The 60,948-nt window shown below is 41.9% G+C and overlaps 1 protein-coding gene and 1 long non-coding RNA gene across 2 annotated transcripts; one reads left to right on the forward strand and one right to left on the reverse strand.

Annotated features, from left to right (window-relative positions):
* Positions 1–35,610: 35,610 nt before the first annotated feature.
* adra2c (adrenoceptor alpha 2C) lies at positions 35,611–38,818 on the reverse strand. Its single transcript, XM_023829586.2, has one exon. It carries the CDS (start codon positions 38,397–38,399, stop codon positions 37,119–37,121), a length of 1,281 nt encoding a protein of 426 aa, XP_023685354.1. The 5' UTR covers positions 38,400–38,818; the 3' UTR covers positions 35,611–37,118.
* Positions 36,762–46,878, forward strand: LOC140582993 (uncharacterized). The gene is made up of 4 exons (XR_011985788.1): positions 36,762–36,932; positions 37,024–37,108; positions 46,282–46,439; positions 46,805–46,878. It is a non-coding gene; the product is annotated as an uncharacterized lncRNA (long non-coding RNA).
* The last annotated feature ends 14,070 nt before the right edge of the window (positions 46,879–60,948 follow it).

Below are 60,948 nucleotides of genomic sequence, written 5' to 3' on the forward strand. Positions count from 1 at the left end.
GCCGTTTTGCTGTCATATACATTATGCAGTGTTGGTCATCTGTCATTTGCTCTGCTGGATCAGTAGTCGGGAGGTGTGGACAATGATGGGCTCCTGTACATTATACGCGATGTTTTGCCTACTTTTACAACTAAACACATTTATTTTTGCAAAAATGATAAAACCACATACTGTACGTATAATGGGGTGCATATAACCTTTTCACAACCCGTATCCTTAATGTAGGAAGTAACATAAAAAAAAATTCTCTTCTCTGTTTAATTGATCGTTCTCTTCGTCAGTTCTCTTTATGTCAGGTAGATGGCGCTGTTATAAAACCTATATTCCATCCATCCATCTTCAAACCGTCGATTTTGACCAGGGTCGCAGGGTAAATCCAATATTTAATAGATTAATTAAACATTAACGCGAATAAATATGGTCAACCCTGGCCAGAAGTTGGATATTGATTAAGTTCTGCCCAGAAAAGCATTTGGGTTGAAGATTTAAATACCCACAGGGCAACTGAGATCAAGATGGATGTCCTTAATAACAAGTGATAATTGGTGAAAAGTTGTATCAGATACACTTTTGAAGGTATTCGTGCAGGGGTACAGCTGATTAACTTGAACCTGATCTTGTACAATGATGAACATTGTGTTAGACCCAGATGAATATAGAGTCTTGTCAGACTATATTATCCAGTGCAATTACTTCCTGATGCAACTTATATACCGGCTTTGATGTGTCCCTTATTAAATTGGTTTAATTACTGCAGAATTTAATGAATCTGCATAGTTTTATGTGGTGATGACAGGAAGCTTCGGAACCCAGAATATGTGGGAATTATTGTGCGCTGTCAATCATTGGCTGTGAACCAATAAAATATCAGAAATGAAGGGGGTTAAGCCAATGAGGGACTGACTGCTGACTGTATAGTTTAATTTCCTTCATTACCCAGATGTGTACTGTTCAAAAAGTTCCACATATCCGAGGATGTCCAAATGCTAACTGCCAGCCACTTAGTTGTTGCTGCGTTAAATTATGATATAATGGCTAGACCTTACTGAGTAGGTGGAGATGAAGCCATTCATTAATCACGGCGATACCGTGAGGCGTTAAGCCGCCTTCCCACCGTATATCCAACAGTCGAGAGAGAGGCACTCACCGAAACATCAACGGCTCGCTCCAGTATTCCCAGACTCACTGCGCTCCCGAGCGACACGGAGGTGTCGGTTCGCATTAGAGCTATCGAGCGTGGCGCGCGCGTCGTGGCGTGAACTGCCGGCGCCGCGTGCGTGCAGGTGCGACCCTGGCACGTGGCCCTACCAGTAAGGGTGCAACGCTGCCCCCTATGGACTCCAGATGGAGAACAACCCGTGGGAGTCAAAGCAGCGGGACTCTGACGCCGAAAATAAATACATCATGTCATTATGTACTTTAAAAGCAGAGATTTCTGCTCCCAAAGAGGTCGTCTTAGAGCAAACTGGCAGTTAGCCTGAGTTGTCTGTACAGAGAGGATGACTAAGCCATCAACTGTCACCTTCTGCCTGTCTTGCAAGTGACACGATCTAAACCTGGTATCCTACTACATAATAGTGTATATCTTATGTGCAAGCAGTAATTTAAAGAATTTTATTCTGACAAGGTGGTATTCCCATTAAGCTCAGCGGGCCCTCTGATTCTGACCAGGATAAATGGCTAGAAGATGGATGGATGGAATATCCTCATAACTAATTGCTTGAGTTATTGTGTTCATCTTTTGACCGGATCCTTGAAGTGTCATTTTTTTATTACTCTTTCTTGGCTGAAACATTCTCATGGAAAGGAACCAAACTGCCGCAAACTGATTAATGTTGAATAAAATTTACAGGCACACAAACTAGCGCTGCAAGATTCTGATGTATTGACTTCACGTCAGTCTGCATGGACAGAGGAAGTGTGTTTCTGTCAGATCTCTCAGCGCTGTTTTCTGCTGCCCAGAATTTATATAACAGTTGTTTGTCTGATACAATATCAACTATCATGCAACCACTGACCTGCTCTGTCTTCATCTTCTATTTATTGGTTATGGGCTCCTGTGAGTGATGAATATTCATATTTTTGCACTTGCTTTGTAGGAACTTACGAACACGAAGGTGTTTCTGATTTGAATAGCCCTCCTATTAGGTTCTTGCCATGTTTCATAATACCCTCTATAACTATATTATTTCTGTTTCTCCACAAGTAGAGTGTTGTGCTAACGCGGTGAAGGTTGTGGGTTTGAATCCCAGGGAGCGCACAACGATTGTGACACTCCCCTCTCCTGTAAGTCACTGTGAAAGTGTCAGATAAGTGAGTTTAATGTAAATGTGCTCTGTTGTTATCTTTCACCTGCTACCACACTGTCAGGAAGAACAGAGTACCACTTTGTACCTTTCCCTGTCACTCGGACTCTGCCCAAAAGGGTCTGTCGCATGTACCCTAGCTGTAGGTAAATGTAGCTTTTAATATAATGTAAGGTATAGCAATGGACTCTGAGGAACAATCCCAAGGTAGAAACAGCAGTAATGTACCCCCAATGGTATAAAAATGTTCCTTAGAGTACATCTCTGTATCTTAAAAGGTACCCTCGAGGGTATAGTCCCAGTGACAGGCAGAGGTACAAATTGGTACCCTTTTTTTTGACAGTGTATAGTCACCCATTGGAACTTCAGCTTGCCAGCCCTTATCCCCAGTTAGTTCCTTGTCTACTTGTGTTACTGGTCTCACTTCTACGTCATTTCGGACAGGAGTGTTGGCTAAATAAGGTAGAGCTGGGTGCTCACACGGTCACTTTCTGTGCCTGAGTCACCTGATCAGGACGGTGGGAGGAAACTGTAGCACTCAGGAGCCGCGAGGCCAATGTCTCACCCCTGCAAGGCGAACGCTGGTGATGAGACACAGCACGAAGGTCCAGTTTACATCAAAACACATTTAAGGGAATAACCGTAATCAAACAGGATGGCTTATTATAAAAAGCACAATAATGAAACACAACAGTGGTCACTTGACATTTTAGCAGGACTTGACGCGATCCATTATAGCTCACACCAAGCACTTATCACCATTACTCTGAAATGTAATTACGTTAAAATGTTTTATTGGTCACATGGTACAAAAATATGAGTGAATCACGGCACGGGGCTTCCAAGGTGAGGTGTCTCTGCTAGAGACTTTGATTCGCACAGAGCAAGCAGGTTTCTCCTTAGGCAGGACCACTCACATCTTCAGCAACGGCTGAAACGTACCACTTATTCTGAATTATTCTATGCCTTCTTATTAACTGTCAGCAGGAAGCCGTATGTGTCACACGTGACCGGTGCTCGTGAACCGGGTGCTGACAGTCTTTTGAATTATGCAGGGGGGAGCTAAAAATGAAGTCCGAGATGAATATGATGTCACAGTGGTGCCTTCTGTGGGGGGGAGGGGGACACCAGGACGGCAATCCTCACTGGAATCTCGGAGTCCTTGCAGGATGCGTTTGAGTGTAAATAATCGACAACCGCTGATATACGGTTTTCACTCGGCTTTCTTGTGTTTATGTGGTACCAGGACAAGAGTCATCATCTCTATTCCTCGAGAGTTTAATGTGTTTGTCACGACACAAAGGACGATGAACTTGATGGCAAAACAAACGGGTGTTTACTGAGCTCACCGGACATAAACTGGAAATGAACAAGATCACAAGGGATAAAAATGGGAGGAGTGGAGCAAGGAAGGGCACAGGCAACACGAGGGTTCGACGTCAATGACTGGACTGGGGAACACAGGACTGGGAAGCACATATATACGAGACTAATGAGGGAGCTGACGAGAGGCAGCTGGGAGTGATTAACATGAGGGTTAGGAACGAGAGGCAAGACAAAGGAGTAACAGGCGTGGCTTATTAGGGTCACGCTAGGGAGGAGACAGGAAGGTCAGCTGGACATGGCGGGGACAGTGTTCTTTGTAAATGTGTTTCCATTCAAGCTCGTCAGCTAATCAGCCTTGACTGAGATTTTTCATTGAACGTTTGGCACTGTTCACATCAAATGAAAGGGAAATGCTTTAAAATAACGGTATTTCTCCATTGTGTTAAATTACATTTTTGTTTGTGCTACATCCCTGCCTCCGAGAGGCTTAATTAATACCGGAAAGTTCCAGGAGTGATACATACTAAAGAGTGAGGCTCGCTCAGGGCTCAGCCTTATTGCGCTGTGTTGTCTGTCTTGTATCAGTGTTTGTTATTTTTTGTTTTGTAATCTGCTCATTCAGTTTTTGTCTCAAATTACCTTGGCTGGATTCCTCCAGGCCTCACCAGACATCCACACTTGAGTGTTCCTCCAGTACAGATCATTTCAGAACCTTACATCCAGTCAACAGCCCCAAATCCCCATGCCATCTCAAACAATGAACTTAGAGATTCAGCCAGTCTGGTTCAGCATTCTTTGTGTTTGAGTTCTGATAGATCTGACAACAAAAATCCAGTTTTAATTTTCTCAGAGTCTGCTATGTGATGGATTCTCCTCTAAAATTAATAACGCATTTTATCATTGTCAGCCAATAAATTCATATTGTTCATATTCCTTCAAGCAATTTGTAATGTTAAAAAAAAAAAAACATTTACAATTAAACATCTTTGACTTTTATTTCTACTGGCACAGTGTGACAATCACAGTTCCAGGGGCAAGATGGGTGTGTCGTATTTTGCTTACAATCAGCAATGTATTTTTTTGAAGGTTCCGTGCTGTCAACAACTGACAGTTATAATATTGGGGAAGAACACAAAATAAAGTTCAGCTCATAATTCTCGACAAAAGAAAACAGTAAGAGAACAGACACACAAATTATCGCAATGACAAATTTGTAATGAGCTGCAGAATGTCAATTGAAGAAACGCTTTCAAAGCTTGATTGCTGAATAGGCCACATGTCGAACAGAACGTTATAATTTATGGACTGGGTGGGGGCGCTGAACGGCTCCCGCGTAGCGCTGTGATTCATCCAAGCGGGCACTGTTGACGGAGGGGGACATTTTGGTGTGCAGACGCTTCACAATTACTATGGACCACCCACACCTGTGACTCTGCGCTGACATCGCCGGCATCTACCTTTGTACCAAGCCTGCTGTGTGGGTGAAGGAGTACTGTTAAGAATAAAGAATAGCAACTGTTCCATTACTGTGGAAAATAACCGAAATAAACAATACCCCCGGAGAACTGATGTTTATTATTCAGTTTGTCGTTTTGCATACAGTACCAGGCAAAAGTTGTGACACGGCTACATTTCATTTGTTTTTATTGTAGCTTTGTATTATTCACCTTACAGACAAAGGCCTCGAGGCGATGAGGTAATACATATCAAATACTGCCGTGGCCAAGAGGAATGTTCAAGATCTCAAGATTTTCGCAAATTTTAGACTAAGGTTTGGGCACAATTTTGCACAGTTAATCCCAAATCAGCTTCAAAGGGTTTAGGTCGGGGTGCTTGTGGGGGGGGGGGGGGGGGGTTCATTGTTCTCATTCTTCGTTCGCAGGATAATACTACATAACATCAAGCTGTGCTTAGGGTCATTATGTTGTTGAAAAACAAATGATTTTCGGTTGATGAGTCCAGACATTTGACTGATACTGTATAAGATGAATCGTTGCATGTAGAGTTAAGCAAAACAAAAAAATATATATTTCTGTATGTACATCAGCAGGATTTAGTAAAATGCTAACCATATTAGCATAATTTGGTGCCACGTTTGCCACTTGTAAATGGCAGTAACTCATTAATAAAAAGAAAACTGTGTTATAACTTGTTTAAAATTGTCTATTGATAATTTACAAAGTATTACAACCTAATTAATAACCAGATTATAAACCATTCATAAACTCTTTATATGGGTAGCCTTATTGTATAGTGGCACCCATAATTTTTATTTTGTTATTTTTACTTTATAGGTTGTAAATTGCAGAGAAACAAGTTATTAATCCATTTCAAACACACTGTTAAGTCATATTAAACTTAAGATAATAGGCTTACTACAATTTTTAAGTCAATAATATTTTAATTCTTGATTTCTGGAATTAGTTTGTTTTTAATGGCGCAACATATTTTTATTCTCTCTTTTGTATAAGCACAAATCTTTGACAACCCGCATAATATAAAACAGGATGTGATAAATCGCAGCCATTCACAAAGAAACTAAACAAAAATGACTCCCGAATTCATGCTCAGGCCTAATTTATCAAATGAGCCAAGCTGGAAAGTTCAGGTCCAGAAAGTAAAAATCCAGACCAAGATTTTGTTCCAACCAACCAGCTGAGAACTCAGTGACTGTGACTTTATACTCAACTGGTTGGTTGAAATAAAATCTCGGTGTGGATTTGTACTTTCTGAACCAGACCTTTCCACCTTTGCAGATGAGATAAGAGAGAAGCGGATCAGAGTAGACTGTAGCACATCAAGGAGAGTGCTTGGCATCCTCTGATCCATAAATCATATTTTGCCGTTAACAGATTTTTTAATGCCTATGAATTCTGTTTTTGTCATTCCAATGAACATAAACATTAAAATGTTTACAACAGTTTTTGGAGCTTTAAACCAAATCTTACTGGATTGAAAAATTAGAGCATCTTTAGATAGTTGAGTAGAAGCATTCTAAGGCATTGCTGTGTAACAGGGGGTCACCAGCTCTGCTCCCGGAGATCTACCAGCCTGCAGATAATCAGGACCTTCAGTAATATCTCAATACTGGAGCTAACTTAGCTTCAACATAGCCGGATCCAATATTTATCAGGTGTCTTAAATTCGGGCTACACCACATTAATGGCAAAACATAAATGTATAGCACATACGTATGGCATAACCTTATTCACTGGTGTGTGGCTCAGTAGGCTAGAATGCTGTGCCTATGATCAGAAGGTCGTTGGTTTAAATCCTGGGAACCGGCAAAGTGATGTCACCAATGGGCCCCTGAGCGAGGCCCTTAACCGCCGATTGCTCTGACCCTGCTTTCTCAAATGACGTGCATTGCGTTCGTTGAATGACTTTTAAAAGGATAAATTAAAAAGGAAAAACCAAGCGATTCAGGTAAACAAATGGTACTAACCCTTTTCCATAATATTCTTCTTAGGGAGAACGAGCAGCGAGGAAATGCATGAAAATGATGAAGAAATCAAGAGATCCCCGAGGAAGACGAGAGAGCGCCTTCAGGACGAGTCGGCCAAAGGGGCTCCCCGGCCAATGAGAGCGCACTCGCACCTCTCCCCGGCCAATGAGAGCGCACTCGCACCTCTCCCCGGCCAATGAGAGCGCGCTCGCACCTCCTCCATCTAGGCCCCTCTCCACACGACCCGGTTGCTAGGAGACTTCAGAGGCCATCCTCAGCCATCTGCTGACCTCCTTCAGATCAGAGTTAATTGAACAACAAGCATATCCAAGTGCTGAGCCCGCGTGCTCCGACAGGCGACCGAGCGCAAGCCGTACTTCAGCTCGCCTTCATGCCCGTAACGGCATAAGGTCCTGCGCCATACAGCATATTTCGGAATTCTTGCCATAATGCATCATTATCTGTTAATGTATGCACACTTCCAAGATGACACGACAGCCCGGCATGGAGATTAGTCACTTTACACCTCCAGGTTCGCAGATTTGAGTCTCGCCCAGTTCTGTCGATGTGAGATTTTCTATGATCCCCACATGACCTTTCTGGCTTTTTCGCCATACTTTGCTTTCTTCCATTCTGCCCAGGTACAAACCAATGGCTCCAAAGTGTCATCCCTTAGCCTGGCATCCTGCGTATCTGTGATCGCCTCGTACTGCCTAGACACCATTGCAGTGAATCACCTGTTCCTGAAACAGATTGGTCTCTGCAAGCATTAGAACGTTATGGCTTGTTGGTAACAGCTTTCTGCTGTAATGGATCGCCTCTAGCTTGTCAGCTAGGTGAGGAGCACTGGGGCTCTGTGGCGGACTGAGTCTGTGCTCTTCGTCTCTCTAATGTATGCTGTGAATACTTCAGATAGCTATTTGTTCCCCATGGCAGAAGTAGGTTGTAGATGGACAGAAATTCACAGATGAATAATCAAGTGAAAGACTGAACTGAGTCATCTCTACTTAATGTCCCTAGAAAAACACTATGGACATATGTTTAAATGCATTTCCCTTGGTTTTAACTGTCAGCAAATTAAGTTCTTCATTGTCAGAAGTGAAAGGACCACAAAGTGGTGAAACCTGTAGTGTTTCTGACTTCCAACTTTCCTTTGGGGCCCCAAATAGGAAGAAGCACTTATTTTTTTATGGGAATTGTCAATCTTTGTACAGGTTTGTGTCTTCTGGTACTAAAATATGACTGTTTTTGCTTGGTAAGGCTACATAGTCTTTGAATATTTGCAAATTATTTGTATGATTGAGGCAATTTTCAGTTGCTTATTGAATAGTAAATTTAGCCAAATGCAAAAGTAATTATGACAGTTTCAAGCTGAAAAAATATTATTATTATTATTATTTTACTTCAATTAATTTCCTGTTTAATTTAATGTTTAATTTCCTGTTTGGGGCGGCATAGTGGTGCAGTGGTTAGTACCGTCACCTCACACCTTGGGGCCCTGGGTTCGAGTCTCCACCATGTCTCCATGTGTGTAGGGTTTGCCTGATCTCCCCATGTCATTGTGGGGTTTCCTCTGGGTCCTCTGGTTCTCCCCACAGTCCAAAAACATGCTGAGGTTAATTGCAGTTACCAAACTGCCTATAGGTGTGAATGGTGTGTGACTGTGCCCTGTGATGGGTTGGCGCCCCATCCTTGGTTGTTCCCTGCCTTGTGCCCTGTGATGGGTTGGCACCCCATGCTGGGTTGTTCCCTGCCTTGTGCCCTGTGATGGGTTGGCACCCCATGCTGGGTTGTTCCCTGCCTTGTACCCTGTGATGTCATTGTGGGGTTTCCTCTGGGTCCTCTGGTTCTCCCCACAGTCCAAAAACATGCTGAGGTTAATTGCAGTTACCAAACTGCCTATAGGTGTGAATGGTGTGTGACTGTGCCCTGTGATGGGTTGGCGCCCCATCCTTGGTTGTTCCCTGCCTTGTGCCCTGTGATGGGTTGGCACCCCATGCTGGGTTGTTCCCTGCCTTGTGCCCTGTGATGGGTTGGCACCCCATGCTGGGTTGTTCCCTGCCTTGTACCCTGTGATGGGTTGGCACCCCATGCTGGGTTGTTCCCTGCCTTGTACCCTGTGATGGGTTGGCGCCCCATGCTGGGTTGTTCCCTGCCTTGTACCCTGTGATGGGTTGGTGCCCCATGCTGGGTTGTTCCCTGCCTTGTGCCCACAGGCTCCAGACCCCCCACAACCCTGAACAGGATAATCGGTTTCAGAAAATGGATGACTTCCTATTCTAAATTAAATCACATACTTCTGGTAAAATCAGTGAAGTATAAAATTATTACTATCCAACTAATAGTTAATTGTTACTACTACTTCAGATTTTCTTAATGATTCCCATCCACTGTAACTTAATTTCCATCCAATGGAAAAATAACCAAAAATAAAACTTTTTTACACAGATCTACAAATTTGAAACTTGAGATCCATTATTTCTATGGCATGGTTTCAATGTGGTTTTAGATAAAAGCCTCAGCCAATCAAGAACATGCAATCAAGAACTGTTTGATGCACCATACATTTGAGACTATGTTGGTTTTAATAGGTGTGTCAAATGACCACTCAGATCATAGAGCTCCGGGTGGTTTTACGTCACCTAAAGTAAGTACCTCTTAAAATACAGGGAATCTGTACTCTGCTAAACTGTCTCAGGAGGATCAGAATCTTCAAACCGCTGCAGTACCTCTGAAACACTCTCCACCTTGACAGGCGTGTCATAGCAGAAGTTTCTGGCGAGTGCCATGAATGTTTAACACCGCAAGATGAATAATACAACAGTTTTCGAGATGGCTATTATGAAACCCGATTGAGTTTCCTCCATTATATTTTCTCTGCTGCACTGGTCAACATAATCTCATCGAGCCCACGCAGGAAAATAATTGCAAACCCCTGCAGCAGAGTGTTAAATATTCTCATTGGCAGCACGGCATCTTCTCTCAGATGTCTCAACCTAATTTTTCACACCTCATGATTCCTAGGTCTTGTCGTCGATGTTTATTTTATAAATTCCATCAAAGATTTCCGCAGCTACGGGGCAAAGTTAACCAGTCTGTGCCGCTGGTCGCCAGTGGATGAGTATTTGCGTGACAGTACAACAGGAAGAATCTGAGGCTTCGATCAATAGACTTAAAGCGCTGAAGAACTCGGGACTTTGGGAAGCCGTCCAGATTCCGTTTCCGACGTCCACATAAGTGTTTCCTGTGGAGAGCAGATCCTTGGTGTTAATAATGTTCACAGCAGGTATCAGTCAGCAGGCCAGGAGTCTTCTGAGATGATTTATTAAAGCTCTTCAGTGAAAGACCAAAATCATACATGTAATAACCTCATAAAACAATAATTATATATATATAAATATATAATAATAATAATAATTATCTTCACAGCACTTTGTTTCCCGTTCCAGGCTGTTGGTTCAGAAAGCCTATCGGAATGCAGAACAGGTCCTGGGAAATTCACATTGTCATGCAAATATATTCCTGTTCCTACACCTGAGAATATATCCACTCATGAAGATCTTTTGCATTGTGACTAAAAAGATACGACGGAGATGGCATTTGTGCTAATGGAGAAGTAATTATTAAGACATTGTAACATATCACGAGACACACACCCTTCATGTAGCACACGGAAAGTGGACAAACAGTGTCGAGCATCATAATTTTTAACATTTATACCTTTTCGATCCATCATCTGCTTTTGTAGAAAGGCCATCGTTTAAGGTCATCCCAGTTTCCTTAATTCAGCAGCTGCCTTTCTGCTTTGGACTAAATCACATTCGGACGCAGCTAATGTGGCTATCATGCTCGCTCTTGGAGTGCGTCCACTCCGCTGCTGGTCCGCCTTCACTTGAGTAGGTAGTACTTCATCGTGTGTCCTGTCACTGGAAGTATTTGCATGTGTTATTACCCACCTTAATGCTTTCACTAAATCGTTTCTTGCCTTTTGTGCCTGCAAAGATTAAAATGAATAATAATTGGATAATTAAAATGTTTGCCATTCTCGTGACCACTTCAGAGTTCCTCCGTAAACAATGGGAACGCGTTTAAGGCCTCCCCCTGGCTTTGTAGGGTACGATTATGGTAGTTTTGTCTTCATGTCTGTGTGCCTGGATAGCATCAGCCACAAGGCTAATTGCGCTGGTTTGGAAGAGGTGGGGCGTCGACACACTTTGGGGGCCACTAATTAGCGCTTTCGGTTTGCCCCGCAAACAATGCTCTCCAGATGTTTCCAGCATGCCGCATTAAGTTTGCAACGGGACGCTTTGGTTTAATCGACGCTAAGCAGTTGTCCCGATTGCCGTTTCCACTTCTAACATCTTTTCCACATCAAAAGGTCTTGCATCCACGGGCATTAGGACGGTGAAGGAAACCAGAGCTGGGCACCACATCGTGTCCAGAACGTGCTTTTGGACAGCAGTGATGGATGAGTTTCTTTTGCTGCTCTGAGGGGTGTAGCACTGCATACAGGAAAAAGCATGTGGGAAAGATTAACGCTATTGGGTTTTGATATAAATGACTACAAAGGTTCTCACCTCAAAGGCTAACCTCCTGTGAAATATAGGAACAGAAATTAATGTACGATTATATATGATGATAATAATAATAATAATAATAATAATAATAACAATAATATTACATTTATATAGTGCCTTTCACACTCAAGGTCATTGTACAAAGAGGAGAAAAACACGTCAAGCAATACAGGGAGAGAAATGTTCATTAAACAGGAAAGTTTTAAAGTCAGATTTAAAAGTGGAAAGTGAGGAACGGTCATGGAAAGTTTGAGGAAGTGAATTCCAGTCTGGGGGCAATGGCACTGAATGACCTGCCACCCCGTAGCCTGGTGCAAGGGAGAGCCTGAAACTGATGTGCTGATGATTAAATATTCTTCATTCAAAACATTTATTAAATGAAAGATTCAAGGTTGGTCAGTTTTTGTCATGTTGTACATAACAAGATTTCATTAGCGTCTCCCCAAGCGGTAAACAATTTACAAGAGATGTAAGCTGTATATGAAAGTGAACAATGTATAAAGTGGGTCAAACTATAAACAAAATGATAAAAGGGACAGACTGTGATATATTATAACAACATAAAGGTTACTCACACAAGGTTAATACACATGCATGCTGACTCAAAGGAATGCTTGTTAGCTTCAACTGTAAATCCTGCCTCAAAAAATGAAGTGATCAAACAACGCCACGTAGTCAATACAAAAAGTTGAGGGATTAATGAATGTGTCTAGACTTTATTTATAACTGGAGTAATGCAGTGAGATTCTCTGACGCTAAGTTCTGGGACGAGTAAGTAAGGACCTTTCGTATTGGCCTGCCCAGACTCTTCTGTTGTACGTTGATAAGTGATACCGAATTCCACCAAAATGCTCCAAGGAGATGAGTAGAGTATGTGAATTTTACTATCCAGGCGTAAGAAGTCTTTATATTTTTGCGCCTTCTTAATGTTTTTGTGTTATGTTACTGTGTACAGGTCCAGACCGTTCAGGGCCACCCTACCTTTGCCATTTCCGGCATGTTAATTTAAACATAAAACATTTTCTTTTTCTTCCACTGCTGTTTCCATGGTTATTTTCTTGTTTAATTGAACTGTGGACCAAGAGTAGAGACTGAAATTCAGAGGACTTGATATGGTTATATTACAATTCTGCTCAAGCCATTTCACATTCCAGGAGCAATTTTACAGAACTGTTCACTTCTGACTGCAACAACATTGCAATATAATTGATTTTGAGGAATGTGTTTTTATCTTTGGTGCAGTACTCAGCTGATTTCAACTTCCATCCATTTATTAAATTCCCATTATGACATGGTTCTTAAGAGATTGACGCCGTAGCCGCAAAACAGCGTTGTTCAGTCCTTGCAGAAAAGATAATGGACGCAACAATGGAAAAAGGAATGCCGTCTGCATAATTAGCATTATAATTCACAAGATTATTCATATTTAACTACAGAAAAATCTATAAATTTTGACAATTAACTAAGCTTGCTAGGGAGGCAGGAGGAGTGCTGTGTTGCCATGGCAACCCTTCTAAATAAAAGTTCGCAAAAAAATATGAATAAGGTCAACAAGGAAAAAGAGTAAAATGCAGATAAACTGGTAGACCGGTTAGCTATGGATTATCCCCAAGGTCGCTGGTTTACATACTAGACCTGAGGTTAATTTTCTTCTCCCTGGAACAAACACACACCAGACCGGTTGCTGAATAAATCACAAATACCCCAAGGAATCTATATCGGCATGGGAGGCTTCTGCTGAAAATACTGTATCAGTCAGAGCAAAAAAAACGCAGTGTTTATTCAAGCTTCATGGTAGCTGAACTATGATGTTCAGTTAAATTAAATGCAATTAAATGGAATTCACGTTGATTAAATTCAAGTGCGTTATCGCAAGGAACCGTAAAGTGCACAGTCTTACGAAAGCGTGATAAAGGACACGTTCAGTTTGGCATACAAAGCGAGCAGGTTATGTAAATGAATGTTTATCGTGGCAAATTGACACCTCGAAAAGAAAACTAGGCAGCCTTGTTTATACAATATAATAGAATTGGAAACAACCAAAAACACTGAACGACTGAAAAACAAGAATATTAGACCCTTCTCATGTGGTTTCTTAGTCTATATTCTCACCACGAGAATTTCTTTCCTCTAAAGAGTGCAGCATTGTGGGAAATGTCTGCACAAACCAATCTGATTAAACGTGGCTTTTCTGCAATGACATTTCTTCCTGTCCTTAGGAAGTTATAATCTTTTTTTTTTCCCCAGAATGCAATTTGTAAAATTCACCACTGCAGGGCAGTGAGACCCAATAAGATCATGCCGCTCCTCCTATATAAATCAATGTCATTTTAGTGTTCTTACCGAAGCTCTTCGAATGGTCACAGAAGGCGTAATTGTTTGCATGCTAATAATATTTAAGAAAAACTTGCACATTTCTTATAAATATCAATGTCAATGGTCAAGTCCACAGAGAATTGCACCAAATATTAAGACCATGTGACCCTTGTCTTTCACACTGTCCTGTGTTTTGCACCATAAGTACTGTGAAAACCCTCCCCGTGTCACTTCCTGTTTGTATATCGCACCGTAATGAACAGCCCTTGTCTTTCACACTGTCCTGTGTTTTGCACCATAAGTACTGTGAAAACCCTCCCCGTGTCACTTCCTGTTTGTATATCGCACCGTAATGAACAGCCCTTGTCTTTCACACTGTTCTGTGTTTTGCACCATAAGTACTGTGAAAACCCTCCCCGTGTCACTTCCTGTTTGTATATTGCACAGTGGTCCAGGGAGAATGGTATTTTTTCTGACTGTATACCTGTATATGGATGGTATGACAATAATGAGGATTTGACATGAATTCCTGCACAGGGGGGGCGTAAAGCGAGAAAGTTAGGTGGATTCTATGGGCCCCTGAGTGACTGGGACCGTAAAAAATTTTGAACAAATTTGGATTGGTCTGGGTGCTCAGTATAATGTGCTGTTGGGGCCTAAAATGTGCGATGGCCCCCCCAAGGCACAAAATGACATATTCAAGTAATTTCATGTCTAGCAAAAGGCATGTTGTGGAATATAAAGAGAGGATTTAGGAGGACAACACAGAAAATCAGACAGGTCGTCGCTACAAACTGAGAATGGCGAAGGGGCAAGGCTGGCTGGGATTTCTGCTCAAGCTGTCAGTGATTTGTTTGTGTTTACTGGCTTCTATCATAATGTCTCTACGAGCCAAGCTATTAATTTGAAAATGTATACAAAACTGACTACTGGTTTAGGCTATGCATAGTCTTTTATTTTCATGCACTCATTTCATGTACTGACAACTATGTCAAAAAGAGGAGTTCAAATTAATGAAAACAGTCTGGCAGTGCAGCATGTCAAGCTCAGTATCCTGCGTGTGTGGTTCTGTGTTAATATGTCCTGCCCTCTCCACATCCTGTGTCCTGTGCACATCCTGTTTGGGTTTGCCTCTCAGTGGAGGATCTGCAAACAAACGAAAGTCCATTACCAGAACAGCGGCAGAATAGCCCTACCTGACCACGGCTCGCGAGGACCGCAGACGCCTTCCAATTTCTGAGAGCCGTAATTAGATCCCAGTCCTTGGAATTAGGCCTTTATTCTTCTCCCATGAAAGGCAGGAAAGATGATGATGATCTGTGTCTGTTTTCTTACCTTCCCTCCCCGCACTCGGGGCATAAATTAGGCAAAACATTCTCTCCGTCTCTCAGGTGCCCCCAGGGATGGAGAGATGAGCCTGATTTGTGTCAGCGCCGGGATGCCAAACAAACAAAACAACTTGTTATGACACCTTCCCTGTTGTTACACCCGACATGCTCAGAGACCCTTTGAAAAGCCACTGCTACAATCACAAACGGCACATTTTTATTTTTCGTGTCGCGTATCGAGCTCACCAGTTAATCAGAGAGCTTCCCCACCACTCCCTTTGTAATTGTTCGGTTCAGTGAGGCGATGGGCTTTCAGTGACAACAGAAATATGCTGTTTTTGCCCCCCCCCATGTTATGCAAAGATAAGGATTGAAGACACAGATACGTCTGATGGAGAAGAGATGCAGAAACAAAAACGGGAATCTATGAGAAAATGAGCAAATAGAAGAGAGCAAGTGATACGATAACATTAAATATGATCAAAAGAGATTAAAAATCATCAGGAAAAGTTAACTGTCTAACAAGAAGGAAATGAGTCATAGATTAGAAGAGTTGAGAGGAGCATGGTATAAATTAATCTGCAATGAATTATGGATCCTAAGATGAAGTCTTACATTGTGATACTTCGGAAGTGACTGGACCGGCAGTCTATGTGGTCATGGTCATATTAACCATTTTATGATAATAAGACAAAGTGCAGATATGAATCATTTTGGGTATGACCCCCCCCCCCCCCCACCCACTTTCATGGCCTTAAAAACTGCAGAGCCAGATTCAAAGTGCATTAACTATAATTTAAAGGGGATTTTTCTCAGGCTGATCTTCAGAACCTAATCCACAATGCTGTCACATTTTTAGTTTGGAAAAAGTACATTACAGACTCATTCCTGTACAGACAAAATGTTTGGGTAAATCTATGAAAAATTCCTTTCCTAGAAAAAAAAGGTTCTTTTAAAAGAAAGCAAATTGGACCCTTTATGTGTTTGTTTCTGATCCATTTTTTTGTTTGTTTTTGGCTAGCTGAACAGTGCTGTTCTACGTATGCATATTTTATATAGTCACCAGATAAAGGATTAGTTTCTGGAAATGTCAAGATTATTTTTTTTTTCCATACAGTGGATGCTACACATAGATATTTATTTTTTCTGTAGAGTAACAGCAGACAGTTGTCTTGATATAACACACAGCGTTTCGGCTGCACGGTGTGCAAATGTGACGTTATGTCAGGACACACAGCCAGGTGGCGCTCTCCAGTTACCACTTAGCAGTCTTCATGTGACTTCCGGCTAGCTAAGGCGTTGCTTCTTTGAACGTATGCAGCCTAGAGTGATTTATGAAATGCTGTTTGCTTCAAACTTTATTAATCACTACTGCAGAAAATGTTAATGATTAACCTCCAGTATTTGTGTAATTATTGGCATCAAGGCCACTGTACTTGCTTTCACATTATATTTTCTACAGGAGCAACAGAGGACAGTGATGAACTATTACTTGTAGACGGCAAGAGAGTATTCCATGTAGCCACTATTGAACATACTTGCGCTGTATAAATTTCCGGCTGGGAAATGTATTTGCAAGATACAGGACAGAAAAAATAAAATAAGCTAAACACTGATTACTTAAAAAAATAATAAATAAAAAAAGATTAAAAAAAAAACAAAAAAAAACAAAGGTTAAACAAAATCCCCTTCAGCTGCGCAGTCAAAATCCTGACTGGATTCCTTGGACAGATTATAAAATGACTTGTCAAACCTTTCATTAATTTCTCAAGAGAATAAGAGAAAACCTGAACCAAGACAGAATACAGTATTGATAAAAAAAAATATCAGTCATTGCAACAACTTTGCACTGTTTTGATCAAATGTTACATTTCATTAGTTATGTTTCATTAGCTTTTCTTTTCCTGTCAACAAATCCTAATCCAATATTTACATTAATTGAATCTTTGTATACAGCAACTTAAGCAACAGAGTGCTTTTCATTTAGCAAGTTTACTGAATATGTCATAGACAGGGTATTGGTACATCTCACCTGGATATTTACGAGGTCATGATGGATGAAGATAACCAGTCGGGTGCAGTAACTGCACCAACTTCACGCACAAACTTAGCCCTGGCTTCCCCCTTACCAGCGAAACAGGAACCGTTTAGATAGCCACCAGGAGACAGTCTTGCACAGCTGAACCACGAAATGTGGCTTTTCTCTTCAGTCATTTGGAGCAGACTTTCCCTTGAGCAATGTGTGGTTTCTTCGTATAACATAAATACAATTTTAACATTCCATAAAATGTGTGCAGCATGCAGCGTTATGTGGTTATATAACAAAAAAAAAAATTATTGTCAAGAATGTTATTATTATGTTAAATTAAAAAGTAGGTGGAGGATTTAAAATTAATTTCAGTTGTTGAAGGGACTGTGGAAGTTTACGTCCCAGGTGACACTGTAAATACAGACCTAAGACCTGTTGCCGCCATATTGCCTCATTCACTCTTTACAATATAGATACACCCAAAGGACAAGTTTCCTGATTGTCAGCTCTTTATTTTAATTTTCGGACTGACTCTCACACAGCAATGGAATAGCGGCATCAAAGAGACTCGGGGACGTACTCGGCTTTGAAGAGGATTCTGCGATTTCAGGCGACTGCCTATAAAATACAGGATCCAGCTGTAGGCAGGTCGGAAAACCGACGTGATTTTGAATCCCATGGACACTTCATAAAAACATTCATTCATTACATCCATCCATCAGTCTTCTATTCCTGCTTGTCCTATGCAGGGCTGCGGGGGTCCAGAGCCTATCCCAGAAGCTATGGGTATAAGACAGTGGTAATAACCCAATATGAGGCACCAATCCAATCACAGACACCCACAGACACACAGACACGTTTGTATCCATATCTTTGTGGGGACCGTCCATTCATTTCCATGGGCAAAACCATAACCCTGACAATGACAAACTCTAGCCAGTCCTAACCATAAACATAAGCAACCAAACAAAACAGGTTTTTAGTTTTTTGGTTGGCAGTGACAGATTTTGATAAAATTGGGTTTTCCATTGTGAAGACTGAAAAAAAGCAATTTCCATAACATCCCCACACTGTAATATCCACACACACACACACACCTCCAGGTGATTTGGCAGCACATCAGCCTCAGCATGTGTCTGTACTGGGGGGAAGGAAAGCCCATAGCTACATGGGGAGAACATGCAAAATCCACAAGCATGAAACCATGGTAGACACTCCATCCCTGGTCCTAGCAACATGAGGCAACTGTGCTAGCCACTGCACCATCATGCTGCTATAGAAACACTTGAAGAATTAATATTATACACATCAATCTTTGCAACGCACAAATATCTTTCAATACTGTTGAAATACTCAATCTCTCAAGATTACTACTGATCAGGATCCTTCCAAGGGACGTGGTTCGGCAGTCAGTCATAGTTACACGTATCCTGCCGGATTTTTTCCCCCGGCAGCGGAGTAGTATGTTTGGTGCAGCAGCGTGACTCACAGGATGCTGAAAGTGCTTTTTCTAAGTCTCTCCTCTTGCCGTCCACAGCCTCCTGGCGCGAGCATTCAGCTGCTTTGTGAGGTAATGAATCAGCATATTTCCTTTGCAAGCTACTTTGCAAAGTCAATCAGGCGTCAGACCTGCTCACAGATAACAATCAGCTCTGTTACAGATTGGGCCTTTTTCCTTTTTTCCCCTCTTTGAGGCCAAACAGGCCTCATAAAGCATTTATAATTCAAGGTATCAGGTTCCCTTCCAGTGATGTAAACTTGTCTGCATTGAAGAAAATAAAATGGGACTGAAATGGAACCTATTTCACAGCCAAGGGAACTAACCAGTGTCCTTCCTCACTTGCAATCTCTCTCTGCCACCGATTACAATTGAGGCCAACCAAGGGGTCATTTTCAGTATTTTATTAAAAAAAAAAACTAAAAAAAATTACAAAACACAAGCATTTGTAACTGGCAAACAGCATCTAACAAGTCTGGACAAAACATCCTCCAAAAACACTGCTGAAACAATATACAGACAATACAATAATACAATATGTTTTGAGCAGAATGTATAATGATGCTTCATTAAAGCAATCCTATGAGAATTTGAATTGAAACAACTAACAGAATAGACCTCATTAAATTAATAAATTAATAATTTCTTTGCTTTGAAAGCAAACAAAAACCCCAAAAACCTCTATGCAGAGATTCACATCAGTCTTTGAAGGTGTGAATAAGAAGATTTTACTACAGGGTGAAAATCCAAGATGGCTGCAAGACTTAAGAGATGGCCGACTCCCACTTCGGAACGCGCCCGCGCTCAGGAAGCCCGCTGATAAAACATACCGAGGTGGGCTGAGCTGAAGCTTAGGCCGGCTAACGTGAGCCAAGTATGTTAGGGACGGGCTGATTCACAAAGCGAAGCCAACAAAAGCCGCTTTGGCGCGGACTCGGAGACAAGCCGACATAAGACACTTACTCACAGAAGTCCTCGGCCGGCTGCTATACACGCAGAAGGTGATTAATGCAGTTGCATCATACAGTTTGATAGGCATGAAACCAGCCCTTCTCTCGACAAATTAGACACTGTCAGTCCCCTTTCATGTCCCACCAGAGATTCCAGTTATAGAAATATTAGTTTCATCTATGATAACCAATTAGCGCAAGATTTAAAAGCTGGATACTAAGCACGGCCGGTACAGGCGTTCATATCAGATCAAATATAGAGCCTGTGAATGACTATCACGTCTATACTGCTGGTATTTTCCAGCAATATCCAACCATATACATGCCAGTTTCAGGTAAATCTTTAAGAACATACACAACACAATACACAATACACGGTATAGTCACGCCCGGCTCGTCCGATCCTCGTGTGTGCCACGCCCCCCTCATTACCTCGTGTTAATTCCCGATTGTAATCACCTGTTGCCTGTTATGTTCAGCCTGTCCTGTGTATTTAGTCCGCGTCTGAGTTAGTTTCCCCAGATCAGTCATGGATGGTGTCTGCCGTGCTGTCTGTTTCCCTGCCAATAAACCCCTGTTTCTACCCGCAATCACGGCTCGATTTGCCTGCTTCCCCGTTCGCCCGCAAGCTTCGTGACAGGTATTTACATACAGGCAGTAAACTGGACGTCTTGGGTATTTCTTACATGTTCATATTTCCTTAAACCAAGCATTTCTGTCTGTGAGCCAGGGCTTGTGTCTTCATAGAGGCTGCCTGCCTTCGTTTGTATAGTAACCCACTTGACATACATAATGAATTATAAAAAACACATTTGACTGAAAACAGTCCACACCATCTACAGATAGATACAGTTCCCCAGGTCACACTGGCATTTGAGTAGGGCAGAGCCACACATTTACAGCCCTAACTTACTTGGTCCATGAGACATTCAGCTTCAGCATATGATCATTTCGATCTAAAAGGAACCAAGAGTATAGAACAGGCATCAGAGTGCTGTAATTACGCTTGTTCTACTGTCCTGACACCAAAATGTATCACAGCTCAGAGTCAGCATACAAAATAAAATGTTTATTAACTGTCACAGCTAGTGGAGGAACTAAAAAAATTACATGGGGTGGGAAGAGATTTTGCCAGGGTGGCAAGGACGGTGTGTGGGAGTTCTCATATAGAAATACCATGGTACTTCTATAGCTACTTAAAAGATACAAATACATTTTTACAAAATTTGTTTTGACATAATGTTACAGTTTTCCCCACGGGTAGGAAACACAAGAAGAAAGGAATCGGCAAACGCACTGAGAAGCGCAGCAGTGATCAGTAGCTCCGCCCACCGCCCCGCTCCGATTAACATATATTTGCATGTAGTGAACTTGAAAATGAAAAGCCAAAGTAGGAAATGAAAAGTCAAATTTGAAAATGAAAAGACAAAAAGGGTTTTTAATTTTATTTTTCAATTTTTCACATCTGACTCATACATCAGTGGAAAATTAAAATGCAAATAGTGCTATTTCATTTTAATTTTAATTTGTGCAGGATTTTTACGCACAGACTTTGGGAAGTAAATGGAAAAGTGGAGATTGTATTTTCTTTTTATCATTTTCATTTTAATTTTATTTTTTGCAGAAAATACCTCCCATAAGTTAGAGGCTTTTGCAGCTAAACCTTTGCTGTATGCCTGAATTGTTTTGAGAAGTGCTCTTGCAGTATTGAGAATGTTAAGTATGTTTTAGGAAATGTGCCAAGGCAATCAAGAAAAACCCTAATACACACTTACCCAAGTTTATCTAAATAATCGACAATAGGATCAACAGGTCAGTGTTTGTGTGAAAACCCTTGCAGCTCCTGCAGGCTCTGCACTCCCCATCTGGTCATGTCTGACCACATTTTTTAAACACAGCTCAAGACCATGATTGTTGCGCTGTGTGGCAGAACATTTTACAAACATACAAATTAAGCGCTTTTGCACACTGACTCTCAATTCTGATTGATGACCACATGGTTGTCTCCCATGGCTATATAGTGCAGGTGATTTATTTTTTTGTACAAGTTTCTATTCTGAAAAGCTGCACTCACACCCTACTGTCCCCAGTGACAACCCACCACTTAAACGTTATGGATTCAAAAGGACTCATTTGTAGATAGACTCGTTAGTAGCACTGCTCACTGCTCTGCTTAAATAAGGTTGGGCTCCATTTGAGATCAGGCCAGAATAGGCTCAATTCTGCGATTAGGGAACCAAGGGCAGGTCTGACAGAATGACTTAAGAAAATAAGAAATTTACAAACGAGAGGAGGCCATTCGGCCCATCAAGCTCATTTAGGGAGAGCTTAACTAATAGCTCAGAGTTGTTAGAATCTTATCTAGCTCTATCTATGACAAGAGTGACAGATTGACTGGTGTCTTTAGCAGAAGAGCCACCAAGCACTGACTGAGGAACATAGCTGAGCTGCTAAGCAGGATAATGTTCAGCACCTACGACTCCATAGCAACCGCCGAGCTAAACGCGGTCAGGCAGTCAGCAAACAAGAGCTCGTGCCGCTTTTCCACTGCCACCCACTACTGAGCTGAACCGCAAAGAGAAGATTTTCAGATCTTAAGTTAAGCAAGCCGTACCTGAGCTGTACTGACATGGCTCTGCTTTCTAGTAGAGCTGAAAGAGCTAGCTATGTCACCTGTTTGGTCAGAATATATGGAGGCAAGAAACATTATCTCAAGGGCATATTTTATATATTAGTAGTATCACAATATTGATGCGCTGGCAATAATTTGTAACAAATTTCCAACCTCCTGCCTGAAAAAACACTTTAATAAAGGCTAAATGGAATGGATTCATAGTGTACATTTAGACAAGCTAATGCTACAAGCTTTGATGCAAACATAACACAGCAATTCTCACAGAAACTAGCACATAGTAAATCATGGATATAAACCATGCAAACAAGCATCTCTTCATTTTTACATTGTTTTTGCTCTCCAAACCCTTTAACGCCTTTACTGAGCCAACCCTTCTAGAGTTGGAAAATTGAAGCGAGCTGGAACTGCACTGCAACTACTGTTTCCACAGCACAGGTCAGGTACAGCCTGGGTCCCGTATGCCAGTGGAAAAGTGCCATTAGATGGGGCTGCCAGAACCACAGTGAAAAACAAAACAAAAACAAAGCAAAATCAAAATCCACAACTGAAGTCACACTGAGATATAAAACCATCAAGACTATGAACAGAAACAGCACCAAGAGAGATTAAGTAGCCTGAGGGACTGACTGCAGGTGCGAGTGATTGTGGGCGAGTGATTTCCAGTCTGACGGGAAACTCGTGAACCAGATTCCAGATTGGGAGTGACACATACACAAAGAAGCCCAGACACTATATTGCAGAAGCTCCAGAATCATCTTCAGTCAGGGATTAAGGGGACTAGATAATCCACATCAGGGAAGATACTTTGAGCTAGAACAGGATTTGTAAACTACCATTTCAATGAAAAGACCTGCATTTCATGTTAAGCACTGCGTTCTTGTTGTGTGCCAACTGGTCAGTCTCCTGTAACCATGCATATTTCACTGATCTTAGTATGAAACAGGTGGAGGAGTCTCAGTCCAGAAAACAAACCAAAGCACAAGAAAAACTGAACTCTTTGGCCAAGTGCAGGAGCCTTTCAGTTTTAAAGTAGTTTGTAAAACCTGAAAAAGCTCAAGTGCCCTGGTCACCCTAGTATTTGCCAGCCATTTATTTTACTCTTATGTAACATTCTAAATTTTAGCCATTTTAAAGAGAAAAGGTGTCCAAATTATGGCGTACCAATGCAACACAGGCACTGCAAAGTTATCCAAATCTCTGGAGGATTTCCCACATCAGACTGGAAGAAAATAAACACTTACAGGCATTCAGCAGTGCCACAAGTCACAGGTAAATTAAAGATAGAGGGGAAAATTGCGGCTCTTTAAATGTCAACTTATGTCAATTTATGTTCTAGCTGGGAACTAGCATATTGGCGGTATGCAGCTTTTTAAAGGCATCCCACAGTCCTTCCACTTCTGAGCGTGAGGCCCAAACAACAAACAGGACAGGTGACTAACTAGATGCATAAAACCTACATACCCTAAACCAAAAGAAGGTCTAAATAAAAGACAAACACTAACCTAACTGCCTAACTAGCCAAAAAACACAATCCAAACACAAAAGAAAAACCAAACAGGCAGCAGCTCCCTACTCTTGCTGCAAACGAAAGAGACAAGAGACAAAACACACAAACAATAGCATGATACAACTAAGCAAAATCCTAAGATCAAAGTTTAACACAACTACTGTATATCAAAAGCACACCAACAAACACTCCCATGCAAAGCCCTCCACAAACTGCAGGAAAATGGACCTTTTATTCATCTAACAAGCAGGAAACCAGGACCAAAACGAGGCACAGGTGGTATTCAGCTTGTCATCAAGGAGACAGACAGAAGGCGAGTGTAAAAACCCGGCACTGGATCGGCGGAGCATGGATCCTAAAAGAAGAGAAGTGCAGCCGCAAACACACAGACCATGCAGTCGTACTTCAAATGTTAGTTAGTTTGAACTAACATAGTACAATGCATTAATAAAGTTAACCTCTGTTGTTCGGGAAACGCACGCCGTAACAATACTCTTTACCAAAGAGGAAACTGCATTCATGTCGATTAATCTGCCATTATTCAGCAGAAATACTTGTAAGTTTTCTACACCTAGTCCTTTTCCAAGGCGTCTCCCACTTTGTTTTCCCCAAAATGCCCGTTTTATTATTGTTTCTCAACCCAGTCTGCAGGGATCCCCAGACAGTCCAAATGTTTACTCCCAGCTCCCAGCTCCCAGCGCACCTTTACCAAGGAAACACCAGATATGTGGTAACACTGTGTTGAGTGCTGGGAGGGAGCGAAAACACGGCCTGTGGACTAGGTTGAGGAACCCTGTGATGACGTCGTCTCGCCTCCTGTCCCCAAGCAGAGCCTGAGTCCAGTCCTTCGTCCATGTGGTCATGTGATTGTGTTTACTATCCTCATGTATCTGCTGAGGCATTTTAGATATATGTGCTATGTGTTTTATTGTCATTTTTGAAAGTGTAATATTTGTTTTAGATTTTACATTTTACTTTTTGTTTTATGTAATTTGCTTTTTCCCTTCACTTTATGCATATTGTTTTCAATGATGTAAAGCACTTTGGTCAACCACTGACTGCTTTTAACAGTGCTATATAAATAAAATTACTTGACTTGACTTGACTAAGTCTTACCGGAATGATGTGTTGACACGACAGGCTTATGATACCAACAAAAGGGCTTTTGTATGGTGTCCTTGGCTGTTGAGTCCAAGCCATACAGTTAAGGCAAAGCTTTATTACTGCATGGTCTGTGGCTCATTTTAACACAGAGGATTCGCAGCAACAGTATTCATACACACAGGTTCAGGGATGAACTATTGATTGCAGGCCGATTTGACTTTTTTCATTCATTGAGCCTCTACAAATGACTAACTGCAAAGATGTGAAATGACAGACACAAAAATTCATTTTCTGTATGTCTGTGCATATTCGTTGGCTATTAAATAATTACTATTTAGAAGAATAAATTATTCAAAAGTGAATTATTCAGTTAAGGTAAATATTTTGTTTAAAAATAAAAATATTGTCTAATAGCATGTTGCTATATAGCATCCTGCTAATGTAGTACCCAGTTAGTATGTATCTGGGACACATATTCAGCACACCAATAACAGCACAAATCGTCAGCTATTTGTGGGTAGTACTATATATGGCCTTGGTAGTTGGTTTATTAATCTAAATTCAGGCGGTAAAAGAGTTAAACTTAACACAAATAATGTCACATTTAAAATACTGCTACTCTCGCTAAGTGTCGACTTCTTTTGGGCGGATAACTAAAGCCACATCAGGGATAGATCTTGAAAAATTAAAAACGGCGTGGTACGGATGATAAGATCAACAGAAGGGCTGACTAAATGATAAAGGCTTTCTGACAACGTAGAAAAGAAAGAGGGTATAAATTTTGTATGGTTATATGCATGTAGGATTGGAGCAGGGGCTGATGTCTTAACGGAGTGCGATGTAGTTAACTGTCAGTAGGGAGCATGAATTGTTTGTGTTCAGTGTGGGTTAATGCCGCGTTCCATTTGCTTTGAAGGTTGGAAGTCGGACCTGGGAACGACGTCACACTGGAATTAATCGCATTCCAGTACATCAAGTCGGAAAGTCATTTAGCAATACCAGTTCTAGCCAGATTCATTGCTAGCCCGTTTTAGCAACACCAGCTGACAACAATGCATCATGTGGTATTTCGAGTAAATAAACACCGTAGCAACATGTCCACAGATAGCGGTTGAGTAGCATTATGCGTACGACCAATTTAATGAGACACAAATACGACATACGAGCTAATAAACAGCATATAACTACAGTTTTCACTTCTGTTGATAAAGCGTGCAGCCATCTTGAATTCTGAGGTCGGGGTTGTAGAGGTTCTGACTTCAGGTTCCAGTTGTAATTTCCACTTGGACTTCCCAGTTCAAATGAAATGCAGCTTAAGAACATTACTTTGAAACCCCTCCTCCCATGTAAGTAAAGAGGTGTGAGCTATGTGTGAATTGTTGGGGGACCCAAAACCAAGTGATGGTATAATGACTTAAAGTAAAATGTAACTGTCAACAGGACAGTAACGTGAATGAGCCACGTGAACTCCTGTTCCATCATCTTCACCCACGTGTTCCCGGTGAAGAGTTCCATTCGTGAAGTACAAGACAGACATCATGTAGTCAACAGACAAACAAAAGGCCTTCATTTGTAAAGGTAACAAAATTAGCAGTGTTTTTTATTGCGAGTCGAGAGGTGCAATAGTATGGAAAGTGCGAGCAATTCGTTCGAGCCGCGTACTGACTCACCTTTGAAAAATAACAATTAGGTTAGTCATTTTATTTATACCATTTCCCATCACAACCAGTAATGGGCTTCTCGGAACAATAGATGCATGTTCCCAACAGTAACTTTATGTATCTAACCTTCGACGAGCCTCTGTGTAGCCGGTGGACTATGCAATTTGCACAGTTTGTCAGGGTTCCTGCAGTTTAATCTCATCACAAAGATCGCCCTCTCTAGCTGACATTCTAAGCAGTAAGCCTGAGGCAAGGGCATCATTGGAGACCTCCATGGTTCATAGATCACCTTTGACCAAGCAGGCTGTACTGATGCAACGGTTGGTTTTACTTGGGGTCAAAGTGAACACCTTTGAAATTGATTTGAATCCTGCACCTGAATGACAATCGTGCATTCTGGGAAATAAGGAAAATTGTGTTCTTATGATTCTGGAGCGATTTGCCCATTTTTTCCACATTAAACTTTCATGTCTGTTATTTTTATGCCAGACAAAGAGAATTGTGTATGTCAGTAGATTGTGGTCTTAAGGTACCAAGAATGATACCTAAAGAAATTACTTATCCTGTCAAAAATATGATCATTTTAGTTCTAATTCAAGTGCATGACTGAGTCAGCATTAAGTACATTATGTTCATTTTAAAAATCGTAGAGAAAATGAACAATTGTCTCCATGTCTCATTTATACTGAGGTTGACATTCGTGCAAAGCATGATTCCGAGTGACTGATCATTAAAATCCCAAGAGACTGGTAATGGAGTTGCAGAAAAAGAAAACACTGAATTTGTCCCTACAAAGGAGTCACATTATATTATATTTATATTTTTATAAGTTCACTGTGTAACAGGTCAAACTCAGGTGAAGTCTTCTTCTGCTCTTCTTGATGTGCTGTACAAAGTAAACAGAGGAATAATCATCATCCTTTCAAACACACTACTTGTGTGACAAGAGAACATTGTGTTTGGATGCTTGACTAAATATGTTGTCTTCTTCTGGTTCTTCTATTAGATGTGGTAGGCCCTTGAGGCGATGTTGTTTTTGGCTTCAAGGCGTAGCTGAAGGCCAGATGCAACCTGGCTTCAGCTCAAATCAGAATGATATTTTTTTCCTCCAGAATATCATTTTGTATGTCAGAAGTGCTGTTTGCTCAGTTGCACTTTCAGGAAAGGTGAGAGTCGCGTCAGACGAAAAGTTTTTCCTTTCGTTTTGTTTATATTTTTTTCTTTGAATTCTGTGATGCTTCACCTGCTATCACCTGTCAAAATAAAGATGTATAAAACAGAGAGGCTTGTTTTCTGCCAGTAGCTTCAGTTGTTTTTGCCAATGGCTCATTTGAGGTCCCCCTAAGTCATGCTGAAGGGATATTTTTGGGTGCCTTTCTCCAATTAGACACCAAGTTCTGCCATCAGTATTTGAAGGCTGTTAGAAACTAGAGGAGGGCAAGTTTACCTCATTGTACCACTCTACACCCTGTCCTACATTGGATGTACTCTATGACAGATCGAAGCGAATGTATATATTTCTCAATAGATGACTGAAAAAAAATCGCCAACAATGTATTGTAATTTTTTTAACATAACATACTCTACTGTATGTAGCAGAAGTTCATATGATCGTATCACTGTCCCTAATAATCTATTTGTATTTTAGTTGCCGATGTGATGTCTGTAGTTTGCTTTGGGATCAACAAATGTATTCTCTTTTTTGTTTTGTTTGTTTCTTTGCTTGTTTTGTGAAACCATAATCCCTGTATTGGATTACATCTCACGTAAGGGCTGCTCAGGATAATGCCTAGATTTGCGACTTCGGCGACTGTAACTTTTGGTATAATCTAGAGACGCGTCAGCCCCTGTCCTCGAAGGAGGTGCTTCCTTTGAGTGGGAGAGAGCTGCTGTCATTTTCCCGTTAGCCTGGTGCAGGAAGCCGCGTGCGTATGCCGCATCCAAAGATGGGATACGAGAAGCAGGTGTCCCATCCAGGGTCACAATGGGCTATAAATACACTAAGTGTGATCAAATGATAGGAATCCCAATTCTTAGTGAGACTTTCAAAGCAGCCAATCTCACTGGAAGCGCATACCACCATGCACATATTTACGACTAATTATCAATGCTCTTAATGCAGAAAAGAACTGGGAAACATTGTTTTTGTCTTATAGTCAATCTTTTTTTTAGTTCTCCAGTCCATTGTCAGTATTATTTAGAGTTTTTCTTTTCAAATGCATTTTCTCAGGAGACACTGGGCGTTTACATCATTTATGGGAGTTTTCAATTTTATTTTGGGGATATTACTAGAAGACATAGCATGTTGGAGAAAACCACAATACTTGTCATGGTTGAAGGTAAAAGAGAGTGAGTTTAATGAGCAATTATGGAGGATGGACTCCAACATCAAAACAATAAACATGCCACTGAGGAGCCTAAAGACTCAGAAAAAAAGCTAGACCTTCTCAGCGAGTGATATCTGTATGGTGGTCTGAAGTCAGCATCGACTTGTGGGTCGGCGGGTTTTATCAATCTAAATGAATCTGGTTCGGACTCTGAGATGCACCTCATTTCAACCACTGATGGAACCCTGCTTAGTTCATCAAAATTTTCAGTCTCTTTTGAATTTTTTTCTAGAATCCAGCCTATGATTTCCAGTATATATTGTCTGAAATGAAAACTAAAGAGATTTTATCCATCAAAAACTCCAAGCGTATTATATAAGAGAACAGGATCATTCAAGTAAGAGAATGGAGCTCACAGGGTTCTCGTTTTAGCAATTTTTTTCCTACAGTTTATTTGTTTTAGAGGATAATAAGCCATTACAAACGTGTGGTCCATCAAACAGAACAGGAAGTAACAGGTCAACCTTTATATAACCAGCATTTTAAACCACTTATAATGTTGAATTAACAGTTTGTGTCAAATCCCGGTAGCAACTACCTCTATTTAGATTTCTATTCTAAAATGAATTGAGTTTTAAGTTTGGGCTTCACCAAAGAATTTTCTAATTCTCTGCTAACAAGTCTGTAGACTACAAATTTCCTAGGTTCGCTTATAACTTACGGTAAAAGTTGATGCATATTGAGGGATGGCTATGAAAATAAGTGGCCAGGCAATGGAAACGTATTTAAAAAGTCTTCTTCTTTTGTCAGACAATGATTGTTTTCAATTCAAGCGTTGCATTAATTCAAGGTCCATTTTTATTTTTTTCGAGACAAAAATCAATAACTATTTTGATACATTTATTAAAATTTATTCTAAAACTTTAAAAGCAGCCAATGCGTAATTAATAAAATGGTAGACAGGTAATGTAATGCAGTTATAATCTCCCTCCTAAACGAGCATGTTAAACGTGATCAATACCAAGAAATCATCCGCACAGTCGTTTCCCTGGTAGCCTAGCTATATCTCATATCTATGACAATGGTCAGAGGTAGGTATTAATCATGATTTGTAGCTATTTGCCTCCCATTCTCTCGTGCTGCAATATCCAAAGTGCTATTTCGAGGAGATGTCCAAGAAGGAAAAATTACCAAGGAAATTGACTAACCCTTGAAATTAGCAGGAATAAAAGAAGTTGGATGCTTCTGCGTTTGCATGTTTCCCCATGAGAGATGGTGTGTTTGATTTGCATGCCCAAAGCAAATGACGACTTCAAATAATCCATATCGTACATAAAAGCATCATGTCCGGACTTACTGTCAGTCGTCGTACACAGAACGCGTAACAGAGTTTTGATGAAACGTAAAATAGGACAGCGTACCCTTGAAGCAGGCATGTTTGCATAGTGCTCTCCAGATTATAAAGCCTTTCAGTCTTTACTATCATCTGTACAAGTCTTGGCATTAGTCCTCTCTCGGTTATTTTTACCCATGACATCTGTTCTGTATATCCTAGCCTGTCATCATTTAGATAAAACTCAGGGAAATGCACAGAGCTACTGCGCAGTATCAATGTGGCGAGAAAGCCTTCAAATTAAATATGAAATTGTGAAATTAAACGAAATACGATGTGTGGTTTTACTACAGTATTATATTTCTGCTTTACTGCTTAGTACTGATGGGAAGTACAGTATAGCTCGATATTATAAACTTCTCTGTGGAAGACTGGGGCCACTGGGTCATGGCAGCCATTCAAAAAAATCTTTTTTTAATCGGCGTCACCAAGCGTGGGCCGTAACCTTCAGTATTCAGGAGGGATGTTGGAGTGTTTATTTCAGCAAAAGTGGGTGTTTATACATATTAACACTTAGATATCGGCCGCAATGTAAGGCACCGTCTGACATGAAGTCAAAGCAATGCAATCGTCTGGTCTCCACAATACCCTCCTCTCCTGTTGTTCCATTTCGACCACCTTTGCCATCAACCAGGGCTGGACTGGGATTAACAATCCGTCCTGGACTTTGGGGATCCTTACAGCCCCACAGGGGGGGTTCCTCCATATATTTTGCCGACCTGAGAAGGGGTTTCCCCATGAAAATGTATGCCAGTCCACATACCAATTGGGGCACTGGGAAAACACCAGGTCTATGAAAAGGCCAGTCCAGCCCAGCAGGAGGCAGTGCTGCTAGCTCAGTCGAACCCACAGGTGAAAATCAAATCAGTGAACGCTGGCCCCAAGCAGCGGCCCTCGCCATGTGCCACCCTACAGGTTAGGCGACATGCGAGAAGCAGTTTGCGTGGCTGATGGTGCCTGTCGGCATCACAGAGCAGGGCTGAGCTGTAGGTCTACGATCAGTGACAGTGAGCTGCGGTCACAGTCCTTTAGGTCTACGATCAGTGACAGTGAGCTGCGGTCACAGTCCTTCCGCCGCCCTGTCTCTCCGTGGGAGACTTTCCATGCGAGGCTGTTTTGCTTTTAGCTGTAGGCTCCCTGCACCTAGTCGTCGGCGCCCTTGGTAGGAATCACACTTTTCCAGCAGCAGAGTGGGGATGCGGAGGAAAGGAGCCGGCCGATTGCACCGATTGCAATTTCCTCCCTATAATCACAGAGACCTTTTTAAGAAGAGACAGCCGGGATGAGCGCTGCCCTTTCGCAGAGGCATTATGGGAAAGTGGTGTTTTGCTACTAAATTTCATTTCGTAGAACATGATGATAGCTTCCAGATAAATGATTTAACGTGCCGCATGAAGATGATTAATTGCGCAAACGAGGATAACCTCGGTTCCTAATGGGAACTGTAAAACTTGTGATTAGGGCCACATAGCGGGTAGTTAATATTCCTAATAGCTCCGCAAACCCTAATAAATATGCATGTGGCTTAGGGGGCCGGTCATCGACGCCGCTTGTACAACATCACTGGATTTTTAAATAATAGTAGGCTGATGCGCTTATGCTGTAAAGCAAGTGGCCTAGTGGGTGAGATGGAGTCTCTAATTAATATAGAATGATTAATTTGATTGTAAGTGTATGACTTAGCAATTCCACTCGCAGATTTGGTAGCGACTCACCATTCTTGGAGACACTGTGCTTTTTAGGAAGCTTTCCTTTCACAGCGATGGGGGGGGGGGTTCTCGGTGGCTGCGAATGATTATATCCGGAGCTCTTTCACACTATCAGTGTCGCAGGGCTGACATGCACAGGACATCAGCGGACTGCGCCGTGATGTAATGAAGGCGCTGACGTAAGCTTTTACTGTCCTCGTCTGTCCCCCAACAAATGAACCCATTCGTCATCAAACTGCTTATTCTGGTTAGGATCACGTGGTATAAAAAGCCCCCAGACTTAATTGAATTACTTGATCATATCTTGGTAAATGAGATATAATCATTTCTTGGTTTAAGGGAGGAGGGGGGTCATAAGGCATATTTCTAGCACCATATGTTAGCAGAGTGGAGAATCATGTGACGCTAGTAGCTGGAATTGCTCCCCAGTGATAACAGAGGACTGTAAGGACCTGTGTGTGACGGTGACGGTGACGTGAGCTTGAATCGGAGCTGAGTGCTCTTTCCCCTGGGCGAACGTCCCGAGACCCCGAGGGACCTACAGAGGAGTGAGACAGTTGACTCGAACTAAGTTGATATGGTTATAAAGGCTGTAACAGCGATGCACAATAAAAATCGGAATATCTCAATGGACCGCCTAAACCTCTAGGAACTACCAGACCAATCGCAGCCTGAATATTTGGTCACCTGACCATTCTGTTTGCTTACTAATGACTTGTTGCTGTTGTTGATGTCCACAGACGCCTGTATATGGGTATAATTTCCCAGAGACCAGGCGCTTGGGCAGTGACTCACAGCTGATGTCCAGTTTTCCACCAGGATGTTTATATTCTTCAAAGGCGGCTTGTCTTTCGCAGAATGTGCTGTTCAAATGCTATGTTTAACCATCCTCTTTTCTGGCAGCTAAGGTGAAATGCCCAGATGAATATGCCGTTCCGTCTGTTTAGCGTAGAAGCGGTTTCTGCTAAATATTACTTGCAGTAAAAATCGGGACCGACTGAACTGTGCTCCCCAGTTAAGAAGCACTTGAAGGAAATCAGACCCAGGAAATGCAAAGCAATTCAACTACGCTGAGAGGTGAAATACAGGGATCACCACTGTTCGACCTCTACCAACACGGGCATTTAGTCAGAGAAGGTAGGTATGTGGCTTAGGAAGATTCGTTCTGACTTTAGCGATCACTACGGTTTATACACCGGCCAAAATTGTGGATCAGTTTTGGCCACTAGTGTGAAACACCTCCAATTTTTTAGAGATCGCAGAATTTTATTCAGCTGTTGCTCCAGTTACTTATTTAATCATCCAATGTACTATATTTGTAGCGTTCTTCGACTGTTTATAAACAGTACTGCCAAAATTTGCATAGTAATTTTTAAAGCGTAATGCTAAAAATCTAGGTTTCCACAATTTTGGCTACTAGTCTAGTTTCCTTTGAGCATTTGGGAGTAAACCTGTCACAAGCTCTTTTTAGACCACAGTAGTTAATGGACAACAAATTATGAGATAGATATCAAGCATAGTCCCTCCCTGACTTTAAAAGTGAACGACACAACATTTAGTGCCATTGGTAGCAAAAAGAATAATTTATTAACTGGTTTATTAAAGATTTTGGCTTAAATGAATGTCTAGTTAACTGATTAATTGTGAGATCCCTGTAATTAATAATAATGTAAACATCTTTGCCTAAGTTTAATTGCAACGTGTCCACAACCGAATGGGAAGTTTCCCCGTTTTTGCTGTGTAATTTTGTCTGCAGGTACATTACCTGAATACCTAATTATTTGCCAGTGGGAAAATAATTAGTGCTCTTCTGGGAGTAATTAGGGGAGTTTCTTAAATACAGATATTTGGGGAAAAGGCAGAGCAGCTGTCTTTAGAAAAACGTAAAAGGTTTCAGGGGATCTGTCCCTTTAAGAGTGTCATAATAAACCGAGGATCCTGATTGGATCATTCTGTCAGTGTCTATCGTAAAACTTTGGTGATTTATTTATTTTTTTATTTCCTTTTTGTACTCTTGTGATGAGCAGCATGGGAGATGCCATTTATCTCAGAAACAGCAAGGCCTATTACATGTTTTTTGCTAAATGTATACTTGGGATTGTTGGTTTGTGCTTCAATGACGTTGCGTTTTAAATCATCACTTGAACTTCTAGTTATTTATTCATTCAGTATAAACATTCATTAAACACCTATTGACCATCCATCCATTTTACATATTGCTTATCCAACAGTCTCGCCTTAATTATACGTGAATGAATTTGCGTGTGCGTATATATGTACATAATGGGTGTGTCAATGAATATAATGTGAGACAATATCCATGTATTTGTTTGCATATGCTTGTATTTTCCAAATCCTGAAATAAAAATGGGTGAGGATAAAGCTGAAATTGGGAAACTCTGCAGTCAATCAGGACCTCCATCACCGAAAATGGAAAGACACGACTCACCTGGGTCATTTCCCATAATCTCCTTTAGATCCCCCTCCTCTCTGGCTTTGATCCCCTCTGGAGAGTGGGGTTTAAGGTACCGGAGGGTCCGCGAGAGGCTGTTCTCCGGCCGACATGCGGCAGCGATCGCAGAGCAGACCCCCCCACAGAACACACAGCACGGGCCCCGCTCGAACATTATTGAAAGTCTGCGGGGCAAAATTATACAAGTTAAAAAAATTTTACAGTATGCTCTTCCATCAGGGATTAGAAAAACCTTTATTTAAACATACCCTCTGGTGTTTAATTAATGAAAACCTGTGCATATAAAGAAAATATATGGTACATCTCTTCAAAAAAAACCAAAATCGTACACTCTGGATGACATTACTGATTTTATAACTTCAGATTCTCCCCACTGCTTCCTGTCTGAGCAGGGAAAGTTCTTTAAAGTTCAATGGAAGTTCACAGTGGCTCACTTGCCTGTGTCTCTATCAGACTGAATCATTCCATTGCCTTCAGTTTTAAGTGCCACATCATTGCATCAATTCTAGTACTTGACAAATTGTTTTTATTACAGAAAATATACTGGCAGTATTCAAGGGCACAGTAAATATGTGTACATCTCAATCCCTGTGTAACAAACACGGCTCGTATTTTAATCCCACTACTTCACTCATGGTTTAAAGATTAACCTTAATGAACTTTTCATACAGTATATGCTCAATTGAGACTTAGAAAATAATAATATAGGTAAGAGACACAATGTTACCATCACCATACGTCTCCTCTGTTGCTATTATGCAAATGACTTGATTTTGATTGCAAATATATTCAGGTGGAAGGAATGTGTACACAACTTGCAGAGGGCATTCAAAACAAGCTGACAAACAATGTTTCTCCACAATCCGGAGCTAAAGCCAATGGTTTATCCTTTTCCGATATGCTGTAAACACGCTGCTCCAATCGCTCGTGACATGCTGTTCGGTGGTGGATCCACTCATTTACTGCACACCAGGGCTGCGATGCACCGACGTGCAATTAGTAAGAATAAATGCATCAATGCTGACATTTCTGAGGTTCTCAAAGAGGACAAACGTATTTATTTGTTCGTACACTGAGGACATAAACAATCTTGCACATAACAGAAACACTGCTGTGGTATATTACAGAATTACAAAACGTCACACTGATGTGTCGTAGAGCTGACTGGATAAATCATTCGGGTTGAGAGACACTTCTTACAATAAGGAACAAATTCAGGATATAATGTCGAGGTGTGACTTGGCGTAGAAGCCTTGTAATTCCATGCTTATCGCGGCCTAAACTGCAAAGGATGATTCGCTCTGGAAGAGTCCCGACCAAAATTAATGACATACTATACATGTCAGGTCCCATTTTCCCTGTGAAACCTGGCATCATGTGACATGCATTCGAGAATATGTTGAATGACATGCATTACACGATTAGCAAAAAAAGTGATTACAAAGTTCAAAGTTACAAGACCACAAGAGTTATGAGCATCGAGGTCAAGATTGAGGTCTGAGGGACCTTTCTTTTCTTTCAAAATCATAATTGAGTTTTCAGCTAGAGCAGTCTTAAGTCATAACTGTGACCCTTAAAATGTAAATATGTAAATAGGATTATTCCCCAGTTTATAAATCGGCATTTCAAGCTATAAACAAATCAGAATAAATCTCCTATAAATATTATCTCTCTTTACAAGGCATTTCATTCATACTCAAGTATTCTTTGAAGGGCTGCCACAGTACGTTTGAAATATTACATAAGATCAAAAAAGCAACCAATCAACATACAAAACAGGAAAATACTGGTAATAATTTATCATAATTGCAGTAAATGAGGCCCATTTAGAAAACAGGACTTTTCAGTGGTATTGATGAAAACCAAATAGCCTGATTCATTTTTAAAAGAAACAATTGATTTAATGGCACCCATTTATTATAGGCATGGCTGAGTGACGTCACACCGCTAAGCGCTGGATGACGGCCAAACAGCTTGAAAGGCAGTCCCCTCCCGGGTCCTTCCCGTGATCCGAACACCCTGGGGAATGTTAAGTTTTTCACAGGCACAGCGAGATAACACACAGATTTAATTTGGAGCTCTCGAGAGCCGGGGCTATCCACCCCCCCCTCCTCCCGTCTGTTTGGTGGTCGGTCTGGCAGGTGCCACCGCCTGTCACTAGGACGATGACTGTTGTGAGCTACACATCCTGTATTACAGGCTGAAAATGACTCTGGCACAGCTAATCCTACAAAGCGCGATGGGAGGAAGCCATGTGTGCTGACTGATAATGTACAGTGTTGGGATTCCTCTGATCAGAGATCAGCGTGAGACGTGAATTCTCCCAGCAATCATGTGATTTGATGACAGTAAGATACTGCAAATGTGGTAGTAAACAGTTCAAATTGTCCTTTAAGATGGAAATCCTAAACGTGTAATTGTCTTGTTTTGATTGTCAAGGCTGAAACAGCAGCTGAACGACACGATTCGTTTAACGTCTCAGCGTCTTTGACTTATCACACCGGAGGACGCGGTTGAGAGTCAGGTAAGACCACTCAAGATTTTTTCCAGGTCTTGCAGAGGATCTTCTGGAATGCCCTCCGGAAGTCTTGGTTGAAGATCGTGTAAATGACGGGGTTGAGGGAACTGTTGCAGTAGCCAATCCAGAAGAAAAACTTAAACAACGTTTCGGGGATCTCACAGGGCTTCCTGCAAACCCCGTAGAGACTATAGCTGAAAAAGAATGGGAACCAGCACACCACAAACACCCCCATGACCACAGCTAACACAAACGTGAACCTCTTCTCCCTTGCCTGGGAGATCTTCTTCCTCGACATTGTATTCCTCCTTCTCCGCTTGGAAGCGAAGAGGTCCATGGATTGTTTGCTGGTCCTGGACACACGACTAGAGTGCTTTGAGTTGGAGCTACATTTCTGGCTAGCCCTGTCCTTCCTGGAGCTCCTATCCACAGGATGCTTGTTCTTCTCATCAGAGGAGCTACTCTCCTCCAGGTCTATCTCATCCTCTTCTGCCGGCTTGTGCTCGCCGGGCATCGGTCGGCAGTGCCCGTTCTCCTTGTGCCCGTTCACTTTGTTCAGTCCGTTCTCAGCATGAGCAGTTCCATCTGCCCCTTGTTTTTTCTCTGATTTGTTTCTAGTTCTGGTTTTGGCTACTTGGTATATTCTCACATAAACGAGTATCATTATGATACAGGGTGCGAAAAATGATCCTATACTGGAAGACAGAATGTACCAGGTTTCATCGTTTAACTCACATTGGGGGCGGAGTATGTTGTCCGTGTTTCTGTCCATTGAGATCAGCGGCGGAAATGATATTACGGCAGAAATCAGCCATACAACCACTATCATACACTTCACTCTCTTAGGTGTCCGTTTCAGGTTATATTCGACGGCTTGCGTTACGGACCAGTATCGGTCCAGACTGATGGCGCACAAATGTACAATGGATGACGTGCAGAATAACACATCTAAAGCCAAATAAATGTCGCACCAAACTTTACCGAAAAACCAATATCCCATAAGTTCATTCGCAAGGGAAAAGGGCATGACCAAGGTGGCCACTAGGATGTCTGCACTCGCTAAAGAAACCAAAAAGAGGTTTTGGGGTGGCTTCAGTGCTCTGCTTGTTAGCACTGCAATTACGACCAAGACGTTGCCTACAATCGTGAATATTATTAGAAAACTAACCAGCACGGCGAGCCCAGCAATGGAAGCCAAAGAATATTTACTTTCCTCCGACAACGAAGAATTGTGAAAGGATGCAGGCGATGCGTTAACTGCGCTTGAGAAATCCATCCTGCTTGATAATCCCTCCATAAAATCCCGAGACTGCTTTAATTCGGCAGATATCAAGCGCGATCCCTCACAATTTCACATCTCTTACGCTCATAATTGTGCAAACCATAAAGCATTCTTCTTCTTTACCTGTTCATTGTTTCCGTTGAGTTCATGCGTCTCTGAACTGGAACGGGCTGTACAGAAATCAAATGGCAAACAATGGGATTTGCAAAAAATAACTTTTCCTTGAACAGATTGCATGCCTTGCTTCAATCCAGGAGCCCTCGCTGCGCCCTGATTTCCACTAGATCGGTCTTGCTTCCCAGCGCCGCTTCCCCGATGCACATCAAAAGATCCTCCTGCCAGACTCGCAATATCCACGTGTTGTTCACATTAAACTAACTGGATTGTGCCCCGCCCCTGACAGAGAGGAGAAAAGCGCTGCTAATATGGTCCGATTTGGACGATATTCTTCATATAATAGCTCCCATTCATCGGGCGATTTCCCTACAATGCGTAAAAATTTAAAATAATAGTTTTTAAAATAGGGGCATGGGAAATGAGTGGATAATTAAAATATTATCCATAGCAATTAAAGAAATCCATATGAACGAATAAATATCAGTGGCGTAATTTCCAGTTCTGGTTCGCTACGAGATATTTGTCGATAGGAAATTGTTTAATGGTAACATATTAAGCGGACTCAGTCATGCATTATGAGCGTCGCCTCTCCTGGTCATCATACACACTGGATGTCACTATTGTAGCGCTGCGATTGAACACTTGCTATTATTACACGGTTGTGTGTGTGATATAAGAAAACTGAACTGAAGGTACGTATATGCCTTTTCACTATGGATAGCACCTATGTATGACTAAAAGCCGTACATAAGCACTCATGTTAACTGAGTTTTAATATATATAAAAATTGCCAATAAAGTATGGGGGTTATTATAATCTTAAAACAATAATGTAAGAATCTTGCTACAATGCAGAGTAAATTTTTCGGTTTTGAATTGTATATTTATCATTATGTAAACATGCACAAATGTTCCATATGTTTTTTAGTATTAAATAACGGTTTAATATCCGTGATGCCTTGTCCTGCAAGGTACAGGCTATGGGCGCTACTGCGCTTTTTGTAAACCTTTGCGCAATCCCATGGATACGCACTACAGTAGTATTATTGTATTGAATATTACATACGCTTAATATTATTTATTTTCTAGGGGACAAAGAAGTCACACGATTGCTGAAGATAAGAATATATAAAATATAGAATTTATTCAGCTTCAATCAGCTTTATTATTAGTAATTATAATTTAATTTAAATGAACATTAAAAAACCGAAAAAATATTAAATGTCTATGTTCGTACTTTCTCGTGGATAGTAACCATGATAGTAGGCCGTTGGAATAATTATGTCGTCATGAAATTTCTTGAATATCATGCGCGCCGCAGCGCGTGGCACCAGTTACCGTTAGCTGCGTAATTTGGTAAAATGACTGCCCTAGTCTGGCAGGCTCATTTGGGCATTAAGTTACCCAGTTTCTTTTTTTATTGATCATGAGCTCACGACTGAGCTTCTACCATTAATCACCGCTACGCCATCTGAATAGCAAACAAGTCCCGTGGCCAAATATTCGGGTATTAACTTAAGAAACAAACATAAAGTCGCTTGCCGTAATGCGCTCATCATTTCTGGCATTAATGTCTGAACGGGCTGGATCGGGCCCCGAGGCCACTCACGGAAGACACGGGCCCGTTATTGCGTGATCCGTCTTCAGCTCCGAAAGAAATCCGCACAATTAACGCGGCTCAGTCTTAAACGGTGAAACACGGAAGCGCCCTAGGCAAGCATCACCATCTGCGCCCCCCGTTCCTGACAAAGTGCAATTGGATGGCACGTCAGTGCCCCCTCAAAAGCTGGCGCCCTAGGCAGCTGCCTATGTCGCCTTTACGATTGACACGCCCTGTATGGAACCACATGCATAATGGATAACTAGTAACTTTATAATGTATGACAATGAATAAATGTCTAACTGGTAAAACAAGTAACTTAACTCAAATTCCTTCCATCCATCCATCCATTCTTCTTCCAACCTCTAATCCTGGTCAGGGTGATAGACGAGGTCTGGATCCTATCCCAAGCAGCAATGGGCACAAGGGAGGGTTACGATTTGAATGGGACCCCAGTCCATTGCAGGCCACCTACACACACTACAGAGAATTTAAGGATGCCAGTTAGCCTTAACTGCGTGTTTTAAGACTGTGGGAGGACACAGAAGTATCTATTGGTTAATTAAGTAAATAATGAATTATGTTATATATTACATATCATGAAATATATTAATTTATTGATATATATAATTATTATTGATATATTATCAAAATAATAAAGTTTCATTACCACAGAGCTTTACCACTTCTCCACTTAATTCATAAACTGCTGAATTTTTATTCTTGTTAAGCACTGGAATGTTGAGTAAACAACTATGAATGAAAATGTAAATCAAATAAAACAAGTTTCCTTTATAACATGGAGAGAATATGTAACAGTGCATGTCTAACATCCTATTGGCTGGTTGTGTGGTGATGGCATAGTCAGATTTTATGCTGTCCTTTAACTTTAAATGCACTAGTTAACTGTTTCATCCCAGGTAACAGAGCAGTATTTATTGTCACTTGTCACACAAAGAATACCTCAACTTTTCTCTACTGATATAACTGCTAGAGGAGGTTACTTTGATGAATGAAAGATATGACATTTTCCTGCTAATTAAGGTACTGAAATAATGAACATACTGTAAATTAATTTGTTAGCAAAGAATATTGAGTGTATTTTTAATAAATGTTAAGTGAGCAACATGCAAACGCAGAAAATCTCAGTGTGTGCAAAAACTTTTGACTGTTACTGTATATACATGCACACATATATATGGCAGCGATCACTGCCAACAAGCAGTTTCTGTACTTCATAATGAGATGTCTTGTGTTATATATATATATATATAGATAAAACATTTTTGTTTTCCCATTAGTTGTGATTTATCTGTGGTGGCCACCAACTGCAGTGATAGTAACGGCCTGTAGTTACATCGGGTATTAGGGATGACAACCTGTTACGGTCACACACACTGTCTCCGACAACCTGTTACGGTCACACACACTGTCTCCGACAACCTGTTACGGTCACACACACTGTCTCCGACAACCTGTTACGGTCACACCCACTGTCTCTGACAACCTGTTACGGTCACACACACTGTCTCCGACAACCTGTTACGGTCACACACACTGTCTCCGACAACCTGTTACGGTCACACACACTGTCTCCGACAACGTGTTACGGTCACACACACTGTCTCCGACAACCTGTTACGGTCACACACACTGTCTCCGACAACCTGTTACGGTCACACACAGTGTCTCTGACAACCTGTTACGGTCACACCCACTGTCTCTGACAACCTGTTACGGTCACACACAGTGTCTCCGACAACCTGTTACGGTCACACACACTGTCTCCGACAACCTGTTACGGTCACACCCACTGTCTCCGACAACCTGTTACGGTCACACACAGTGTCTCCGACAACCTGTTACGGTCACACCCACTGTCTCCGACAACCTGTTACGGTCACACACACTGTCTCCGACAACCTGTTACGGTCACACCCACTGTCTCCGACAACCTGTTACGGTCACACCCACTGTCTCCGACAACCTGTTACGGTCACACACACTGTCTCCGACAACCTGTTACGGTCACACACACTGTCTCCGACAACCTGTTACGGTCACACACACTGTCTCCGACAACCTGTTACGGTCACACCCACTGTCTCCGACAACCTGTTACGGTCACACACACTGTCTCCGACAACCTGTTACGGTCACACACAGTGTCTCTGACAACCTGTTAGGCGCACACACACACTGTCTCAAGCCCTGACCCGTGTGATGACCTCAGAGTGACCCCAAGTAGATCATTGATTAGTATTCACACACCATGTTCCCACTAGGGTGTCGTGTTGGAGCGGAGCACCAATGTCTTGCATCTCAGTGTTTTTCTCTGAAATTGTATTTTTGTGCCAAACTAGAACAGACTGCCATTGGCTTTTAGCTGAGTGCCATCGTTCAGCCGATGATAGAAGACCGCTCTGACTGTATCTGCTTAGAAATGATGAATTATCAGAAAATCAGCTTTTCAGGAATAACTGTTAAAGCAAGACTCCAGGGAGTCCTGAAACTGTCCACTTACAGTGTATCTGTTTGTGTTTTACATCATTGTATTAGTGTTTCTGGATAAGCAGCTTACTACCCTCAGTATATTAAAGCTCTATAAATAGCATTTCCAGACTTCATTCAGTTTAGATAAAGGCTATTTATTCTAAACGCAGCTAATTTATCTAAAGAGAGCTGTTGTTTGTATGCAGTGTCATTATATAAGATTGGGGTATGGAACAATTAGAGCATTGCAACTGAATTTAATTTAGACTGGTTTTTCAGATCAATTTAAAAGGTCTAATGTCAATGTATTCATTTTAAATTTCTAAAAATGTCAGTTCCTGTTGAAATCAGTCAGAAAACAATGATGTAAAACACATACAGATACACTGTAAGTGGACAGTCTCACGACTGGCTGGTGTTTTGCTTTAACAGTAATTCCTGAAAAGCCCATTTTTAAAATACATATTGAAAGAGCCATCTTTTGAAAGAGTTTTTAATAAGTGCATTTCATTCAAATCCACCTTGTTGCTCTCATCACCTTGACCAGGATAAGCAGTTGATATATGGATGGGTGGATATACAGTACTAGTTCCATAGTTGTACTGTGTACTTTTATTGTTGCTAGGGGTTTACCCAAATATTGCATTATGGTTATTTTGTTACATTCTTGGGCTTACATTGGTCTCAACTCCTATGGGAATGAGAATGTAACACATATTTTACCAAAATATTTTTGTAGAGCTGATAAATTATCAAAAAACAAACACAAAAAACAGCAAGCCTCATGTTTTGTTGATTCTGCTCTCTGTGACCGTGATGTCCCTAGTTCCACATTCCTAGGATAATAAAACAGCTAGCCTCAGGTGGCTTACCATGTTTACGGCTGAATTTTATCATGGTATTTTTATCTTTTTAAATACATTACAAATGAATGAAAATATCTGCCCTGTGTAGAGATCCTCATGTTGGTGGGGGAGTCCTCTGCTTCCTTACTGGTAAAAATGTTTCCCTGTAACGGATTGTGTTTTTGCGCAGGTGACATGTGGATGCTGCCCTTCTTATGCTAGATCCTATGGGCCTCGTGTGTAGGAACTTTCCTGGGATTAAAAGCCTTGTCTTGCCAAAAAAGCATGAACATCTTTGATAGGTAGGATGACATCCCTTTGGGGTGAGCTCTCCATGTTGGCCCAGCCCAGGACACACTGGTTCTTCAGCAGGATGGACAAACTTATTAAATCAGGCCCTCGGACTGCTGAATTTTGAGGGTGACGTGCAGGTCATGTGAACACTTATGTTATACTATCTGCTTGTGTAGCCAAAGAAGGCAAGACCTGCAATGAATGTTGGAGCCTCGCTGATTGAATAGCTCAGCTAGTCTGATCTTCAGCAGATCTTCCCATGGAGAACCTGGACACCATTTCTTCATATCTGTCCCTTCAGTGAGGGAGGTGTTGCTAGGTCAACACAACTGCCTGTCAGGGCCTATGGGTCAAGCGTGGAAGGAAGTCAAGATTTTCGAACAGCTGGGTATCTTTGTAGGAGCATTCCATGTAGGGAACTACAAATTTCCTCAATGGCTATCAATAACGGGATGGCAGGCAAACTTCCTTCCTGATTCCTCCGAGGCCTACCCAGGCCTCAGTCATGTGACCTCAAACCCCGCCTCTAATTCAGCACCCTGGGACATCTAATAAATGACAGTCTGACCGTAACATTGCAGAGAACCACCAGAAAACAGGCACCACAGCTGGGGTCTGATGATCTTACACAGTACAAGAAAGCTCTCCGTGATGCTCGGTCCGCCTCAGGGTCTCCTTCTGATCGATGCTTCAGTTTTCCAGAGGCACCATTGTTCTTCTTAAGCTTCTAACCTACTCAAAAAATCCACTGATGCCTGTGGCCCTTTCCGGCAAAAAAAAAAAAAACATCGCTGATGTCTCGTGTATCTGTTTTGCTGAGGTTTTATTATGGGTTTGGGCAGACATCAGTCTGCCTTGAATCTGCTTAACTGTCTTTGGGTCTCGAATACAAATGCATCAATATCACCTAAGCAACCGGAGTGACTTTACGTCTCGCCGTATGCATAAGCTCTTCATTCCTTACCTTCTTCTCTGTCTTCATATAAACACGTGGGCATAAATTATGGGTGGGATGGGGGGGTTGTAACCCCCCCCCCCCCCCCAAATAATCAAAACCGGCTAATACAACCCCCCCAATAATCATGTCTCCCTTTAAATGAGTGGAGACCTCAACCCCCCCAATGTTCAAACCAAAGTTATGCCCATGTATAAACAACAGTTGAACACAAACATACAGGCCCCGGAAACCACAGATCATAACGCGGTGATGTCATTTTCCTACATTCAGATTTTCAAATACAGAGTAAGATAGAAGGTACAGAAATACTATCTTCCAGTGAATAACGGCTTCGGTTACATATATCTCCGTTCCACGAGTCAGTCTTTCTGCAGTAACATTCACACTGCTGACGCCTCAGTAAACACCCACCTGTCACCTGATCACCAGGAGGACCAAGGAGTGGCTCGTTATCTCACTGAGGAATGAAGAACTGGCCAATCAGGCATGATGCTGCAGGAGTGGCTTGCCTTTGAAGTACACGGTTGAGATTGCCATGGGTTTGGAAAAAGATCCCCACGCCTGTCACTGATGAATCAACAGCAGGCTATGACACAGCCTCCTCCGTGCCTGACGGTGGGGATCACGCATGCAGAACCCATGTGCTTACCTCCCTGCATCTTAGAAACACCCTGTAGTTTTGTCTGGTACCACATACATACATATACAAGTGGATCGCTGAGCTGTGTCGGTGTAATACAGCAGGGGCTCTCATTTGTGGCACCGGCTGAGAACAGACCCGCGGTGCTCAGTGGGACGTCTCAGGAACGCCGCGGTCACTCTCAGCAGTGCTAATGGGCCACATTAAGGTCTGCTCCAGGCTGGGGAAGGAGGGGGGGGGGCTAGGGCCTTTTCACAAAAATCGAGCAGCCCCACCACAGAGCTACTCCCTGGTGCTGCCTTGTGTTGCTGGGCTGCCAGCTCAGCAATGTGCTCTGAAATGAAATGAAACTGAAATGGAACTGAAATTGACCTGAAATGAAATTAAACTTTTCCATTAGTGCAAATGCGAGAACAGGATAGAATGTGCTAGTTTTCACATATTCCATCTCGTTGCTCTTTCTAAGACATTCCATCAATGGTTCTAGACCCTTTATAGGGGGAATTCAGCAAACAAAATTATTCTTTTGATTTCCCGTATTTTTGTATATACATTTTGAACCCCCCCACTCAGCAAACGTAATTGTGAGGGACCCTTCCACCTCTTCTTGGCAAATTTAATCGTGGGGGACCCAGGGGAGGAGGGTAAATGTCATCTTGTGTTGCTCTGGTGGCTGAGCCCCCCTGAGGGTGAAATCCTACAATTGCCCCCGAGACACACATACATATGGAGGTGAGAGTGAAGCTGGGGGTCAGGTGGCAGGGTTAGCCATTTATCTGGCAGCGCTAGAGCATTCCTCTGGAGCGGATACACGTCCTCAGGGGCAGGAGGGGTTAATGAAATGTTCAGCTTTCATAGTCAAACTGGGTGAAACCAGTTGCCGGTCAACCCATTAGGGCGCCATCTTCAGGGGGACACTGACATTGCAAGTTGTTTTGCCTTTGTCTGCAGTGAACCGTACCTATAGAGATCCACATGACCTTCGACTGGCTGTTCCCGGGGACCAAACTCTGTCATAGCAACAGGATGTTGTAAACAAATCGATGGAATGTTCTTCCCCAATCATCACAGAGGAACCTCCAGGAAGCGTCACGATGTGCATAGCTCGGGTACGTGAGTGTGAATAGTGATGACAGGTTAATTATGGGTCTATTACTATCTTTCCTAAAGCTGACAAGGACAGTGTGATCCTCTGCGGTGTTAATCAAGCCAGAATGGGTCTTAATGAATCAAAAGATTCACTATTTAATTTGCCACATCTTTTCTACTTAACACCTTCCCAATTTCCTGTCTGTGTAGAATTTAAAATTATATAAGCCATCATTAGATAGCATTTAAGAGATCTTCCAAATGAAATAATCCAAGGGTATTTTTACAAATGACACTTCCAGTACTTCAGATCTTTAAAAAAGTTAGTTTTTTCTGCTGGTATAGTTTTGTTTTAAAACTTGAAATGTATTACGTATCTATCCAGCTGTCTTCCATAACCAGCTATCTGACACATGGTTTCACTGAACCGATCCCAGGATACACAAGACACAAGCCAGGTATATCACTGTTGAATGATTTAATACTTGAAATTGTATTGTTGTTGTAACCAGGAGTTACAATTGACTCTTAAAGAAATGCAGAGTAGCACTAATACTATGCGTTGCGTATTCCTATAAAATGTAGATTAGTGTCAGGTCCAGAGTATCAAAGTGCTCTCAGCCTAAAGGTGAAAACAATCCATAAAAACAAAGATGAAAAAAATGGATTTATATTTGAGAAAGCAGAGCTCTCATTGTTTACAGTCTTGACGAAATTCCCAGGCTGAAAAGATCGATGTCTCGCTTTGATTCATTCAGTTAAGAGCCATTTAAAGGTTTTTTCCAGCTTGCTGGGTCTCGTCCAAACCCCCGTGAGCTGGTCAGCATCGAAGGCCCAGCAGACACCATCTAAGCCAAATGCTCGGGCATTTGGCTGCTCGACTGAGGACCGTCCTTCAGATTTACAGCTGCTGCGATTCACTCTGTAATCTCAGCTGCAGAAAGGGCATCTAGCGTGACACCTGCCCATAAGGACCACATCCCATTAGCTTCGGACGGAAGTCCATGCCCTTCATGAGCTGATCATCCTCACAGCTTGTTCTCGCTTCTGACTGTGTCTCGCCGTATCTTGCAATCATATTGCTTTTCGCTGACTCTTTGTACACTAAACATACAGTTTATTTAAACCCTTGTATACACTAATTATGTAGCTTAGCTAAACATGTTTTAAGTAAGTATGTAGCTTAGTGAAATCCTCACACACTAAGTATGTAGCTTAGCAAAACCCTCATACACTAATTATGTAGCTTAGCAAAACCCTCATACACTAAGTATGTAGCTTAGCAAAACCCTCATACACTAAGTATGTAGCTTAGCAAAACCCTCATACACTAATTATGTAGCTTAGCAAAACCCTCATACACTAAGTATGTAGCTTAGCTAAACAATCATACACTTAGTATGTAGCTTGGCTAAATCATACACTAAGTATGTAGCTTAGCTAAACCCTTAACTATTAGTCATTCAGTCACTTGGCAGATACTCTTTGTCCGAATGATATTTGAATATCATTTCATTGGAGGAATTCACTCTATGTGACTAATTCATAATACAAGGCTGGTAAGACCAAGGCTCATGACTACCCCCCCCCCCCCCCAGGCCAAACCAATGAAATACTGCCAATGAATCAGACAGGTGAAATAACAAGACTTTGTATAAAGATTCTCTATGGAGGTTTCAGTATTTTGTGATATGCCAATTTACAGATTATTAATTCCTGAACAGAGCGGCAAAAAAAACCATCTGCCTTTTCATTTCTTCTGCCTTCGTTTTGAGTCCCTGCTGAAGGGATGTACCAGGTGCCGTCGGTCCACGTCCACAGAGGACGGGAGCAGGCCGGGGAAGTCCGCTCGTGCATCAAATCGGCGAATTTGCCCGGATGATGAACAAGCGCGGGGCCATTAGCATGAGCAGGAGCCAGCTGCGGTCGTCCCTGATTAAAAGCTCACTTTCCGAGACATGCCGGCGATGCGGTTACCTCAACTCTCAGCGTAACACGAGAACGAGGAACCTCAGGACGACTCCGACGGCACGTCCGGCCGTCCCATCGGGCATTCAGGAAATTGCCAGAATAACCTTGTTGTTTTTCACCAGGATGAGAAGAGACATCCGCTGACACAAGTCCAGCCCATGATTCATTTCTACTTCATTTATTGCTTGTTTGATTAATCTATTACCAGATAATGTACTTTCACTAAATTTACTCATTGAAGCCTTGTACCTTCTACACTCTTTATATCTTGGCTGGCAGGATGATAAAAATGGTCTTTCATAATTTATGTATAATTTTGTGTAATAGTGATTCAACATTTCAACCTGCTGCTGGTGAATGTGCTGGATATCAAGTGGAAACCTAAAAATACAACAGATTTACCTGAACTGAAACGTGAATACTGTGCCACATTCTTAAATTTGGAGGGGACGAAAACATTATTATCAGCTAAATTAAACCCAGTGCGAATCCGAGAGGGCTAAATTGCATTTGGGCTATCAGAAGCTGTTCCTGTTCCCCCTGGTCTGCTTCTCCAAGGGGCTGGCGTTGGTTTTATCTTCCCAGCAACGAGCGGCAGCCTTTCCTCTCCGCGGGGGATCGGCATCAGTCACTGGGACCTTAAGATTTCCAACACTTCCACAACATCATCCTGCAATGAAGGCCTAGCCTCGCAGATTCCTGGCCCTGTTAAATGTTCTTGCGATGTTCTTCTGATGTCAAAGATGGGAGAAGTGCAAAGCAAGGTGAGAAAACTAAATGCATGCAGCCAAGGTTGTGTGGTTTCTGTCATTCGGGCCCCTAAGAGTACTTTTCAGGGTCCGACTGATTTTGATCGAATGCTGTAGTTCTGGGCCGCTCGAGAAATATACGCAGCATCTAGTGTGACCGAGCATCTACATTTCAATATTTCACCTGGGAAGGTGCCAGAACAAATCAGATTTTCACGGGGGGGCACGGTTGGTGAGCAGTAGAGTTACCGGCGGGATGGGGGTGGCTAGGGTAGAAGTTCTCAAGGAGGGGGAGTTGTGGCAGTGAGAACTTGTTGAGAAGCAACACAAAGAAAGCAAAAGACATGTCATGAATGCTTATAGCATTGTTCTTTTTAGCATCTTTGGGTGCTAATTTTTTTTTGGGGGGGGCACAGGCCTAGGCCTCCCAGTGCCCATGCCTGCCCCCCCAGTGGAGCCCATAATCACAGGGCTGGAGGGTAGGCACTCCAGGCAAGGACACCCAACTGGGATGGAAATTTAGTTAGTTAGAGATACCAGCTCACCAAACCACATCTATTTGAACTGGGAGGGGTAAGCATGAGTATCCAGGGAGAACTTCGTCAGCTTGGGGGCGAGCAAACAAACTCCAGATACACACAGCGCCTGGGAGACAATCCAAGCTGCAAACCTGGAGGTGTGAGACTCCTCTGATACCCACTGAGTCACCGTGCCGCCCTAGCAACGCAGTTTGCAGCAGATGCGGGCAAACGACTAACACAGGAAGCAATCACCAACCACTAAGAGCTGCATATTACAAATTAAACTCTGCTAAACTCAACTGAAAAGGCAATGGGTACATAACCGTGAGCTTAACACAAAAGAGAGAACATAAGAAATGGTTCTATTATGCTAATCTATGTGCTTTGTCAAAAATGTAAAAAGTAGCATGCAACCATTCTGCTCCTGAATCGTATGGCTTTTGAGTGTGGAGGTGTTTCAGGGGTCTGGAAATTAATTTAGCCTGGTCGTTCAAGTGAAATCTGTCCTCGGGGCATAAATTAATTTAAAGAACAATACTGAAAGCTTGTAGCGTTTGAAAAAAAAGAGATGGATTTTAATTTTGTAAATAATATGACTTCCCTTCAGCTGTAGAAGCGCGGGAATGTATCGATTAGTAAACGATCCGGTGGTTAGTGGGATTTAGCGCAAGCTGTCAATCGCTGTCTGGTTTTTCCCTATGGAAATCAACAAGGCAGCATGGGCAACGCTAATTGGTGACTGACAGCTTATGATAACTGATTCCTCCCATCACTGAGCACTGAAGCCTGAAATAAACCAAGAACTTTGGCTTGGCACTGATTTTTGAAAGTGCCTTTTCTTTTGAAAAACAGGCTCCCCTCTTTGAATATGTATACCCATAATCATTTCGACACAGTGATGTAAAAAGTGTTTCCCTCTGTGCTTCACTGTGGGCGTAAATGAACATAAAGACACATTTAGAGTCTGCTGTTTTCTCTAGCAGACTTTTCAGAAGGCCCGTAGAGAGTGAGTGAGCTCAGAGGTCCTCACAGTGCATCTCTCATAATGGCCACAGCTCTCTGCTAAGTTGGCAAGCCACCCCCCGCCCCCCCCCCCCCCCCCCCCGGGCCTCAGCCAATCACGAAAGCAGCTCTGGAAGGCAGGTGTGATTTCCCACAAGGCCTTTCATCTTGGTCTGATTTTTTTGTGAAGGGCAGCCGGAATGTTGTCCTGCCTTACAGCCATTAAAAAGTTCGCGTAATGGATTCTCATATAATAAGTACAATCTCATTAGGAGTTCTTGAGGTGAAAGATTGCAATTGAGGAGTTCTGGATGAGTACGGCTATCTTAGCTATTTTCTGGTGCAGAACACATATTCATTACTAAGACGTGCAAGAAATTCTTGCTAATTTTCTTGCATCAGTGACTTTGTTTTTGTGGATATTTGTTTTGAACACCACCAAATATCCATTTATGAAACTATTCAAACGCAACGAAAACGTCATTTGCATCCATAAAACAGCCCGCGCTGGGCATAGTCTTCAAGGCAGATCTGAGAAAGTACTTGGTTATATTTCGATTAGTGGAATAGCATTTCTGTGTTTAATTTAATGGCTAATTTAGTTGCTTAATTCAATCATAATCAGCGAGAAAGAATGCCTGTATTTATGCTGGAAAATGTTTAGGGAACAATGATTATAAAATACAGGCACAGCACGAGAATCAGATTTACAGTGATGCCTGTAACCAGTCACTACGGCCGCATAATGCGAGAAAGGGCTTCCGGCCGTAGCCGCCGTCCCTTGCGATTGAAGCATGGCTGAATTCCTCTGAAGGTAGATAAGCAAAGCTTCACCAGTGGACTACAGATGGCCTGGAGCTCAGTGCTGTCAAGACGCAAAAACACCCAGCAAGCCTGTCGAGTCAGCTGCCCACGTCAATCCCATCTGCTAAGCCCCGCCCTCTTCGCTCACAGCCGTAGCTGTGCACTGATTTGCCAGCTCAGGTGCCTGTCTCTCATCACTTTCTCATAAGAAGACACCATACTCCCTCAAACTCGAGCTTGCAATCCAGTGTCTCTGAGGTTATGTATCCTTGTGGAAGGTTTTATAAACCTTGGGAACAATGTTATGAATCTGAGCAGAATGTGACCAAAATGCGATGAGGAGCTCACCCGAGGGGGAATTGAGTCAACAGAATTCTGCTTTTACCTAATTCAGTAAAATCTATTGATAATGTTTTTGTTTTGGACTGTTACACTGTACAATATTCATGCATCATGACTGTACTGTTTCGGTGCCTCAGTGACACAGTAATTAATATGGTTGCCTCAGTACCAAAATATTAACATACTAATATACTCTGCCCAGTCAGCTAACCGCACCTGCCTGGCAGAGGATTACCCATGGAGCCTCTCTGCCAGCCCCCAAAAAATAAAAAACATAAACAAATTAGGCTTGTATGCTTGTTTGGGGGTTCAAATCTCCACCTTCCGGAATAACTTGTTTACTGATAACCATCGAAAACCGGCTGGATAACACTTTTTCTAAGAAGTGTCCAGCGATCGAGACTGCTGTCGAAATTTGTGTCTTATGTACAGGGAAATGCAAATCCAGTACAAATCCTGGGATACTTTAGCATGCAGTTTAATAAATTTCCTTCAAAGACAACAGGAACCAAAGCTTATAGTTCACTGCATTGCTTTTCTGCATTAGTTCCAGCAACTTAAAGTAAATATTTATAGCTTTAAAATGAACAGTTAAATATGGTGAATATGTTATGATACTAACAGTGTTTTATTTATAATTGCACATATTACACATTGTAATATACTTCTAAAAATTATAATGCGCTAATTTCCATAGTCACTCAATAATATTTAGGTCTCTCCTGAAGCGATGCAATTTATTTCCACCAGTGCCTGGTGCAAGCAGTGTAATTTATCATTATCACTGACTAAGTAATTTAAGCAAAACACTGTTACTTACACACCACTGGGAGGCCTTTAACTGAAAAATATGCTGAATCGTGCGGCGACGCCTAGCCTTGGAGAAGCGTAGCAACTAGCCAAAGTTCCAGGAATCTCTCAGGAAAGGTGGTTTTCTTTTTCTTTTAAATTATTTAAGCGTAGTCTCTGACATTGTGTTGATCCCCCTTCACATTCCTTCAGCTTCCGGGAGAGCTAAAGTCTGCACTGTTGTGTACATCTTTTGTGTGTGTTTTTTCTCTCGCTCCACGTACCTCGCTAGGTTAGGCCATCCTTGCCCGTGCCCCAGAAGGACCGGTGATTCACTGCTGTAGTTTTACATGAATATCTGTCATCCTGGTATAACTCTCTCCTATCCCCCCAACATAGGCTGTCAAACTCAAGCCACAGAGTCTCCCCCTGCCAGCCGACGCCTGTCCAATTTACAGGGACTTTTATCGACCTAAAACCCCATATGATGTTTGTACTCCCTCTCTTTTCTCACAAGGGCGCTCCTCTTTCACAGCTCCCTACCCTATAGCTTATATTCTTACTTGTTGACTCAGAAACTATACAGGTGATATTTTACTGTAACATATTCACCAAAGTCCTTGTACTGCATATTGCTGATTTATTGCAACAATAAATGTGATTTTCCTGACAAGGATAATGCATACACACTGTATATGATAGCAATCATTCTGGTAAGAGAAAAATGAGTTTATATCTAGATCATATTGAATAAAATGTGATTGTTCTGTTTTTTTTCCCACTATATGAAAGACATAAGTTCTCATGTATTCGGATAGTCAGAAATGTGCGTTCTGCAGGGTACAGTGTCAATGCAGGGTCGCATTATATTGTTATTGTGCTAATTAACACGTTAAAACATGCTGGCTAACAGTCTCCTTACCTTTACCCCTAAAAAATTTACCTGAGCTGCTCTAAAACAAGCAGGGGTGCGTGAACTTTTGACTCGCACTGTAACTGTACAAATTTCTAAGAAATCGTGGGCAAATCCGAACAAGAGCATCGGCAGAATAAATGCAGCTTTGAGGAGCAAAATATGTTTACAGATAATATCAGCACTCAATATGGATTTATACAGTATATCCTCAGGGACCCACAGCCAGCCCACATTTTTGCTCCCTCGGGAGCAAAAATGTGGACTGTCTGGCAGGGAGCTCAGAAGGAGCAAAAACATGGACCGACTGTAGGTCCCCGAGGACCTGATTAGGAAATACTGTATTAATCCACTTTCTCGCCGTTTTTTGTTTTTTTTAGCCAAGGACAGTGATTTGATCCACTGATAACTGCAGACGTGACTGTCCTGGGGGAACCTCTGCGACCTGATCCAGGGTAGAGAGTGGAAAGGTGTCCCATCTGCCGAACAACAGAGTGCTGATTGGATGCCTCAACTTGCCTCTAATTTCAGCGGCCTCCAAAAAATATATATATAAAAATATATATATACATAATTTTTGATGTTTCTTTGTGGAAAATAGTTGTAAGGTTTTGTCATTTTTTTAAATCAGTAACTTTACAACAACTGAAGATGAAATATATGCTAAACTATTTTAAACAATCACAGATGGGGCAATAATGTAAATTCCTCCTGAATATTCCTGTGTGAATGTAGCTGCACATTAAATATTTAATAAAATTAAAAATTTATATCAATAACCCCAAGAAAGAGGTTAAAAAGTTTATTGGGTGTCAAGATTTTCTCACTATAGCCTTTCTAGACTGGATTTATTGGCTATTGCATTTGAATATTATTTGCATATATTTTGCGTATTTTAAATGCATTTTAAATAGCTAGCTTGTATTTAAAATTGAAACTGAAAGCCAGTTATGCTGGCAAATGTTTGCACATCCGTTTCATGCTCCACATCTCCTCGGTTCTGATGTGTCACACAAATACTTCGGCTTTTTTGGAGGCAGAATGTGGCTATTCACAGAGGGTTATAGCAACCTCATTACCCGCTGGTTCAGTTAGCCACTCGTCCTCCAGCTCTGCCTCTTCAGCACTCGGTGAGCTCTGAGGTGAATAGAGGCCTCTATATGGAGGACATCTCCACTGCCTCTTAAAGCAGATGAAAACTCTTTTTTCTTCGCTGGCCAGCCCAGCGAAGGAGGGTCTGCATGTCTATCGACAAGGAAAGATAACTGTGCTGTCTGCTAGATAAGGAGTTAATGCTTGGGGTTGCTGTTCCGTCTGACAGCAATCTGTGTTGCTATTCGCTTGGAAGCACAGCAAAGATGGGTGTTAAGGTATAAGCAGGAGAGATGCAGAAGACCATCTCTGGAACGAGCTCAAGATGTCTGCAAGCTCATGGGAGTTTTAATTAAACACAAAAATGTTCTGAGGGCAGAAGGAAAAATTTGATTAGTTCAGAGAGTTGACCAATCAGATTGTACAAGCATCTAGAGGAGGCGGGACCAACCAATTAGATGCCTTAGTCCTGCCTCCTCTATGACCATATAAATAAATATGAGTATGGATGTAGTGGATATGGATGGGAGTGAAGACGGGTATATCAATATTTTTGCCTATGTCTTTAAAACATATTCAAAACGGATATCCTTTTTGCATGTTGTACACGTCTATTTGTATATTTGTAAAAGCCAAAGAAATTACCTGTTCACTTTGGGGGAAAGAGAGCACCATTGGATCCCAATCGATTTACATTTCAGTGAGAGTATCCAAAGAGCCCCACAGTTATTTTTCAAAGCTGCTCGCTTTATGAATTCATTTTAGATCAGGTCTGTGTGTTTCTCTGTCGGCCACATCTCCTGCCGTTTTTTCAAATGCTTCGCCTCTCCCTACATAATAGAGGCCTGTGTTCTGTTAAATACATATCTCCTCCTTAGCATCTGTTTCATTCCCCACTTTCCTGCAAATTACAGATGAATGTGCCCGCCCTGATGATATTACTCACTGCTCAGTGTCGTGCTGTTGTTAGATTCAGGCACATATTTCAGAGGCAAAACTGTCTCTGTGTTAAATAAGGGGGGTAGAGCAGCTATCAGGCTGTCTGCCGATAGGGGCTGTAGCCCTGGACAAAGAAGGAAGGGAGTCAGTCTGTCTGGAGCAGAAGATGGGGAGGGTGAAAAAGCACATCATCCTAAGTTTAAACCACTACCTGCATTAGATGTGATCATCCCACATCTAGCAAGCAGTCGTGCAGATTATTGTTAGACGGAAGGCTGAAAGGAAGTGAATTATGGAAAGAGAAAGTTACTCATCATCTTTTCCATTTCCAGGGTGATCCACACATCTAGGACCATCGACACTGTAGCACAAACCACTTCCATTTATGGAACATGTAATTTTAAAAGTAGATGTAACACATTCAAGGCAGGACAAAAGAATGATGTTCAATAGCGAAGCATTTCCCTGATCGGAGTTACATCACATGCTCGAAAGACGTATTGGAGACCTTCAGGCATTGATCTAGCACTGATGTGATTAGCGTCTATCTGTCTTGAGAGTATATTGAATTGGCTATCCGCCCAGAATTTCAATTCATGGAAAGTTTACTTTCCCCTTGTAAGATTACCCATATTCCACACAGGTGTGCTGGTGTCCCCCATACATCAGCATATCTCGAACTATAGCATTAGAACAAAGATGTTAGAGGGAGTATGACTTCAGCGAGATCCTTTCATCATTTAAAATGCATTTGCAGTTATCAGTTAAAAGCCCTATTATGAATATGACATGAAGAAGTCTTTAAAATAAAACGCTGACTGAATAATTTATTTTTCATCCTAGATGAAACTTCTGATAAATTAAGTTTAGTTTTGCAGAGGTTAAAAGATCAGTTAACTAATTTAATTCTTTATCAAGAAGGCACCATTATAATCGACTGTGTCTAAGTTGTTGTTCTCATTTCTTACAAGAAAAAAAGGTGTCTTTATATTTGAATCCTGCTGCCATTTATCAGGGTTAATTTAAGTTCAGCTGAAATCTTTATAAACAGTGGATCTCAGCAGAGTCTGTCGGGTACATTATGTGCTGAATTCTCCAGCAGGGTAATAAATGCAGTCCCAGCTGTGTCTGTTTGACTGGTGTGAAAAGCACCAGCGTAGCCTCTGACTGGTGACCCCTAACATCTGTCGGGTTTCTTTTACTCTTGCATCTAACAGAATAGCGATGTTTATTTCACAAGAACCTCAGCAGTGCCTAATTTCTTGCAAATAAGATAATTATTACATTTTCATGCTCTCTTGCACCAAAGGATATTTGGGGATATATAAATGAATAATCTATAAGTGGTGTGCTTTTGTCCTCTCTGACATGTCTTCTCCAGACTAATTGGATTGTCTTGCAGGGGCTTGAACGGGACGCTAACGGCAATGCAATATGCTAGAATAGTGTTTTCCAATCCGGTCCTTGGGGACCAACAGGCGGTCCAGGTTTTTGCTCTCTACCGGGAGCCGGGCCGGAGCAAAGATGCGGACCGTCTCGCAGAGAGCTCGGAGGGAGCAAAAACACGGACTGACTCTGGGTCCCCGAGGACCAAACTGAGAAACACTGTGTTAGAAGGCAGCAGTGAGTTAGATGAATCACTGGCCAAGCCTGAGCCTCTCTGTGTTCCTCACCCCATAACCTGTCCCAGTCAGGCAATATCGCCCCGGTGAGAGCTGACACCTGCTGCGGCTTCGGCCGTCACACGAGTCTAACAGACACCATAATCTCCGCGGTGCTCCCTGTCCCTTAATGTGCCTCCTGTCCCCAGGATGCGTCATACAAACGCCTTATTATGCCAGTCTGGGGAAGTCGTAACATTCACGCGCTCTGTTTGCCTTATTCATGGTGGATGTAATTGCCAGAGGATGATGTGTATTTACATGCTGACACTTAGTGGGTTTTGCAAATCGCTGATGTACACACTTGTGACCAGAAAATCCGTGGATGTTTTTTTTTTCCTGAAAAACCATGAATGTTTTCCTGTGGTAGGAAATTGGATTTTGGATTGATATCCCTGTGACCCTGTCCAGGATGGATAGATGTGAAGATGGAAAGACTATGATCTATTTTCTCATCATTATGGTTTTTGTTTTTTTGGCATGCCGTACATAGTATATTATCCATAATGCATAAATGATGAAAAAATAAAAGCCATTTGTTGGTCAGCTTTGCTCGAATGTGGTGTTGAGGTAGTGCGAGCAGTTCCTGTCTCAGTGGGTGGAGATGCTGGAGATTGGTGACGTGCAGCAAACGCACGCAGGTCACTCGAGCTCCTCCGTCTACTTGTCTCGCTTGATTACAGCTTTGCTACCATATGGGCGAATTCTACCACCCTTCTGCTGAGGCCCTCCTCACGCGCCATGCAGTCCAACATCAGACGTGCTGCCAGACGAAGAATCTTGGCTGATGTCAGTTTTCTGGGCCCAGTTGGTATCAAATCACCTGCATAAACTCTCATTTAACGTCACGTCAGAATTGTGGTCCATTTGCAGAAAAAGGTCAATGGTCGATTCCACATACCGTTCCTACTCGTCATTCATTAATTATCATTGGACTTATTACTATTTATTTACAAAATAAATGTATGTGTGTGAGTGAATGGTGTGTGACTGTGCCCTGTGTTGGGTCCGCGCCCCATCCTCGGTTATTCCCCGCGTTGCACCCACAGCTTCTGGGATAGGCACCGGACCCCCAAAACCCTGCATAGTACAAATAGGTATAAAGAATGAGTGGATGAATGAATGGATTAATGGATTGATCAATGGTTGGATGGATGGATGGACAAAAGAATGAATTATAATGGCTTATATATAAATATTTAGACATATAGAAATGACTGAGACCAAATGACAAAGACTGGGCAGAGCTATGATGAAGATGGAGCCATTGATCAACACCTTGTATACATATCGAGGCATACATAGCTGCATATGAAATTATAGAATATGAAACCACAAATCATTTGTTTATCATGCATTCTCAAAATGTGACATTAATCAATTTATTTTTCCGGCCAATACGGTCTCTTACCAACAGAAATTCAGTAACTTGAAAACATTACAGTGAAATATGAACAGTAAAAATGAGAAAACCTAATTTCTCCTACAAAAAATACTCATAACGACGTTACCGGGCTTTTAAGGGGCCATAAATTCGTAAGAATGATGTTTCGGTGCACGGGATGGCAGAGAGGCAGAGTGGGATAATCATTTCCTACTATGAGAGGTTCAGCAGACCCTTGTTAGCAGATCTCCATCCGCCTGGTGCATCTCGCAGTGTGGGTATCATTCGCTACCACAATGTCCCCAGGACACGTCCAGGGCCGTGAACAACAGCAGGTCCTCCTTTGTCTAAAATATAACTCATAGACTAAATGACAACCATGATAACTCACAAATTAGACTGACTTTGGAAAAAGTACATAGTCCCACTTTGATGTCTGCCTGCACTTTAAAATGGCGGTTTGTTTATGTATCAGATGCTTTATCCAAAGTGGTATTCATTTTGAGAAAGCAGGGTTGGACAATCCCTGGAACAGAGGTCTCCAACTCCGGTCCTGGAGAGCTACTATCCAGTAGGTTTTCTATCCTACTTGGCTTCTGACGAGCCGTGCCGGTTCCTGGTATTCACCTGAGAAGAGGTGTGGCTTAACAGAAGCCAGGGAGGACAGAAAACCTACTGAGCAGCAGGTCTCCAGGACCGGAGTTGGGGACCGCTGCTCTTCAGCGATTGAGGTTTAGGGCTGTGCTCAAGGGCCTAAGAGGGAAATTGCCTTTGGAACTCCAGGCTTTGAACAAATTACCTCCTGGTTACTTCCATAGCGTCCCGACCCACTGAGCCGCTCGCCATCCCCCATGTTAAGCGCTTGCTTTGTGTTTAGGTTCCGCAAGGCAATATCTCCAACATGAGAGCTACATCAGTATTTGTGACGGGTGTTTTGTAATCAGAATTTAATCAGCAGAGACATGAGCAGCCATATGATCAATGCTATTTGGTAATGTGGTGCTCATTAAAAATTATGCTCGTAATATGAGCTCATTATTCAGTAAGGTCAGCCTTGCGAACCATGTCACCACACTCTTCAAGATACTGTAGATTCTGCTAATGTAACACCCACTTGGTCCATACCCCCGTGCCTTACAGTCATCCTTCTTCCATCCTGCGTTTTTCAAGTTTTTGAGCTTTTCAAACCCTTTGAGAAACAAAGTCTCACTACTCACTCTTTTAACTATGCATTTCGAATTTTGCCCACACTGGATTTGCATGCGCATCTTCAAAACAGTTTTTTTTGCATATTAATGAACAAAAAAATTTTAGTGCCACCTGTGTGCGGCTCAGGTACATGTGTGAGTATGTGAGTCACTAATTACTCGTTTGGATATCAGTGAGGACGAGCGTGGGCATCATTGATGACTTTGTGCTCTTGCGTATCTAGCACAGGTCCGACGTCTTGTGAAGCCTAACAATTTCAATATGACACCTTATAATTACGTTCAGGCTTGACATTCGCAAATGCATCCGTATTTCCGCACGACTCACTTTTATCGGTTTATTTTTTAATAAGTTCTGGAAGTTTTCGCATTTCTTTTGCCATTGTTTTTTTTTTAAGATCTTATTTTAGATTTACCTGGGGAAGGAGGAATTCTGCTCCTTCTCCCCGGCGGGGGAGACGTCTTTGATGCGTTATGTATCGTGCTGTACACTCCATCAAAACAGAAAATAAGAAAAGTAAAATTGAATAAGACAGACAAGCCTACAAACTAGACAGACCCATAATAAATTGACGACTCTGTCAATCTTAAATGGCCTGGGTATAATATAGAAAATAGAGACCTTTCATCAAAACAAGAGGGAAAACATAACAAGAGCAAGCTTGCAGTCTCACCTGAAAGGCTGCTCTCTCAGATTACAAATGTGCTCAGTTGAGGTCTTTCTATACTTAAATTTTTTTAAATACTGTCTATGAATCATTAATAACAATTTGACTCATTTCATTTGTCTCCTGAGCTTTTCAGAGGAAATGATTTATTGAGAGTGTCACTCCAGAGTAAAAAGTCTCGATAACCAGTTAAATCTGGCTGAGAGATTGACTGATATAAATTGCATATTTTGTAAAAGTAACTCAAAATTAGTGGGTAGATTTTCTCATTTCTGCTGACATGAATGTTAAAATGCATTCGGTACAACGCAATCTAAAGTATTGAAGTATCGATTATTTCATCCGGACTGCCTCAACTAATTTACCCATCTGTGGTATTAGATCTACAAATGGATAATTAGCTCTATCATGCTGTACCACCACAGTGTTGATCCCCAGCATTGTGGAAATCGATTGCATTTCAAAGCAAAGGCACGTACATGTCAT

Source organism: Paramormyrops kingsleyae, chromosome 25, assembly GCF_048594095.1.
Source record: "Paramormyrops kingsleyae isolate MSU_618 chromosome 25, PKINGS_0.4, whole genome shotgun sequence".
In the NCBI taxonomy this organism is placed as follows: domain Eukaryota; kingdom Metazoa; phylum Chordata; class Actinopteri; order Osteoglossiformes; family Mormyridae; genus Paramormyrops; species Paramormyrops kingsleyae.

Bases quoted from the DNA above. Each gene is read 5' to 3' on its own strand.
- adra2c (XM_023829586.2), bottom strand. From the start codon at position 38,399: ATGGAGGGATTATCAAGCAGGATGGATTTCTCAAGCGCAGTTAACGCA.